Source organism: Oncorhynchus nerka, linkage group LG11 (genome assembly GCF_034236695.1).
Source record: "Oncorhynchus nerka isolate Pitt River linkage group LG11, Oner_Uvic_2.0, whole genome shotgun sequence".
Taxonomy (NCBI): Eukaryota; Metazoa; Chordata; class Actinopteri; order Salmoniformes; family Salmonidae; genus Oncorhynchus; species Oncorhynchus nerka.
The window spans coordinates 34,450,450-34,512,942 of record NC_088406.1 but is presented as its reverse complement, the minus strand read 5'-3'; the positions used below and the strand labels follow the sequence as shown (position 1 = coordinate 34,512,942).

The 62,493-nt window shown below is 43.3% G+C and overlaps 1 protein-coding gene across 2 annotated transcripts; it reads left to right on the top strand.

The window, feature by feature from the left end:
• The first annotated feature begins 5,524 nt into the window (after nt 1-5,524).
• LOC115136738 (replication protein A 70 kDa DNA-binding subunit-like) lies at nt 5,525-45,888 on the top strand. 2 transcript variants are annotated; one of them, XM_029672481.2, is made up of 17 exons: nt 5,525-5,665; nt 5,864-5,914; nt 6,184-6,262; nt 7,887-7,995; nt 9,866-9,954; nt 10,118-10,189; nt 11,873-12,002; nt 12,266-12,368; nt 12,451-12,519; nt 12,813-13,005; nt 15,145-15,281; nt 16,803-16,951; nt 28,812-28,941; nt 36,069-36,245; nt 37,425-37,532; nt 38,462-38,548; nt 44,958-45,888. In XM_029672481.2, the coding sequence occupies exons 1-17, from the start codon at nt 5,642-5,644 to the stop codon at nt 45,063-45,065; spliced, it is 1,815 nt and encodes a 604-aa protein (XP_029528341.1). In that variant the 5' UTR covers nt 5,525-5,641; the 3' UTR covers nt 45,066-45,888. The 2 variants fall into 2 exon arrangements, with proteins under 2 accessions (XP_029528341.1, XP_029528342.1); XM_029672482.2 differs by lacking the exon at nt 10,118-10,189.
• Nucleotides 45,889-62,493: the final 16,605 nt, after the last annotated feature.

The window sequence follows — 62,493 nt, the reverse complement described above, 5'->3', positions numbered from 1 at the left end:
TCAGGCTCTCTGGCGCTCTCTGAACGGGCACAACGGATGCCCCACCTCTCCCTTAGGCCCATCACCCAGCGGGTGGGGACCAGGGCCACCAGCTCTTGAGGCCGGGCCCTAGACCCAGCTGCCAACGGTCCAACCCTAGGTCCTTCCCTACAGCCGACACTAGCCACTCCATGGTAACCTACTCATCCAGGTCTGACAGACTGTCCTCCCAATGGCTCCCTCCAGCACAGAGGAGGACTCTCTCACTCTTCCATTGAAGGAGGAAGTGTCTGACGATGTTTCCTGTGAAGACATTTGAAATAGAATATCAATTATCAAGTTGCATTACAATTGTAAACAAAATTTTGGTAAGATGAACCTGGTTAACGGTTTAACGGTTGAAAAACAAAATACAAGTCTACATAGAAACAAGACTCATTAATTTTACACTAAACCAACAAGCGAGCTTGTCAAGGGGTGGTGCTGCTGACATGAATGATAAGCTGCTACTACTTATCATCTACCCATCTACCCTGTTGCCTATTCTGCTTGTCAAAAATACAATTCATCAAAACAAAACCACTATTGGTCACTGACAGACTCCACTTTTCCAAGCGCATACTTCACCATTTGACACCTCAAACAGTTTCCTGCATATGCATCCTTACCACAGATAACGTTAGACCAATGAGAATTAGACCACCTTTTCCTTAACTCAACAACCGCATCCCAACAATAAACCATTCATTTTCATTTACACATGTATCCTCCACTCCAAGTTTCGACAATATTCTTTTTGTTCCAGTTTTCGATTTTACTGATGTCCATTCAGAACATTCGTCTTCACCAAATTTACTTCGACGCTCTGCTTAATTCTAACTCAATCACTTCCTCGCCAGAGATGAAGCCATTCAATACTTCTGTGTTGTGAAGACAGGCATAATGGGAGGTCCGTGGACTATTACTTGAACATTTAGGCCTATTTGTTGTGCCTGGTCCCTAATTTATAAACCTGAGATTTCTCAACGAAGTTTTGCCAAAACATATACTGGACAAAAATATAAATGCAACATTTTCAACAATTTTACTGAGTTACAGTTCATTTAAGGAAATGAGTTAATGGAAATGCATTCATTAGGCCCTAATCCAGGGGCGCAACTTTTTTTCCACATTCTGAAATGGCATTTTTGTCCCTGCCAGTTTTACCATGCTAATATGATACAAAACGAGGCAAAGGTGTGCTTTAGGACCATGTGGACGCCTTCGAGCGGCCGGGTAGGCTGTTTGGAGTGTTTATCCTATTGGATAATAATTTTAAAAAAGATGTTCCCCACTTCTATAACCAAAGTGCCACCCCTGCCCTAATCTATGGATTTCACATGACTAGTCAGGGGCGCAGCCATGGGTGGGCCTGGGAGGGCATAGGCCCACTTACTTGGGAGCCAGGCCCACCCACTGGGGAGCCAGGTCCAGCCAATAAGAATGAGTTTTTCCCCACAAAAGAGCTTTATTATATACAGAAATACTCCTCGGTTTCGTCAGCTGTCTGGGTGGCTGGTCTCAGACGATCCCTCGGGTGAAGAAGTTGGATGTGTTGGTTACACATCGTCTGCGGTTGTGAGGCCCATTGGACGTACTTCCAAATTCTCTAAAATGTTTCTAAAAGGTTCACTTGTGTAATGATCATGCTGTTTAATCAGCCTCTTGATATGCCACACCTGTCAGATGGATGGATTATCCTGGCAAAGGAGAAATGCTGATTAACAGGGATGGAAGCAAATTTGTCCACAAAATTTGAGAGAAATACGTTTTTATGAGTATGGAAAATGTATTTCTTTTATTTCAGCTGATGAAACATGTTAACATGTTGCGTTTATATTTTTGTTCAGTATATTTGCACATGACACTTTGTTGGATGGGGTGGCAGGTAGCCTAGTGGTTAGAGCATTGGGCCAATAACTGGAAGATTGCTGGATCGGATCACCGAGATGACAAGGTCATTCTGCCACTGAGCAAGGCAGTCAATGGGAGACACAACTCTCAATGCATTGACTCTAATCGATGTAAAACAATATGTTTTGTGTTTTAGGAGGGGCGGACTTACCATTAGGCAACCACACCATCAGGGTGCTTCGTGAACTTGGCACTATTTTGTTTAATATTACATTATTTATTGTGGCAAATGGATCCGTTTCACTTTTAACTCCAGCTTTTGAACGGCGGTTGGGTCTATTATGATCCCGTGCCAGAAAGCTAACACTCTCAGGGACATGCACGTCTTCTATTTTCCTAAGACGCTCACAAGCCATGCAGGACACGTTAGAAGGGACTGTGACAAAACCGCAGTGGTGTAAAGTAACTGATAAACAATATATGGGCGGGGCGGATCAATTTATGCTTGATCTGAAAATGTTTATGGAGACTCTATGGACGGTTTCTGCGCATACAGAGGTCAAATTGAGCTTCATACCGCATGACTTTCCGTCTCCCAAATTTTGTAACAATGCAGAGGGCTCTATATAGCTCTGCATTGACATTACATTTACATTTACATTTAAGTCATTTAGCAGACGCTCTTATCCAGAGCGACTTACAAATTGGTGCATTCACCTTATGACCTCCAGTGGAACAGTAGTGCATCTAAATCTTTTCAGGGGGAGGGGGGGGGTGAGAGGGATTACTTTATCCTATCCTAGGTATTCCTTAAAGAGGTGGGGTTTCAGGTGTCTCCGGAAGGTGGTGATTGACTCCGCTGTCCTGGCGTCGTGAGGGAGTTTGTTCCACCATTGGGGGGCCAGAGCAGCGAACAGTTTTGACTGGGCTGAGCGGGAACTGTACTTCCTCAGTGGTAGGGAGGCGAGCAGGCCAGAGGTGGATGAACGCAGTGCCCTTGTTTGGGTGTAGGGCCTGATCAGAGCCTGGAGGTACTGAGGTGCCGTTCCCCTCACAGCTCCGTAGGCAAGCACCATGGTCTTGTAGCGGATGCGAGCTTCAACTGGAAGCCAGTGGAGGGAGCGGAGGAGCGGGGTGACGTGAGAGAACTTGGGAAGGTTGAACACCAGACGGGCTGCGGCGTTCTGGATGAGTTGTAGGGGTTTAATGGCACAGGCAGGAGCCCAGCCAACAGCGAGTTGCAGTAATCCAGACGGGAGATGACAAGTGCCTGGATTAGGACCTGCGCCGCTTCCTGTGTGAGGCAGGGTCGTACTCTGCGGATGTTGTAGAGCATGAACCTACAGGAACGGGCCACCGCCTTGATGTTAGTTGAGAACGACAGGGTGTTGTCCAGGATCACGCCAAGGTTCTTAGCGCTCTGGGAGGAGGACACAATGGAGTTGTCAACCGTGATGGCGAGATCATGGAACGGGCAGTCCTTCCCGGGAGGAAGAGCAGCTCCGTCTTGCCGAGGTTCAGCTTGAGGTGGTGATCCGTCATCCACACGGATATGTCTGCCAGACATGCAGAGATGCGATTCGCCACCTGGTCATCAGAGGGGGAAAGGAGAAGATTAATTGTGTGTCGTCTGCATAGCAATGATAGGAGAGACCATGTGAGGTTATGACAGAGCCAAGTGACTTGGTGTATAGCGAGAATAGGAGAGGGCCTAGAACAGAGCCCTGGGGACACCAGTGGTGAGAGCACGTGGTGTGGAGACGGATTCTCGCCACGCCACCTGGTAGGAGCGACCTGTCAGGTAGGACGCAATCCAAGCGTGGGCCGCGCCGAGGAGATGCCCAACTCGGAGAGGGTGGAGAGGAGGATCTGATGGTTCACAGTATCGAAGGCAGCCGATAGGTCTAGAAGGATGAGAGCAGAGGAGAGAGAGTTAGCCTTAGCAGTGCGGAGCGCCTCCGTGATACAGAGAAGAGCAGTCTCAGTTGAATGACTAGTCTTGAAACCTGACTGATTTGGATCAAGAAGGTCATTCTGAGAGAGATAGCGGGAGAGCTGGCCAAGGACGGCACGTTCAAGAGTTTTGGAGAGAAAAGAAAGAAGGGATACTGGTCTGTAGTTGTTGACATCGGAGGGATCGAGTGTAGGTTTTTTCAGAAGGGTGCAACTCTCGCTCTCTTGAAGACGGAAGGGACGTAGCCAGCGGTCAGGGATGAGTTGATGAGCGAGGTGAGGTAAGGGAGGAGGTCTCCGGAAATGGTCTGGAGAAAGAGAGGAGGGGATAGGGTCAAGCGGGCAGGTTGTAGGGGCGGCCGGCCGTCACAAGACGCGAGATTTCATCTGGAGAGAGAGGGAGAAAGAGGTCAGAGCACAGGGTAGGGCAGTGTGAGCAGAACCAGCGGTGTCGTTTGACTTAGCAAACGAGGATCGGATGTCGTCGACCTTCTTTTCAAAATGGTTGACGAAGTCATCTGCAGAGAGGGGAGGAGGGGGAGGGGGAGGAGGATTCAGGAGGGAGGAGAAGGTTGCAAAGAGCTTCCTAGGGTTAGAGGCAGATGCTTGGAATTTAGAGTGGTAGAAAGTGGCTTTAGCAGCAGAGAGAGAAGAGGAAAATGTAGAGAGGAGGGAGTGAAAGGATGTCAGGTCCGCAGGGAGGCGAGTTTTCCTCCATTTCCGCTCGGCTGCCCGGAGCCCTGTTCTGTGAGCTCGCAATGAGTCATCGAGCCACGGAGCGGGAGGGGAGGACCGAGCCGGCCTGGAGGATAGGGGACATAGAGAGTCAAAGGATGCAGAAAGGGAGGAGAGGAGGGTTGAGGAGGCAGAATCAGGAGATAGGTTGGAGAAGGTTTGAGCAGAGGGAAGAGATGATAGGATGGAAGAGGAGAGAGTAGCGGGGGAGAGAGAGCGAAGGTTGGGACGGCGCGATACCATCCGAGTAGGGGCAGTGTGGGAAGTGTTGGATGAGAGCGAGAGGGAAAAGGATACAAGGTAGTGGTCGGAGACTTGGAGGGGAGTTGCAACGAGGTTAGTGGAAGAACAGCATCTAGTAAAGATGAGGTCGAGCGTATTTCCTGCCTTGTGAGTAGGGGGGGAAGGTGAGAGGGTGATGTCAAAAGAGGAGAGGAGTGGAAAGACATGATTGAAAGTTGAAGGTAAGTGGGGGGCGTGAGGTCCTGTATAAACACAAACTCACTTCTCTGACAACTTCTTTCACAACATCTCTGCTCAGCGAAGCACAATATATTTGAATGCACTGACTTCTTCAGAAGCCATATCACGTAAATGCTGCATGCCCAATGCAGACTCCAGATTGACCATGTAGCCCCTTGTTTTGCTTCAACAAAGACGGTTTTCATAAATGTTGCAGGATTTGCAGGACATCTAATAAAATGAGCAGCTATTAACTGTTATTTTGTGTTCTTATAAAGCCATTTTTGGCATTGCAATGCCTTACTATATAAACACTTTTTTACACGTTTAACCAAAGTGTCATAGAGGCTCGTTGTCTCGTCACGCTGTTCTAAGGTCAGTTTTTTATATTACTGCCTGTTGCTAAAGGTGGTTTGGCGAGTGTAAACTGATCCTAAATCTATAAGAGAAACCGGAAGACTTAGCAGTAAATGACGCGATGACGTCATGAACAGTTCGCGCGTTCAGGCATACATTTGGCGCCACAGACGCAACACTGCCACTGTAGAAGTGAGATTGTCCTCTCTTTAAGTTAAAACATACATTTTTTACCCTACATAGCTATAAACTCAGCTTCAACATGCTGACAAAGGGAGCGATCGAGGTAGGTGGTGGCATTTTATGACATCCCAGAAAGCATGCAAACAAAGTGTTCCCAGCATTGAGGGAGATGGTTTTCAGACGGGGACTGTGCACTGAGTGCTGACTTGCTGCTTTGTTGAGCTAGCCACAATGCTAGCTTACGTTAGCCATCTATATCTATTTTTCATCTCTCTCAAGCTGTGTTCTACTCTTTCAACAGGCCCTAACCAAATGCTCTAATGATTTACAAAACCCCATACTTCAATTAGTGGTGAGTATGAATGGACGTGGAAGTAGCTAGCTAACGTTAGCGCGCTAACTTTAGCGAACTTAACCTGTTAGTTGGCCAAGTTAATAGGGCCAACTGTTGAAGAACGACTACTGGCATTGTCAACAATTAGCTAACTTGGACAGTATGGACATACAACATTTAAGACAAGGATATTCCCCAAGATGGTAATATCGATTTCAACCACTGCTAGATTTGTCGACATTGACCAAGATCATTTCGACCGCACTCCTGTATTCATATTCTTTCAGAACATCCGTAAAATTGATGGAGGCAGTGGACCAGCCCGCTTTCGTCTGATGATGAGTGATGGACAGCACTCAATGTCTTGTGAGTAGAACTATTCCAAATCCACTCCACCACCTGTTCAAACTACACTCAGAAATGGTTGTAGGGCAGGAGGCAGCTAACCATTACATGTGGCACATTTGTATTATTCTACATTTTTTATTTCTCCTTTCTTTAACCAGATAGGCTTTAACCAGATAGGCTAGTTAACATGTTCTTATTAGCAACTGCGACCTGGCCAAGATAAAGCAAAGCAGTGTGACACAAACAACAGAGTTACACATGGAATAAACAAACATACATTCAATAACACAATAGAGAAGTCTATTTACAGTGTGTGCAAATGAGGTAAGATAAGGGAGGTAAGGTAATAAATAGGCCATAGTGGCAAAATAATTACAATTTAGAAATTAAACACTGGAGTGATAGATGTGCAGAAGATGAATGTGCAAGTAAAGATACTGGGGTGCAAAGGAGCAAAAATAACAGTTTGGGGATGAGGTTGTTGGATGGGCTATTTACAGATGGCTATGTACAGGTGCAATGATCTGTGAGCTGCTCTGACAGCTGGTGCTTAAAGTTAGTGAGGGAGATATGAGTCTCCAGCTTCTTTTTTGCAATTCTTTCCAGTCATTGGCAGCAGAGAACTGGAAGGATAGGTGGCCAAATGAGGAATTGGCTTTGAGGGTGACCAGTGAAATATACCTACTGGAGCACGTGCTACGGGTGGGTGCTGCTATGGTGAGCAGTGAGCTGAGATAAGGCAGGGCTTTACCTAGCAAAGACTTATAGATGACCTGGAGCCAGTGAGTTTGGTGACACAAATGAAGAAAGCTAAACATACATAGCATTGCTTTGTGGTAAAGGCATCCAAAGAAAACTAACGTTTTCTGTTTAAATAATATATGCCAGTATTTTAAATTAATGCATGGTTCAAATTGTATTGGATATATAGTAAATGTCAAGGTATCAGTTTAAATTAAAGTCAAGGATATTCTTAATGGAGATGTTAGAGACCTGCCAAATGAAGCTGTTGAGAAACTGCACCCCATTTATGTAAATCCATAGTGCAATCCTGTCGTAATCTGAATTACACCAGGAGCTAGACTTCAAAGACAACAGGGTAAATCAAAAGGGGTTTTAGTCTCTTTCCACAGTCTCACCCTGAAAATATCAAGGTAAATTGCTGACAGGGGCACTTTGGTGTGTTTTGTGCTGTGGATGTGATTTATGCTGTGGATTGCCTAGGGCAAACCAGCAGTAGGTAGTCAGCATTCAGTAAAAGGAATAGAGAGCTGGAAGTCGTCAAAGAAAAAAACATTAATCAATTTCTTCCTTTTAATTTGGCATAGTTTAAGAATGATTGTGATAACATAGTCGTGAAAAAATAAGACCTATTAGGGAACATGTTTTGGGATCTAAATCTATCCTCATCACAGACTAGACTGAGCTGCAATTGGCTCTGTTCCATGTTTACTACCAAGGATCGCATGTTGTTTGTATCTGTCAGTGATGGGGGTTTAGTTGGTCGATGCATATCATCAGCTGTCATAGACAGACAGACTAACACAAGCAATGGGCGTGTGCGGTGGGTGGCCACCCTCTACTGCACTGCCGATGTTTGTGTTGGTCTGTCTTGTCTCTAACATCTCTATCCCTCCTGTAGCGTTCATGCTCTCCACCCAGCTCAACCCAATGGCTGAGGACAACCGACTAGCCCCAAACTGTATCTGTCAGCTGAAGAGGAGCGTGACCAATGTCTTAAAGGATGGACGGTATGTTGCTTCTATCTTTTGATCTTTTCATGTTTTCCTACCTACAGAATGACTAACCCTTTTCTTTCCATTTCTATTGAAAACATGGTTTATTCAAATAACTTTAATGTAGGCTAGCTGTTCATGTAGGTCCTCCTTGTTGCTGCATCATTTTTCTCCTTTCGATAGATTGGCTGAGATGCGTCACAAACTTTTAGATCTGTTAATATGGGGACACACAATGGATATGCACATACACACATATATACACACACACACTCGAAGTCGGAAGTTTACATACACCTTGGCAAAATACATTTAAAGTCAGTTTTTCACAATTCCTGACATTTAATCCTATTTTAAGAATGTGAAATGTCAATAATAGTAGAGGATGATTTATTTCAGCTTTTATTTATTTTATCACATTCCCAGTGGGTCAGAAGTTTACATACACTCAATTAGTATTTGGTAGCATTGTCTTTAAATTGGGTCAAACGTTGCGGGTAGCCTTCCACAAGCTTCCCACAATAAGTTGAGTGAATTTTGGCCCATTCCTCCTGACAGAGCTGGTGTAACTGAGTCAGGTTTCTAGACCTCCTTGCTCGCACACGCTTTTTCAGTTCTTCCCACAGCTTTTCTATATGATTGAGGTCAGGGCTTTGTGATGGCCACTCCAATACCTTTACTTTGTTGTCCTTAAGCCATTTTGCAACAACTTTGGAAATATGCTCGTAGTCATTGTCCATTTGGAAGACCCATTTGCGACCAAGCTTTAACTTCCTGACTGATGTCTTGAGATGTTGCTTCAATATATCCACATAATTCCCCCTCATGATGCCATCTATTTTGTGAAGTGCACCAGTCCCTCCTGCAGCAAAGCACCCCCACAACATGATGCTGCCACCCCCGTGCTTCATGGTTGGGATGGTGTTCTTCAGCTTGCAAGCCTCACCCTTTTTCCTCCAAACATAACGATGGTCATTATGGCCAAACAGTTCTATTTTTGTTTCATCAGACCAGAGGACATTTCTCCAAGAAGTATGTTTTTTGTCCCCATGTACAGTTGCAAACCATAGTCTAGTTTTTATGGCAGTTTTGGAGCAGTGGCTGCTTCCTTGCTGAGCGGCCTTTCTCGTTTTACTGTGGATACTTTTGTACCTGTTTTCTCCAGCATCTTCACAAGGTCCTTTGCTGTTGTCCTGGGATTGATTTGCACTTTTCGTACCAAGTATGTTCATCTCTAGGAGACAGAGCGCGTCTCCTTCCTGAGGGGCATTATGACGGCTGCGTGGTCCCATGGTGTTCATACTTGCGTACTATTGTTTGTACAGATGAACGTGGTACCTTCAGGCGTTTGGTTCACTCTTGGGAGCAATTTACAGACTTGTGGGGGTCTACAATATTTTTTCTGATGTCTTGGCTGATTTCTTTTGATTTTCCCATGATGTCAAGCAAAGAGGCACTGAGTTTGAAGGTAGGCCTCGAAATACATCCACAGGTACACCTCCAATTGACTCAAATGATGTCAACTAGCCTATCAGAAGCTTCTAAAGCCATTACATAATTTTCTGGAAATGTGTACCCTGTTTAAAGGCCCAATCAACTTAGTGTATATAAACTTCTGACCCACTGGAATTGTGATTAAGTGAAATAATCTGTCTTTACACAATTGTTGGAAAAGTGACTTGTGTTATGCACAAAGTAGTCCTATGTCCTAACCGACTTGCCAAAACTATACTTTGTTAACACGAAATTTGTGGAGTGGTTGAAAAACGAGTTTTAATGACTCCAACCTAAGTGTATGTAAACTTCTGACTTCAACTGTATATTTATGTGTTTAGTCTTTGGAATGTTATTTACGAAGCAGCTGTTAATCTGTTTTTCTTTTCAGGCGTGTTGTGGTCATACTGGACATGGAGGTGGTGAAGTCTGCTGATGAGGTGGCTGGGAAGATCGGAGAGCCCCAACCTTACGTGGAAGGTGAGTCTTCAGCCCATACTGCATTTCTAACCATCACCATATCATACGGCTTAGGGGGACAGAAGTTGAACAAATGCTTGAATCCAAACATGGATATAGCCTACCATGTTGAATGTGCAGTTTCCTTGAGTTTTGACCTTTCACTTCCTCATCTCCCTTGCAGGTCAGAGTAAAACCCCACAGTCAGCCCCCAATCCCTCAGTCCACCCCCTGCAACCCCAGAATGGAATTGATGGTATACAACTCCTGATCACTCACTTTGCTTTTAAATCTGTCTTTTCACATCATGTACCAGGAGTTGAATTGAGAGGTTGGGTCATTAATGGACTGTTTTCTCAAGATAAATTCCTGATGTTTTGCAGCTATATATATTTCTTTAAAATGATTTGGAAGGTTACAAAACATTTCAATATAGGTTATTTTCTTTCAGTTTACAGTAGATGGCAGCATTTATGCAAAATGGACAAATGTTGGTTAAAATCCTCAGATCTACTGAACATATGACCGCTGCTGTTTTTGTCAGAACGCTTAGCTAATTAACATTTGCCTCTTGGGTATATGCAGTCATCTGTAACATTATACTTATCTTACTAAGATGGTAGTTGACCCATGTGATGCTGATAAGCACAAAATATTAGCTCTATATTCTGTCTCTTTGTTGAAAATAAGCCAGTAAAATCAGTCTTAGAGAAATGCTGCTGGTGAACCATCTGTACGTCACACAGGTTATTATTTCCAGTAGTCCAGATGTGCTCGTCAGTCAGACTGTACATTTGGTTTTGAATTGGATGTGATCTGAGTATACAGTAGTATTGATGGTTTTCAGCTCTTTCGACGGTTCCCTTTTCATCAGGTAATTAGTTAAGCACTTGGTTATAAATAGTACTGAAATGAAATGGTGATCATGATGAGATGGTACGTGATGGGTAGCCTAATTATCAATAATATGCTACTGACATTGATTCCAAAATATACATGTTTTGTTATTCTACTTTAATTTAGCATGTATTTTTACTAATGCTCCCTAAATAGGTCTAAGCGAAAGTGTGCAGGTAATTAAATGAATGCTTAATTCTAAACCCATCTCTTGTGACTGAATAACCATTTCTAATACTTGCACATTACAAGTGTTTACCCAGTTATTTCATGAAAATATGCAGGGCTAAAGGAAACTTGTCTTAGTGCTAACCTACAGTATCATAAGGCATTTTGTGAACCATGACAGATGGACTCTTAGTCTACTGCTTCAGGGGCTTATATCATCTTGTGGTCCAGGTCATAGGTATTCATCCCACTAATCTGATGTCAGGGAATTGAAGTAGTGATGGTGAGCTGCATCCTCATCAGCACAGTTATTATTGTTCAGTTGTGTGGCTGTGCTGCTGGATCTGGGGGCTTAATTACTAGAAATGCGGTGGTTGGCAAAGTGGACTCTGAGCTGTAATCCACAGTGTGAGACGCACACAAATCAAATGTGCAGCTAGCGCTTGTCCGGACAGAGAAACCTCAAAGTCAGGCCTCATGCACCAATTTCCTGTGGGAAGAGCAGCTTTGGTTTGTTATTTCACACTTCTGTCTGCTTTGAGTCTGATATGTGAATCATCGTCTCTCTCACAGAAACATCTCATACTCACACAACTTAGTTGGGGAGGGGGTTGTCTCCTCTCCTACTATCCCAAACCTACCGCAATATATCCACTACTCTTCCTGATTACGTTTTTCTGTGATGCGAGACTACTTTCATGAAGTGAGATAATTACATTGATCAAGGAGTTGTGATCCAAAGAAATTAGATTTTTGAAATTCAGCCCTGATGAATTATAGATGTCTATTCTTTTGAGTTTGCCACTCCATCACTGCTCTCTATATGCACCAATAACGCCTCAGTTATCTTTTTAATTTCCCTATCTATCATAAGGCTCCATGAACAAAGGTCCCAGCAGAGCGTTTGGGGGGAAGAAGGGCATGCCTCCGTCTGCCATGCCCAGCACTCCTGGGGGATCCTCCAAAGTTGTGCCCATCGCCAGCCTCAACCCCTACCAGTCAAAGTGAGTGTGTTGATACTTTAAAGTAGTGCACTATATAGGGAATAGGGTGCCTTTTGTGATGCAACCTATCACTTTGATGACCATCTCAAACAACATGGTCTCTTGAGTCATTATAATCCTGTTGGACCATACTCTTTAGTCATATAACTGAATAATGACGGTCTGATGTGTCTGTGATTTATTCCATAGATAGTTGTTCAAGGTCTTTTCAAGGACTAGATTTCCATCCAACAACTACGTTAACATTGGTTATTTTCTGTCAGGTGGACCATCCGAGCCCGTGTCACCAACAAGAGCGGCATCCGCACCTGGAGCAACTCTCGTGGGGACGGCAAGCTGTTCTCTATGGAGATTGTGGATGAGAGTGTGAGTAAATGCTAACTAAAAGGGTTTCTCGTGTTGGATCATGTGGAGCTAGTCCGTAGCTGACTGTTGTGTGTTGATGCAGGGAGAGATCAGAGTGACTGCCTTTACCCAGGAGGTGGACAAATTCTACAGCATCATCGAGACTGGCAAGGTGAGAGGAACTGCCTCCTATTAATGATGCTTATACACCATATGTCTGTCACTGGCAGATTTTGGTGAACTGAGTAATCAATCTCAATGTGCTGAATTGGATATAATATGATATAATGATACAAATCGAAGATGAATGATTCCCTCCAAAATGAGTCACACGGCAGTAGCAACATGATCCTCTGCTTCAGATCCTCTGCCAGGCTTTATTTACTGCCTACATCAGTATTCAGCTGAAATGAATCATGTGTCCAGATCTATTTTAGATTTGAACCTTCTTTGATCCATGTCCAGGTGTTCTACATCTCCAAGGGATCCCTGAAGATCGCCAACAAGCAGTACTCATCCCTGAAGAATGACTATGAGATGACCCTGAATGGAGAGTCCACCATCATTCCCTGTGAAGACACCCAGGACGTACCCATGGTGCAGTGCAACTTTGTCTCCATCGCCGACCTGCAGGCCCGAGAAAAGGACACCATTTTGGGTAAGGTGCAGGTGTAGCAAAGGAGGAGCGAAGGGGATGGGTGGTCCAGGCAGGATTGACGGGGCATGATAACTGTCATTAATAACAGACTTAGCTTATTATTATTATTATCCTATCATAGGGATAGCTTCAATAGAGTGGTAGGGCAGCGTAGGGGAGATTGATGCGCTAGGGAGGTTGGGGTAATTCTAAGAGCAGATATAAAAGTCATTAATGACGCTGATGACAGTAATGGCCTGTGGTGCAGATTGACTTTGGGCCCTATGGCAGAGAGGAGGGAGAAAACTGGTAAAATGAGTTAGTAATAAGCTATAGTCAGCATCCCAAATGGCACTCTATTCCCTATATAGTGCACTACTTTTGATCAGGGCCTATATGGCGCCGGTCAAGAGTGGTGCACTGTGCAGGAAATAGGATGCAATTTGGAACTAATCCTAAATTGTAATGATGGTAATATAATAGACTCCTTGCAGCTTGTCGTCTAGCTGTCTAGTCATTTCTCTTCAGGACCAGCAGGCGTCGGCCCAGCCAACCTCGTGATGTTGAAGACATCTTAAGCATGCTTAAATCAGTTGTAACCTAGCAAGGACTGGACGAAAGGGTTAAGATGGCAGAGTATAGGTTGCTCCCAAATGACACCCTGTTCCCTATATAGTGCACTACGTTTGACCAGAGGGTCCTGGTCAAACGTAGTGCACTACACTCTTAACCACTAGGCTAACTGCGGCCCCATGAAAATAATTATTTAGGACGTAAAGTGATTTTCAGATCAGTTAGTCAGCAGTGTCCGACTGCAAATGAGTAGAATTCCATCTCAAACATGGCCATAGTCTACTGTGCTCATGATGTCACCTGTGTTGAAAATATGTTCAACTATCTATGGACATTTTCACATACAGTGGGGCAAAAAAGTATTTAGTCAGCCACCAATTGTGCAAGTTCTCCCACTTAAAAGATGAGAGGCCTGTAATTTTCATCATAGATACACTTCAACTATGACAGACAAAATGAGAGAGAAATCCTGAAAATCACATTGTAGGATTTTTAATGAATTTATTTACAAATTGTGGTGGAAAATAAGTATTTGGTCACCTACAAACAAGCAAGATTTCTGGCTCTCACAGACCTGTAACTTTGTCTTTAAGAGGCTCCTCTGTCCTCCACTCGTTACCTGTATTAATGGCACCTGTTTGAACTTGTTATCAGTATAAAAGACACCTGTCCACAACCTCAGTCACACTCCAAACTCCACTATGGCCAAGACCAAAGAGCTGTCAAAGGACACCAGAAACAAAATTGTAGACCTGCACCAGGCTGGGAAGACTGAATCTGCAATAGGTAAGCAGCTTGTTTTGAAGAAATCAACTGTGGGAGCAATTATTAGGAAATGGAAGACATACAAGACCACTGATAATCTCCCTCGATCTGGGGCTCCATGCAAGATCTCACCCCGTGGGGTCAAAAGCATCACAAGAACGGTGAGCAAAGAACGGTGAGCAAAACCTCCTTCCATCAGCAAGGGCATTGAAGATGAAACGTGGCTGGGTCTTTCAGCATGACAATGATCCCAAACACACCGCCCGGGGAACGAAGGAGTGGCTTCGTAAGAAGCATTTCAAGGTCCTGGAGTGGCCTAGCCAGTCTCCAGATCTCAACCCCATAGAAAACCTTTGGAGGGAGTTGAAAGTCCGTGTTGCCCAGCAACAGCCCCAAAACATCACTGATCTGGAGGAATGGGCCAAAATACCAGCAACAGTGTGTGAAAACCTTGGGAAGACTTACAGAAAACGTTTGACCTCTGTCATTGCCAACAAAGGGTATATAACAAAGTATTGCGATAAACTTTTGTTATTGACCAAATACTTATTTTCCACCATAATTTGCTAATAAATTCATTAAAAATCCTACAATGTGATTTTCTGGATTTTTTTCCTTCTCATTTTGTCTGTCATAGTTGAAGTGTACCTGATGAAAATTACAGGCCTCATCTTTTTAAGTGGGAGAACATGCACAATTGGTGGCTGACTAAATACTTTTTTGCCCCACTGTACATATTATAAATATTGATCACATGTCTGGTTCTCCACGGTAATGAGTCAGAGTCGACTGTGCTAATGACGTGATTGTGTTTTTTTCCAGATGTGATTGGAGTGTGCAAGAGCGTGTCCGACGTGACCCGCCTCAACACCAAGAACAACCGCGAGGTCTCCAAGAGGACGCTCAACCTGATGGACCAGTCTGGTAAACTGGTGGAGGTCACCCTGTGGGGAGAGGAGGTGAGGACTGGGGGACAGACACTAGCGCAGCCATAGATGGTCTATATGCGTCTGGACACAATGGGACAGTCCTGCTGGATAAAGAGAGGATGAAAGTCACTTTCTCTCATGCTGGTGACATGCTGTAGCACCTTCATTGTGTGCTGTACACACCTGCATTACGTTTGTGTCCCTGTGTCTTGTCAGCCAGAGCCCCAGGTAGGGCTACAGTACACCTTTCCTAATTGAAAAAGTGTTGTGAGCCGTGTGCCTCCCTGTGTTTGGAAATGTCTGTTAAGCAGTTTGAAGAGGGAGAGGAGATTTGAGCACTGGGCTCTCTCTCTGTCTCTCTCTGTGTGTGTTTTAATAGAAGCTGATGTGGTTGAAGTCACTGAGAATATACCCTGTCACAGTGTGATGAAGGAACCCAACTCCTGCAGTTGATTTTATACGTGGCTCAGTGGGGCAATGCTTAGTTTGCCACAATTCTTTCATTCTAACAAGCTACAGCACACTGTTCCCTCTTTGTTCTGCAGATATCCCCTATCCGGGGGCACTGGCAGAGGTACACAACATGTATAGTTTATGAAGAACAATAAGCTTTAGTAAATACACAATTGCAAGAATATTTTTTCACTTAATTTTTCTCCCCCGGTGCTGATACACTACATACCCAAACATATGTGAGCACCTGCTTGTCGAACATCTCATTCCAAAATCATGGGCATTAATATGGACTTGGTCCCCCCCTGTGCTGATATAAAAGCCTCCACTCTTGTGGGAAGGCTTTCCACTAGATGTTGGAACATTGCTAGAACATAATGGCCCAGAACATTATTCCTCCTCCAAACTTTACAGTTGGCACTATTTATTGGGGCTGGTAGCGTTCTCCTAGTATCCGCCAAATACAGATTAGTCTGTCGGACTGCCAGATGGTGAAGCGTGATTCATCACTCCAGAGATTATATTTCCATTACTCCCGAGTTCAATGGCTTTACACCACTCCAGCCAACGCTTGGCATTGGGCATGGTGATCTTAGGCTTGTGTGCAGCTGCTTGGCCATGGAAACCCATTTCATTAAGCTTCTGACGAACAGTTATTGTGCTGACGTTGCTTCCAGAGGCAGTTTGGAACTCGATAGTGAGTGTTGCAAGTGAGGAGAGACGATTTATACGCACTACTCTCTTCAGCACTCGGTGGTTCTGTTCTGTGAGCTTCTATGGCTTACCACTTCGCGCCTGAGCTGTTGTTGCTCCTAGATGTTTCCGCTTCACAATAACAGCATTTACAGTTGACTGGGGCAGCTCTAGCAGGACTGAAATTTGGCGAACTGACTCGTTGGAAAGGTGGCATTGAGCTCTTCAGTACGGCCATTCTACTGCCAATGTTTGTCTATGGAGATTGCATGGCTGTGTGCTCGAGTTTATACACCAGTCAGAAATGGGTGTGGCTGAAATAGCCGACTCCACTAAATTGTGTAGTTTTGCACATAAAGTGTATATCATTGGTATCCTCAGTCAACCTACCTGTTCTATTTGCAGGCAGAGACCTTTGATGGCTCTGGGCAGCCCATCCTGGCCATCAAAGGGGCCAAACTGTCGGACTATGGGGGCAGATCTCTATCTGCTTCGTTCAGCAGCACCGTCATGGTCAACCCCGACATCCCTGAGGCATACAAGCTGCGGGGCTGGTAAGTGTCTGTCTCATCTCGACCCAAATAGCTTTAGGTTCTAACAGCCTCTGTGACTGTGTTATACAAGAACAACCTGGGTATGTATGGAGCCACTATTGGGTCATATTTTGGTTTTAAAAGACCTGGAACGAATCTCTCACATCATCTGCTCCACTGTTGAGAGAATTCTAAAGGAATTTGAATGTTAAATATCAGATCCCACAAACCCTGAGAGGGGTGCGTGCTCTGGCTTGTATCATCTAGATTAGCCTACCTCCGTTAGTTAAGATGTGGGGGGGTTACTTCAATGAAGCTTTACATATGATTGCAAATCATTCTTAAACTGTGGAAAATGCCTTTTTCTACTTATCTGCCCTTCAAAAGAAGCCACAAATGACATGTGCACAAATTTGTCCTTGATTGTGGTGATGGGAGCGTTTGTTTTGATCACATTGACGGGGCAGAACATAAACATTTTATTTCATATCAATGTCAATAACTAAATTCAAAAGATATTTGGAAGTAACCCTAAAGCCTGTATTTGTAGCCAATCTGTAAATGGCACACCCAACTACCTCATCCCCATATTATTACTTACCCTCTTGCTCTTTTGTACCCCAGTATCTCTACTTGCACATCATCATATGCACATCTATCACCCCAGTATTAATGCTAAATTGTAATACTTTTGCCTCCATGGCCTATTTATTGCCTTACCTCTCTACTCTTCCTCATTTGCACACACTGTACATATATTTATCTTTTCTATTGTGTTATTGACTGTACATTTGTTTGTAACTTTTGTCACACTGCTTTGCTTTATCTTGGCCAGGTCGCAGTTGTAAATGAACTTGTTCTCAACTGGCCTACCTGGTTAAATAATGGTCAAATAAAACAATTTTGTAGTGAAACCTAAAGCCTATATTTTATTGGAACAAATATATAGGTCCAAGTCGAATTTTTTATGTGAGAGTGGTTATTTAGGGAAAGGGGTAGTTGGTAGCACATCCACATGCAGTGGTTTAAGATGGCAGACACTATCACAGAGGAACAGGCCCCTCCTGTGTTATCCCTTGAAAACGCCCTATTGGCTGCTCCAGCAAAGCAATGGGAAAACTGTTACTATGACTCATGCATTCATATTTTCTTTGCGTTCTCTTGAGAATTCTCATTATTCATTACTTAAATAATGTTATTCACTGTGTACCATATTCCCAAATAAATACTCCGCTTTTCCAATCCCATATCTAGTTGGGAAGCTAGGCAGCAGTTTAGTTAAGTTGATATCAAAGCAGTGTCTTGTCAATGGCCGGCTAGAAGCATAAAATTGGGATCTTGTAATTCAATGGGTAGAAGCAGGGTTGGAAAGGCAGTCGGCTAGATGTGAATGGATGGAGGAGGCACGGTGATCACAGGGATCGGTGTCCCTTCCACGGGATGGTTGAGCTAATGTAGGCTAATGCGATTAGCATCAGGTTGTAAGTAACAAGAGAATTTCCTAGGACATAGACATATCTGATAATGGCAGAAAGCTTACATTCTTGTTAATCTAACTGCACTGTTTTAAAGTAGCTATTACAGTGAAAGAATACCATGCTATTGTTTAAGGAGAGTGCACAGTTATGAACATAAGTTATTAAGGGACAGCCATTGCTCCTATTTAACCGTCACCTCAGCTCTCTGGCACCATGATTGATCTGTCCCTCCTTCAACATCCTCTTCTCCCACTCCTCCTCTCCCACTCCACTCTGACAACAGACCATGCCTGGCCCCCAGTCAGACAATTGAAGGAAAAATGTCTCAAAAGTGGAGATTCAATCGATTCTCACCCAAGGTGCTATTTTATTTACCTTCCAACAGCAACACCGGCCACACACTCCCCAGGGAAATAAGATGAAAGGAGGCTGAGGAATGAAATGGAAGGAGACCCAATAACAATTTCAATTTATATTTTGGCACGTCCTGTGCGTCTTGACATGCTCAAATTCCACTTCCCTGTGCCTTGGAAAAAAAGGTTGGGCCGCTGTAATTATTTTTGAGCGGATCAGAAGCCTTGATCTGCATAATGAGAGCAGTGAAATGTGACTACATAGCGGGAGGGAGAGAGGGGTGGCAAGTCAACAAAATATGCTCATATCTGCCACTTCATTGGGTGTCTGGGTTGTGGTGATTTCTGATTACAGCTTTATCTCTCCCTCACAACTACCCTTTGAAAGGTTGTTGTCAAGTCACTGGATCTGACGTTTCTTGGAAACGGTTTTGGTATTATTAGTTTTTTTCAGTATGATAAACACCCTGTCCTATAAACATTTAATGGACTGAGCTATAGAGAATTGTTACTAGTTGGGTATTTGAATGATATTTGGCCATTTCAGAGGTCATTCCCCAAACATAATGTGGTATTACATGCTTCCTATTCAAGAGAATTCTCTACCATTTGTCTAAGTGGAAACCATTTAGCTTGTTTACCAATATGGCATTGGATAATGATGTGGATGTAGTGGAGCGTCTTTGCGAGAATCTCCCATGTTTCCGCCTGCTCACTTCAACAACGCAGGTGTTCCACTTCCTGCCCTCTGAGCTGTGTGAGCTTCCTTCATTTTCTCTGATGTCTCAAATGTCACTCTATTACCTACAGTGGGGCAAAAAAGTATGTAGTCAGCCACCAATTGTGCAAGTTCTCCCACTTAAAAAGATGAGAAGCCTGTAATTTTCATCATAGGTACACTTCAACTATGACAGACAAAATGAGAGAACAAATCCAGAAAATCACATTGTAGGATTTTTTATGCATTTATTTGCAAATTATGGTGGAAAATAAGTATTTGGTCACCTACAAACAAGCAAGATTTCTGGCTCTCACAGACCTGTAACTTCTTCTTTAAGAGGCACAATTGGTGGCTGACTAAATACTTTTTTGCCCCACTGTATATAGTGTACTACTTTTGACCAGAACATGTAGTAGTGTACTACAAAGGGAATAGGGTTTCATTTGGGACGCAGACACGCCAGTACGCCAGTCACTTGTCACATGGACAGCCAGCGATAACGAACCTAAGTGTTTTGTTTTCCAGTGCAACGCCTAGCTGCTGTGGGATGATGCATGTCCTCAAGGACAAGTGGGCTCCTGTTGGTTTGCAGGCATCCATCAGTTAGGCCCGGTGAACAGTTCAGAGGATGTTGATATGAGTTTTGACCTCAGCCATTAGTCTCTGACTAATGGCAGTGACCCAACCCGAACATGAGGCTACATGATATATTATTTTTGGACGATATTATACTGAACAAAAAAATATATGCAACATGTAAAGTGTTGGTCCCATTTTTAATGATCTGAAATAAAAGATCCCCAACATTTTCACACAGCTTATTTTGCTCAAATTATGTGCACAACTTTGTTTACATCCCTGTTAGTGAGCATTTCTCCTTTGCCAAGATGATCTATCCCGCTGACAGGTGTGGTACATCAAGAAGCTGATTAAACAGCATGATTATTACACAAGTGCACCTTGTCCTGGGGACAATAAAAGGCCACTCTAAAATGTGCAGTTTTGTCACAACGCAATGCCACAGATGTCTCAAGTTTTGAGGGAGTGTGAAATTGGCATGTTGACTACAGGAATGTCCATCAGAGCTGTTGCCAGAGAATTGAAAATAAGCTGCCTCCAACATCGTTTTAGAGAATTTGGCAGTACATCCAACCGGCCTCAACCACGCCAGCCCAAGACATCCACATCCAGCTTCTTCACCTGCGGGATCTTCTGAGGGGGGGTCTAATAAAGCCCTTATGTGAGGAAAAACTCAATCTGATTGGTTGGGCCTGGCTCTCAAGTGGGTGGGCCTTTGCCCACCCATGGCTGCACCCCTGCCCAGTCATATGAAATCAATAGATTAGGACCTATTTCATTTCTTTAAATTGATTTCCTTCTATGAACTGTAACTCAGTAAAATCGTTGCAATTTTATTTTTTTGTTCAGTGTATGTCAATTGATCTAAAGTATTATATTTTACTTTACTTTTTTTTATACTGTAGGTAGAGTTAGCTACCGCAAGTCTGCTGTGCCTGCACCAAAACTCCTGTATTTTTCCTTCATAGTTTGTGCATCTTCTTTTTAAATAGTGAGCCAACATGTTTTCAGCACTTTTATTTTGCTGACTGATCAAAACTAAACTATAACTAATTTTATCATGCTGTCTTGTCTCTCTGCAGCAGACATATAATGAGCAATATATTTGAGACCTCAAATCGCAATAAAATCCAAGTGTTGAATCGCAATATCGAATCGTGAGAATCGCAATACATATCCCTGGCATCGCAATACATATCCCTGGCATCGCAATACATATCCCTGGCAATTCCCAGCCCTACATGATGGTTTGCTGTCTAAGGATGGAATAGACTCAAATATGAAGTAAAATGTTGTATTGAGAACCATGTATTTTTGCTTTTCAAGTAATACGGAGCAATATGTTGACTAAAACTAGGTTAGTAGTGAATGATTTAGTGATTTTAGGCCTAGCACATCAGTGCTTGTTGAATACTTTCAGTATTCTGGGAGAGAAGGATGTTGATCATCAGTGAGCCATGCTTTCAGCAGTTTGCATCCCAAATTTCCCCCTGTTTCATATATAGTGGATTCAGGTTTCAATTTGGGGTGCTTCAGATCTGTCCACAAATGAAGAGGCCTTTTTTATGTGAACATTTTCATCTTGCAAGCATTGAAAACCCAGTGCTTTTTACAACTGAAGAACAAAGGCAAACTCTGAGCCTTTTGTCAGAGCTAAGCTCTTGAAAACATTCTTTTGCAAAGTGTAGGTGTCTTAATTTGATCATTTTTGCTGCAAACTGTTATCTGTATCTATCTATCCCACCCTGGGTAAGATGTTGACTGAAACCCATGCAGTGGATCAGTGGTTCTGCTCAGCCTATCCCTATGTGTGCTGGACTGAATTTAAAAAAAATAACTGCCACTCTCCCTTTTTTAATGTCAGACTAATTCATCTTATAGAGAGAAACTGTTTTAATTTCCTCAAACAAGAATGCCACACTACGCAGCAATTATCTTGAGCCTTGATTTGGTTCTGAGCTCCATAATTATATATATATATGATTCCCTTGTCTTTGAAATAGACTTTACAGATTGCCATGAAATCTGTGTTCTTTTTTGGGGAGAATTGGGAAGATGAACTATTGTGCATGAAAGAAACGTCTTTATAAACAGCATCGAATGTGATTCCTGTGGTGCTCCAGTAATTTAGGGCACTGTCTTAGCCCCACTCTATTGCATAATTTAAATGCTTAAAGATTAATTTAGCTAGATTAATTAAAGTGTTCCTTACTCAACTGGTGCTGTTTTTTTCCTCTGCTTTTTGCAACTTTGGTGCATGCTCATTTAGTGCCCTCATTATTTAGGCATTTAAATGATTCATAACGATAATTTTATTTACCTTATCATAAACCACATCTACTTAATTATAGCTTAGTCTAGTCAATTACCCTGCTCTTCCCCAGTATCAAGTAACACCCTGAAAATGCCTTGACTGCTCAGTTGCTATTTGGGAGGATTTAGATAAAATAAAAATCTAATCTAATTTGTTTCATAAGCAGACGTGAAATGTTTCCCTACTGAGCCGTCCGGTGCATACCGTAGCAGCCTTTGTCCATTAGATGGCATCACAGGCTACACAGACACATCTAGAGTGGCTCCTTCTCTCCTCTCCCCCTTCCCTCTCTTCTCTCCCCTATCTGTCTGGACAACTGTGTCTCTGTCTGTGTCTCTGTCTGTCACTCCATCTTGTCATTCTTCCTCTTGTTCCTTTCGTCTTGTTGTCCTATTGCCATTGCTCACTTAGTGATACTTGGCTACTCTCACTCTTTCTGTTCTGTGTTTTCCTGCAGTCACTGAGTCATCTGATCTCCCTTACACACTACAGACAGACAAGATGTGTCCCAAATGGCACCTTATTCCTTTTATAGTGCACTACTTTTGACCGGAGTCCTATGGGTCATGGTCAAAAGTAGTGCACTATATAGGGAAATGGGTGCCATTTGGGATGTGGAAATCCTGCTAATCTTGCTAGTAGAGCTGCTCAGCTCACAGCAAAAATATATTTGTCCTTTTCATCAATTAATAAAATAGCATCAACTTTTTGAGTGCGGACCCTCTACTAATGAAACAGCGCACCAGTTAGTGATTTCAAGAACCTTTTGATTGCCCTCCTCTCCTCTGCTCACACACTAGAAGTGTGCTGTTGCTGTTCAGTCGTTCTGCCTAGCTTGTGTTCAGTGCTCCAACATAACGATTCATATTTTTGATTTTAAACAAGTAGTTTAACTCTGTGGCTATGCTACTTGGTCTCTCCTCTTTTTCTCTTGTTGTCATTAGTTTGTCCCAGCATTGCAGTGGTGAAAAATACTTTAAAGTACTACTTAAGTAGTTTTTTGTGTTATCTGTACTTTACTATTTATATTTTTGACATCTTTTACTCTTACATTCCTAAAGAAAATAATGTACTTTTTACTCCATACATTTTACCTGACACCCAAAAGTACATTTTGAATGCCTAGCAGGACAGGATGCCCCTGGCTAGCCATACATAAAAAATGGTGCCGTCGGCTTGCTTAAAAGAAGGAATTTGAAATAATTTATACTTAAGTATATTTCAGCAATCACTTTTACTTTTGATACTTTAAGTATATTTAGAACCAAATACTTTTAGACTTTTACTCAATTAGTGTTTTACTGGGTGACTCACCTTAATAGAAAGTCACTCAAATAAAAGTACATATACTTTTCCTCAAGTATGACAATTGTGTACTTTTTTGCACCACTGCAGCTTAGTTCCCTCCTGGTGAAAGCTTAATCTCTCCTTTTTGTGAAATGAAAAACAGTCTTGTGATTCAGACCATTTGTTATGTTGGAATAGAATACATGGTCATATTTACAACCCTGTTCCCATTGGTAATTACCTCCATGTACTGCGTCATTCAACTTCACAACTACAGAGAGTGAATGCTTGAGCAGACCTCATGGATAACTAATCATACCTGCTGTATGTTTTCCGCCAGTCAGAGACACGTCATGAGAGCCATAGCTGGAGACAGGGAAGGAACCGTGCTTACAGAAGGGTTCCTGTCATGCATAGCTGCTCTTTCACCTTCCCTCTGTCACATGCTCTATGTCATGTCTCCCTGCCGTCCTGTCCTTGGCCGTATGGCTCGTTGTGACGTGTGACGGGGTGCCATGCTATGCACATGAATCTGTTCTTTCCCTTTTCTTCTTCTTGTTGTCGTCTCTCTTCGTTGGTTAGACTCACTTCATCTACTCTCTGCGCATTTCCCTGCCTGCCTGTCGGTCCACTGTTGTACATCTTCTGTCAGCTCCAATTTGTCCTGATTTTAGTTTCCATCAAACCCACTGACTTACTATACCCTGCCTGTTGTAGCGGTTTCCTACAGAACAATCTTCTGTTTGTCTTCCTTTACAGTCTGCGTTACATAGTCTCCTGGGTACCTTGCTTAGCATTTTGTTCATTATTTGTTACTCTGTCAAAAATAACATCTTGAAATCAATCAGATATACGTTAATGATCATCAGCTTACCTACCAGGAGTTTGGATTAGAAAACGCCATAAATATTTAATTCCTTTAATTCTGTTCCAGCCTATTTCTCTTGGTAAAACACCAGCAGCGTCATGAAAGGAGTTGTTGTTAATCAGAAACAAGTATTTTCAGGTGGATTTCAGAACTAGGTTGATGTTGTTTTTAATGCATCAACAGCCAGGTGTCAGGCCCCCTATCAGTACGAACACCAGTAGAATTATAACAAAGCAGGAATGGTAGTACAGAGATGAGGGAATAGGTGCCACAGGAAAGAATTGCACACATTTTTCGGTGGTTGGGTGGGAGAGGAAATTGGCAGAGGCCATAGTGGCCGGGCCACATGCTTGCAGGCCATTAATGGGGATATTTTCAATTAGTCATGCTTCCAAGAGCAAGTCCCGCTCACTGTATTTACAGCCCCTGTCCCCTCACCCCCCACAATGCTACACAATACCTCCTAGCAATAGATTACTCAGCTCTATTGATCTCTTGCACAATTCCAACCTGAGTGTTTTTTTATTTCTTTATTTTTCCCTTTCCCCTGCTCTCCTCCCCCTGTTCTCCATCCCTCTCTTCTCTCTCCTTCTCCCTTGTATTGTGTGAATCACCTGGAGGTAACGCTGAGTGAAAATTGGTTTCTGATTCCCCCATCACTGCTGTTGATTCATTTCACAGCCACTCTCTCTGCCACTCAGCCTGGTTTGCCCTCAGCACAGACTATATTTGCGTCCCAAATGGCACCATATTCCTTATTTAGTGCACTATATAGGGAATAGGGTGCCCTTTTTAGGATGCAACCTAGCTCAGCTTTGTCAAACAGGCATGGCTATGTTGGCCAGGATGTGTTTTGTTAAAATAGTACTAGACAACAGACAATTCACTAGGCTACGAGACGGTGGTCTACTAGGCATTAGGCTACGAGACGGTGGTCTATGAGGCACTAGGCTACGAGACGGTGGTCTACGAGGCACTAGGCTACGAGACGGTGGTCTACGAGGCACTAGGTTACGAGACGGTGGTCTACGAGGCACTAGGCTACGAGACGGTGGCCTACGAGGCACTAGGCTACGAGACGGTGGCCTACGAGGCACTAGGCTACGAGAAGGTGGCCTACGAGGCACTAGGCTACGACGGTGGCCTACGAAGGTGGACGGTGGCCTACGAGGCACTAGGCTACGAGACGGTGGCCTACGAGGCACTAGGCTACGAGACGGTGGCCTACGAGGCACTAGGCTACGAGACGGTGGCCTACGAGGCACTAGGCTACGAGACGGTGGCCTACGAGGCACTAGGCTACGAGACGGTGGCCTACGAGGCACTAGGCTACGAGACGGTGGCCTACGAGGCACTAGGCCGAGACGGTGGCCTACGAGGCACTAGGCTACGAGACGGTGGCCTACGAGGCACTAGGCTACGAGACGGTGGCCTACGAGGCACTAGGCTACGAGACGGTGGCCTACGAGGCACTAGGCTACGAGACGGTGGCCTACGAGGCACTAGGCTACGAGACGGTGGCCTACGAGGCACTAGGCTACGAGACGGTGGCCTACGAGGCACTAGGCTACGAGACGGTGGCCTACGAGGCTACGAGACGGTGGCCTACGAGGCTACGAGACGGTGGCCTACGAGGCTACGAGACGGTGGCCTACGAGACGGTGGCCTACGAGGCTAGGCGAGACGGTGGCCTACGAGGCTAGGCTACGAGACGGTGGCCTACGAGGCTACGAGACGGTGGCCTACGAGGCTACGAGACGGTGGCCTACGAGGCTAGGCGAGACGGTGGCCTACGAGGCTAGGCTACGAGACGGTGGCCTACGAGGCACTAGGCTACGAGACGGTGGCCTACGAGGCGAGGCTACGAGACGGTGGCTAGGCTACGACGGTGGGCTACGAGACGGTGGACGGTGGCGGTGGCCTACGAGGCTACGAGACGGTGGCCTACGAGGCACGAGGCTACGAGACGGTGGCCTACGAGGCTAGGCTACGAGACGGTGGCCTACGAGGCACGAGGCTACGAGACGGTGGCCTACGAGGCTACGAGACGGTGGCCTACGAGGCTACGAGACGGTGGCCTACGAGGCACTAGGCTACGAGACGGTGGCTACGAGGCACAGGCTACGAGACGAGACGGTGGCCTACGAGGCTACGAGACGGTGGCCTACGAGGCTAGGCTACGAGACGGTGGTGGCCTACGAGGCGGTGGCCTACGAGGCTACGAGACGGTGGCCTACGAGGAGGCTACGAGACGGTGGCCTACGAGGCTAGGCTACGAGACGGTGGCCTACGAGGCTACGAGACGGTGGCCTACGAGGCTACGAGACGGTGGCTACGAGACGGTGGCCTACGAGGCTAGGCTACGAGACGGGTGGCCTACGAGGCTACGAGACGGTGGCCTACGAGGCTACGAGACGGTGGCCTACGAGGCACGAGGCTACGAGACGGTGGCCTACGAGGCTACGAGACGGTGGCCTACGAGGCTACGAGACGGTGGCCTACGAGGCTACGAGACGGTGGCCTACGAGGCTACGAGACGGTGGCCTACGAGGCTACGAGACGGTGGCCTACGAGGCTACGAGACGGTGGCCTACGAGGCTACGAGACGGTGGCCTACGAGGCTACGAGACGGTGGCCTACGAGACGGTGGCCTACGAGGCTACGAGACGGTGGCCTACGAGGCTACGAGACGGTGGCCTACGAGACGGTGGCCTACGAGGCTACGAGACGGTGGCCTACGAGACGGTGGCCTACGAGGCTACGAGACGGTGGCCTACGAGGCTACGAGACGGTGGCCTACGAGGCTACGAGACGGTGGCCTACGAGGCTACGAGACGGTGGCCACGAGACGGTGGCCTACGAGGCGGTGGCGAGACGGTGACGAGGCCTACGAGGACGGTGGCCTACGAGGCTACGAGACGGTGGCCTACGAGGCTACGAGACGGTGGCCTACGAGGCTACGAGACGGTGGCCTACCTAGGCTACGAGACGGTGGCCTACGAGGAGGCTACGAGACGGTGGCCTACGAGGCTACGAGACGGTGGCCTACGAGGCTACGAGACGGTGGCCTACGAGGCTACGAGACGGTGGCCTACGAGGCTACGAGACGGTGGCCTACGAGGCTACGAGACGGTGGCCTACGAGGCTACGAGACGGTGGCCTACGAGGCTACGAGACGGTGGCCTACGAGGCTACGAGACGGTGGCCTACGAGACGGTGGCCTACGAGGCTACGAGACGGTGGTACGAGGCACTAGGACGAGACGGTGGCCTACGACGAGACGGTGGCGAGGCTACGAGACGGTGGCCCTACGAGGCTACGAGGACGAGACGGTGGCCTACGAGGACGGTGGCGAGGCTACGAGACGGTGGCCTACGAGGCTAGGCTACGAGACGGTGGCCTACGAGGCGAGACGGTGGCCTACGAGGCTACGAGACGGTGGCCTACGAGGCTACGAGACGGTGGCCTACGAGGCTACGAGACGGTGGCCTACGAGGCTACGAGACGGTGGCCTACGAGGCTACGAGACGGTGGCCTACGAGGCTACGAGACGGTGGGCTACGAGGTGGCCTACGAGGCACTAGGCTACGAGACGGTGGCCTACGAGGCTACGAGACGGTGGCCTACGAGGCTACGAGACGGTGGCCTACGAGGCTACTAGGCTACGAGACGGTGGCCTACGAGGCACTAGGCTACGAGGCACTAGGCTACGAGACGGTGGCCTACGAGGCACTAGGCTGGCCTACGAGACGGACGGTGGCCTACGAGGCACTAGGCACGAGACGGTGGCCTACGAGGCACTAGGCCTGGCCTACGAGGCACTAGGCTACGAGACGGTAGGCCTACGAGGCACTAGGCTACGAGACGGTAGGCCACGAGGCACTAGGCTACGAGACGGTAGGCCTACGAGGCACTAGGCTACGAGACGGTAGGCCTACGAGGCACTAGGCTACGAGACGGTAGGCCTACGAGGCACTAGGCTACGAGACGGTAGGCCTACGAGGCACTAGGCTACGAGACGGTAGGCTACGAGGCACTAGGCTACGAGACGGTAGGCTACGAGACGGTGGCCTACGAGGCGGTAGGCTACGAGACGGTGGCCTACGAGGCGGTAGGCTACGAGACGGTGGCCTACGAGGCACTAGGCTACGAGACGGTGGTCTACGAGGCACCTCTATGTATTACACTTGACTTCTTTTGTCTTTTCTATTGAGATTGATGGGGTTGTTTCTGCAGTGACATGTTGACTAAAGGTGTATGTGTTTAACTGTGTCCATCCAGGTATGACAAGGAGGGCCACTCTATGGATGGCCAGTCTCTGACGGATGCGAGGACAGGTGGAGGAGGAGGGAACACCAACTGGAAGACCCTGGCAGACATCAAGACGGAGCACCTTGGACACGGAGACAAGGTTTTTTGCGGACGCACACACCAGCACACGCTCACACTAACATACTTTGTTGTAGACAAACATGTACATCAGTCTAAAATGTATTTTTTCTTGACTTGATTCAAAGCAAGAATATTCAAGGACAAACTGAAAGACAATATCGATTACAAGCGATATCTTCTTTGAAGGTGGGAAGTAGACCAACCTGCATTGTGGATCCAACACACAGCAGCATCTCTATCTCAGTCACCATGAAACACTGGAACCTTGTCACTTCATCCTGTCTTTCCAAGGATTCTCTTTTCTTGGTTACGATTCATTAAAGGACTGCTACTGGATCACAAGCTTATTTTTAAAGCAGAATGCTAGCTTGTTTCTGTCCAAAATGTGACCCTATTCCTTACATAGTGCACTACTTTTGGCCAGGGCCCAATGGCACGCTATTCCCTATGGGACCTGGTCAAAAGTAGTGCATTATATAGGGAATAAGGTGCCATTTGGGATGCACCCTACGGTATTCTGATGATCTCCCTCTCGTTAATCACCAACATAGGTGTCCTCTGCTGCCCTCCCTACCTAGGTATGTGCTTTGTGACGTCACATTTATCTCCCATATTGATTGTGAAGATAAGAGTGGCTCCATTCATTAATCTTGGTAATGAAGTGATTGCTCTCATATGAGTCAAGTAAAATATGTGCTTGAAATTTCAGCTTCTTATTTTCATTTTATGAGAAGGGTGGAAAGGTGTATAATTCATCTAAGGTTATGAAAATTGATATGTTTAATATTTGTAATATAAAACTATTATTTAATCCTGGGCCTTGGTTATTAACCTCTGTTTTGGGATAAGGGATGAGAGGATTTTAATTAGGTTTATTTGACTGACTTTGTGTGAGGAGTTCTCTGGTTGGAAGGGCACTGGGGGAGAGAGGGGGATCGACAGGGAGGGAGGGGATGGTACAAAAGCTCAGGATTGACTGGGAGAGATGGAGAATCCAAATCAAATTGTATTTGTCACATGCACCTAATACAGCAGGTGTAGATCTTACTGTGAAATGCTTACTTACAAGCCCTTTACCAACAATGCAGTTCAAGAAATAGTTAAGAGTATTTACTAAATAAACAAAAGTTGATTTAAAAAATGAAATACAAATAACAGTAACAAGGCTATATACAGGGGGTACCAAGTCAATGTGTGGAGGTACAGGTTAGTCGAGGTAATTTGTACATGTACACTTGAAGTCGGAAGTTTACATACACTTATGTTGGAGTCATTAAAACTAGTTTTTAAACACTCCACAAATTTATTTTTTTATTTCACCTTTATTTAACCAGGTAGGCAAGTTGAGAACAAGTTCTCATTTACAATTGCGACCTGACCAAGATAAAGCAAAGCAGTTCGACACATACAACAACACAGAGTTACACATGGCGTAAAAAAACAGTCAATAATACAGTAGAAAAATAAGTCTATATACAATGTGAGCAAATGAAGTGAGATAAGGGAGGTAAAGGCAAAAAAAGACTGTGGTGGCGAAGTAGAACACTGGAATGGTAGATTTGCAGTGAAAGAATGTGCAAAGTAGAAATAGAAATAATGGGGTGCAAAGGAGCTAAATAAATACGGTAAGGGAAGAGGTAGTTGTTTGGGCTAAATTATAGATGGGCTATGTACAGATGCAGTAATCTGTGAGCTGCTCTGACAACTGGTGCTTAAAGCTAGTGAGGGAGATAAGTGTTTCCAGTTCAGAGACTATAGTTTTGGCAAGTCGGTGAGGACATCTACTTTGGATGGCACAAGTCATTTTTAACAATTGTTTACAGACAGGTTATTTCACTTATAATTCACTGTATCACAATTCCAATGGGTCAGAAGTTTACATACACTAAGTTGACTGTGCCTTTAAACAGCTTGGAAAATTCCAGAAAATTATGTCATGGCTTTAGAAGCTTCTGAGCTTCTGACATAATTTGAGTCAATTGGAGGTGTACCTGTGGATGTATTTCAAGGCCTACCTTCAAACTCAGTGCCTCTTTGCTTGACATTGGAAAATCAACCAAGACCTCAGAAAAGAAATTGACCTCCACAAGTCTGGTTCATCCTTGGGAGCAATTTCCAAACGCCTGAAGGTTCCGCGTTCATCTGTACAAACAATAGTACGCAAGTATAATCACCATGAGACCACGCAGCCGTCCTACTGCTCAGGAAGGAGACACGTTCTGTCTCCTAGAGATGAACGTACTTTGGTGTGAAAAGTGCAAATCAATCCCAGAACAACAGCAAAGGACCCTGTGAAGATGCTGGAGGAAACAGGTACAAAAGTATCTATATCCACAGTAAAACGCGTCCTATATACATTTACATTACATTTAAGTCATTTAGCAGACGCTCTTATCCAGAGCGACTTACATAACCAGAAAGGCCGCTCAGCAAGGAAGAGGCCACTGCTCCAAAACAGCCATAAAAAAGCCAGACTACGGTTTGCAACTGCACATGGGGACAAAGACCCTGCCCTCCTCTCCCCTTTTCTCAGTCTTCATGCTGATGGCGGGGATTTGGGCCTTGTCTCGACAAAGCATCCTTCATGTCGGACTCATTAAAAAAAAATTGTCTAGTTCGAGGTGAGTAATCGCTGTTCTGATGTCCAGAAGCTCTTTTTGTTCATTAGAGACAGTAGCAGCAACATTATGTACAAAATTAGTTGCGAACAATACGAAAAAACAAACAAAATAGCAGCCATCCCCTCCGGTGCCATTATACTAGGAGAGGGGGACAATAGTAGAAAAGCTCAGGCTTGACTAACAGACACAGATGGACTCAGGTCATGTGAAGGAGTGAGGTGTTGGAGAATGGGTAGAGGATTTTGGGGTATAGACAGGCTTGGGTCAAAGAGCATGTGAGAAAATGTCCTACCGTAGCAAAAGGAGGGGAAAATGGGGCATGTTGTTCCAAATATCTAGGCTTAGATAAATAATAGAAGAGCAACACTCGACTGGAAACCTATGTGTGGCTAAACCCCTACCTGTTTGTGTGTATGGTGGATGTTGGGGCATTGCTGTGGTGATTGGCTCAGTGGCTGGCTGGGCTCTAGTCCTGGTTCTGCTGCTCTCTCATCTACTCTGCAGTTCTCCAGGGCCTGGTGTCACCAAGCCTCAGTATAGCGCTCTTATTGTTCATTCTTGAATCCTGACGCTCCTCACATTGTAGTGTATGGACACTATATAGGCTAACCAGTTACTTGACACGCCCCTCACATTGTAGACCTTGTAGGTTACATGCACACATTAACCTCTTGCTTCTACTCGGGACGCTTGCGTCCCAACTAGAGCTCTGGAAATGCAAATGCGCTACGCTAAATGCTAATAGTATTAGTTAAAACTCAAAAGTTCATTAAAATACACATGCAGGGTATCGAATTAAAGCTACACTCGTTGTGAATCCAGGCAACAAGTCAGATTTTTAAAATGCTTTTCGGCGAAAGCATGAGAAGCTATTATCTGATAGCATGTAACACCCCAAAAGACCCACAGGGGACGTAAACAAAATAATTAGCATTTCGGCGTTGCACAATAAAATAGAAAACATTCATTACCTTTCACCATCTTCTTTGTTGGCACTCCTAGATGTCCCATAAACACTATTTGGGTCTTTATTTCGATTAAATCGGTCCATATAAAGCCTAGATATCGTTATATGTAGACTGTGTGATAAACGAAAAAAACATTGTTTCAAAACGTAATGTCATTTTTTAAAATTCAAAAAGTCGACGATAAACTTTCACAAAACACTTCGAAATACGTTTGTAATGCAACTTTAGGTATTAGTAAACGTTAATAAGCGATAAAATTCATCAGGAGGCGATGTAAAGATCATTAGCTGTCCGTCTGGAAAAATGTCCTGCTAGAAACTCAACGAAAATATCCGGTCCTAGACCCGAGGAGATACGGTGCCCTGCATGTGTTTGACCAAGAAAAAACTCGAAGGGAAATGACAAGACTCTAGACACCGTGTGGAAGCTGTAGGTACTGCAACCTCAGTCAATTAATTGTGGTTCACCTTTATCAATGGGATCAAGTAGCGCATGGATATATTTTCCCATTTTCAGTGATCAGTTTTTCCTGTGCTTTTCGATGTAAATGCCGTTCTGGTAAAGCCACAGCAGTGATTTAACCAGTTTTATAAACGTCTGAGTGTTTTTTATCCACACAGACTAAGCAAATGCATATACTATATTCCTGGCATGAGTAGCAGGGCGCTGAAATGTTGCGCGATTTTTAACAGAATGTTCAAAAAAGTAGAGGGTCGACTTGAAGAGGTTAATGCCTTTTTTGTGGATTAATATAATAGTTTAAAACATTTACATGCTTTGGAAGGAAAAAAACGATTTCCCTAAAATCACATGGACACATCTGAAATCAGGCTACCTGATAGATAGATAAATTCAGAAAATCGCCAATCAAAATAGACGTTCTACCACCATGTTATTTTGGCAAATCCTTTTTTTGTTCTGGTTTCGGCATATACATTTAGATGTGTGAACTATTTTTAAGATGCTTACTTTGAGTTTTTCTGAACTCACTTCTCTCGCGCATAAGAGGGAGGCTACCGGTGCTGGCACATGCGCAGACCTATTGTTTCACCTTTATTTAACCAGGCAAGTATAGTTCAGAACACATTCTTATTTACAATGACTGCCTAGGAGCAGTGGGTTAACTGCCTTGTTCAGGGGCAGAACGACAGATGGTTTTACCTTGTCAGCTCGGGGATTCGAACTAGCAACCTTTCGGTTACTGGCCCAACGCTCTAACCACGAGGCTACCTGCCTCCCCACCACTGGAACACTGATTAAGCTGTTTACATGTCCAAATAATTTGAAAGATTGCTCAGAAAACCAGGTGTTTAAATCACCTTATGCTAACTTCCAGTTTGGCCTTTCGCCAATGTTTTTTAAAATTAGCATAATAAAGTGCATGTAAACGTTGTCACTATCTCATTGTAGAGTAGGCAGTTGGCACTATATAGGCTATCCAGTATGAGCATTGCTGATTCTCTAGTTCCTTTGACCTTCACCAGAGTCCTCCACACTATCCATTAGCCCCCTGTTGGGTTAAGGAGCTTTCTCCTGGCATTAGGCTGTGGTGTGAGAGGAAGGGAGAGGTGTGACCCAAGGCTCTAGTTCAGCCTGTAGTGTCTGTGTGTGATGAAGGCTGGGGTTGACAGAGAAGCTGACTCGAGCTCAGTCTGTCCTACTCGTACTGTTCCTGCTCAGCCCGTAGAGACTCTGAGACATGGGGTCACAAGGTCGGCCCTCCGCAAGTCAGCGGCAATTAATTGTCCCTGTCACACAGTCTCTGTCAAAACCCCCAATTTCCACAACACCGACTTGCCCTGTCGACAGCGAATGGCTAACCCCGTCCACAGTCCGCTCCTTCCCGGTGGCTTGACACTGCCTGCGTACGTAAAGCCTTGTGACAGAGACAGGAGAAAAACGTCTTCAGTAGTCTCTTCTCTCTCTCTCTCTGTGGTGAGTGACATGGTAATTGTGGAGGTATTAACTTGGTTAATTAGTGCTCTTTGGGGAAGCTGCAGTGTGGGAAGGAAAATATGAGGTGTTTTAAAGGTAGATTCAATGCTTTGAAAAGGGAGAGATTTTTCTCTCATTTGTCCACTGTCATTGATTATTCCCCAAGTGTTTTTGTGGTCTGAAGTGACATAAAATATCAATTGTCCCTCTGTGCAATTTAATTGTGGCTGAATTCCTTAGGCATATTGACAGTGGTCAGCAGTCAGCCTATGGGGAGAGAGCGAAATCAATTACGACCAATGTGGCAGAAACGTTCCCTTTTAGTTTTTCTATTTATTTCCTTTGAAAACTGGAGGTTAAGACTTTGCCTGGGGCCTCCATCTAGATTGTGAACTATAGAGAGAAAGAAAGAACCTCTTGCATGTGGAATTCTCAATGAAGTGCACCAGGCAGAAATGTCCTGTTTCCTGTCCCCTGCTTTCCTTTCTGTACGCCAGGCAATGTTCCCCTCCATGAATATGAATCAGGATGTCCAGGCTATTACAATCCCCTGTTGTAATCCTACTGTAGGTCATTATTGTGTAAGGGAGTGTTATAGGTTTTTAAAAGAGTACACCCTGTTTTGTCCTCTGGATGAATCCTAATGACTGACTTATGAAGGTGCTTGGCCTCAGAGGTTTTCCTGTGTGTGTTTCCATAATGAGATATTACTGTGTGGTGTTGCCTATAGGCCCTGGTCGAAATGAGTGTACTACATAGGGAATAGGGCGCTGTTTGGGATGTAGACGGTGTTAAGACGTGGAGGTGTCTGCTCCTCTCTCTCCCCTTCAACGTGACCCAGTTTTCACCTCTCTGGGCCTCTTGTCACCTCATTGTCACATGGTGACGAGCAGTAGAGGGGGAGAGAGATTCCACCTGTCTGTGGCAGAAAGGCGTATGAAGAGGTGGGTGGGGGTATAGAAAGGGAGCTCTGCAACGTGTTGACAGAACGAGAGGCAACCCTGTTGACACTGAGTCACGTCATTATGTTGCTCCCTCCCACAGCCCTTTCTGTCCGTCTCCATTTATATATTTCAGGACTCAGCGCTGGGAAATTCTCAGCAGGTGCTTGCTGCTCTCCGACAGGCTAGGAAATATTCTGAAAGGCTGTTTATGTATATTGGGGTTATAAACTTTGCATATGCCCCATAAACAAAAGATGAGGCAGCCTGCCTTTGCAGTTTTGTATGTGTGTTTGGAGCTATGCTATGCAGATCGCGGTTGGATTGTTCTTTCTGCATCCCGCTGCAGTAATGTTTCTCTTTTAATAGAGTTTGAATATTCTAGTTGATGTTCTTTAATGCTTATTAGTTGTTAGTTCTGCGCCGTGTAATGTCATGAACCTTATGTAGAAATCATAGACCAAACCTGCACATTACAATATGGCCTGCCACAAAACATCTACATTTGAAAAGGATTGGCTGAATGATTCTCGTGTGGTTGTGTCCGTCCGGGCGGACTCCTTCAGCTGCAGGTATAGCAGTATGATCTTCCACAAAACATGTGAAGTGGACACTTTTTAAAAGGACTAAGAAGTATACTCAGTAATGTTGGCTGTGTGTTGCCTGTGTCTCTCTCTCCAGGCAGACTACTTCAGCTGCATCGCCACCATAGTGTACATCCGTAAGGAGAACTGTCTGTACCAGGCGTGCCCTAGTCAGGACTGCAATAAGAAGGTGGTGGACCAGCAGAATGGCATGTTCCGCTGTGAGAAGTGTGACAAAGAGTTCCCCAACTTCAAGTACCGACTCATCCTCTCTGTGAGTGGCTCAGCTCTGTCTAAACCCTCTCTTTCTGGATGGATTCAGAACGCAGTCAGAGGACCCACACACACGCTGCGTCCCACTCTGCCACCCTATTCACCCTCACTGTGACAGTTTCTGCCCGCTCCTGACCCTTTCCCCTAGGCCTCTATTCATTCTCTCATCCTCACAGGACCCTTGGTGGGGCTGTGTCTGCTGTGGCCGGTGTGTCTTCCTCTGGGGGACTTGTATACTGCCTCTCATTACTCTGCCTCTTGTGCTTTTTCTCTGGCATGCACACTTTCGCTTTCTGTCTTCCTCCCTCCTTTCACTCTTCTCGCTCGTCTTCACACCCCTTTCTTTCTTTCACTCTCTCCTTCCTTCTGGGCACAGTTTTCCCCTCTTCTCCCAGGACTCCAGCCAGTCTTCCCCTGTCGTTCTACTTCTGACGGTCCTCAACTCTCCCCGTCGGATCTCTTTACACTCATGTTTGAAGATTATTTAAGGCCATTTTGTTCTCGCTGCTTGCAGGTGTTAAATAGTGGCCGGCTATTTCGGATTCATGTTTTGTTTTGTTGGAAATCAGGATTATGTTGAGTTAATTGCTCTATTCCCCCCCATCAATGTTGAGGCATTTATTTCTCTGCTTGTTAAAAATAGCAGCATTAAAATACTTCCTCAATTAGTCAGCAAATGAGCTCTCGCAGCCAGACATCTAAAATAAGCTGCTTTTCTATTGTTTTGCACCTCTCGCCAGTCAGCATATTGCTTCTCTTCACAGAACTGAAACATAAACTGGGAATATGCTACCACTGCGTGCAGCTCTCATCACACGTACACCTTGGTTCTGCTGGTGCCCAATGGAGAGTTCTAGAGTAATGATTTTCCCAGGAGTATAAACTTGTGCAATCGACAATCCATTGAATATTCAGCATCAACGTGACATCATTAACAATAATAAACCAAAGTATCAAATCCCTGAGAAGAATGCATTCCAAATGGCACCCTATTCCCCATGTGTTGCACTTCTTTTGACCAGGGCCCATTGCACTCCTGTCAAAAGTGGTGCTCTATAAAGATAATAGGGTGCTATTTATGTTGCAACCTATGATCAACAAAGCCCAGATGACCTTTGACTTTCCAAAGTACTCACTCCTAACATGAGTCTGTCTCTCTGTTCCTCCTCCTGTCCTGCAGGCCAACATAGCAGACTACGGGGACAACCAGTGGGTGACCTGCTTCCAGGAGAGTGCTGAAGCCATCCTGGGACAGAACGCTGCTTACCTAGGGCAGCTCAAGGACTCGGTGAGCCTGCCTGCCTGTCTCCCTCTCTTCCGGTCTGTCTGTCTGCCCGCCTGTCCCCCCGTCTGCCTGTCTCCCTATCTGTCTGCCCGTCTTGTCTCCCCGCCTGCCCGTCTTGTCTCCCCGCCTGCCCGTCTTGTCTCCCCGCCTGCCCGTCTGTCTCCCCGCCTGCCCGTCTGTCTCCCCGCCTGCCCGTCTCTCCCCGCCTGCCCGTCTCTCTCCCCGCCTGCCCGTCTGTCTCCCCGTCTGTCTCCCCGCCTGCCCGTCTGTCTCCCCGCCTGCCCGTCTGTCTCCCGCCTGCCTGTCTGTCTCCCCGCCTGCCCGTCTGTCTCCCCGCCTGCCCGTCTGTCTCCCCGCCTGCCCGTCTGTCTCCCCGCCTGCCCGTCTGTCTCCCCGCCTGTCTGCCCGCCTGTCCCCCTGTCTGCCCGCCTGTCCCCCTGTCTGCCCGCCTGTCCCCCCGTCTGCCCGCCTGTCCCCCCGCCTGTCTCCCCGCCTGCCTGTCTGTCTCCCCGCCTGCCCGTCTGTCTCCCCGCCTGCCCGTCTGTCTCCCCGCCTGCCCGTCTGTCTGCCCGCCTGTCTCCCTATCTGCCCGCCTGGCCTGAGGAAATGGCCTAGGGGAGGTGCTGAACCCCAGGCACGGTCTAATCTAGCCTGTCCCTGCAAGCCTAAACAGGTTGCTGTGCCGTGTGGTCTCTGTAGGCCCTCACACAGCCTCTATAACCCAAGGACTTCTATTGAAATAATCATAATAAGTGTTTTTTTAACAAAAAATGTTGCGCTACATTATTATTATTTTATTTTTAATTAGATGGAAAACGGCTTTGATTTAGAACCAGCCATCTTGATTAAAACAATGGCTTTTTAATGGAAACGAGCACGTTTCTGATTGTCATTAATGTTAAATTGATCCCATTTTGTTAATTTTCATGCAGAATGAAGCTGCCTTCGAGGAGATCTTTCAGCAGGCCAACTTCCACACGTTTGTTTTCCGTAACAGAGTCAAGCTGGAGACCTACAATGTAAGTAGTGTCTGACAGATATGGGATTTTGGGGATCCAATACCATGCTTATTTTTGGGAGGCAAAGTAGGCTATACCTGTTCCAATTTATCGGCCGATGCATTGTTTTTCAGACGTGATATGTCTCTTCAAAGATACCTTTGAATGTGATTTCTTACAATCAAAAACAAACATTATTAAGTGAACAGAAGTACTCAGATTAGCATGTTTTTGTTCATCATTTGTCAATATCGGTGGTATAAAGACCAATATGATAGATCTAAAATAGAGGGGGAAAAGCCCAATATCAGTCGATTTTAATCAGTCAACCGATATATTGATTTGACTCTAAATGTATAAAATGACAGACATCAGGCTTGGACGGTATCCAGATTGCCATACCATATTCAGTAATACCGACACTGAAAACAAGGGACACTCTTTTCAAACCCCACTGATACTCTGTAATCCAAAGGTTAGCCATTCTAACAAGTACATGTGAAATCCTGTAGAAAATGCTAACTAAATGCTAATGAGCACATTGCAAACATTTTGTACAGATTCTGACTTAAACTATACAAGTAACAGTTTGCTGCACGCACAAAACAAATATTAGCTAGCAAGGCTCTTGATCCAGGAAGGGGATTCTCTGCTGTTACCAAGCGAGTACTTGATTTTGGAAGAAGCTAAACAGATGGATAGCTAACTAGCTACTAAATTAGCAAACCAAATATACAACTGCAGAGCATTTAGCACATTTTAGACAGTTAACTTAATAGTTATAAGATATTTAGCGGGCAAATATTTAGTTGTGAGTTCTGTAACTAGATCACTTGGCGCGTGCTACACGACAAGGCTCCGGTCTCTTGTCATTGTGTTGTAATAATGTAACAGGTGAAATGTAGAATGCAGTGTTCTTCATCTCCTAACGTATTACACAAATTGAATGCAGATATTTACTTTAAAAAGTAGCAACAAATGTTCAACTTTATTAAAATAAAAAATAAAATGATCCGTGCTATTGGCAGTATTGAAAAACCATCATGTGGCTTTTTCCTAATTCCCGGGTATACTGCCCAAGCCTAACAGACATGTATTACTTCATATCAGAGCGTGTTTCCAACAATGAGGTAGAGGTTGTCTGGTTCAATTCCAGTCATCTGGATGGGAGGAAAAAGAACACAGACACACATCTTGTTCAGAGGTTTGACAGAATGCCAATTTATTGAAATCAGTATGTAAACAGCTTCTTTCTATGTTCAGCTGTGTGTGACGTTCATATTCCAATTGGCCTGACAAATATCAGCATTTGGCTGTGGCATTTCTCCTTCTATTGGTTGAATTGCCTCTTCTCTCCTTCCATCCCTTCGTCTGTGGATAGAGACCACAGAATAGAACAGACGGTGGGTTTTCTTGAGACGACAGCTCGTTTTCAGGGGCTGTGTGAAAGGTGCACACAGATTAGTTGTGGTCACCCTCTCCTGGAAGCTACACAGATGGAGCCTTGTTTTGAGGGCACAGCATAAAATAATTGATTGGTTTGGGACTGAGAGCAGGGAGAGTTGGAACTCTGCCAGGGAGGCCTATTAACAACAGAAGAGTAGAGACCACTGTCTGTCACAACGTGTGTGTGTGAGAACACACTCAGCTCAGCCTCGGCAGCTTACAGGAAGGAGCCTGCTGTTTCAAGGATGTCCTGGCCATTGCCTCAAGCAAATGTTTCCTTAAAACATATCTGGGCATTCTGCTGCAAGCCAATTTTCCTTGAGAGGAAAAATAATCTGTTTTTCTTACTTTGAGTCGAGTAGCTAGGTTGTAGAGCATGTTTTCTGATGTAGGATGAACAGTGTAAGGGTCTCATATTGACATTAGGGCTGGGAATATAGCATATGGTTAATGACTCATACCAATACAGGTAATAACTCATACCAATACTTTACTAGACATGAGTACTATAGCATCATATGGTTAAAACCTCTCTGGGATATGTGTCCCACCTGGCCAAAAGCCAGGGAAAATGCAGAGGGCCAAATTCAAATAAATTACTATAAAAATCAAACTTTCATTAAATCACACATGCAAATTAAAGCTACACTTGTTGTGAATCCAGCCAACATGTCAGATTTCAAAAAGGCTTTTCGGCGAAAGCAAGCAATGCTATTATCTGAGGATAGTATCTCAGTAAACAAAGAGAGAAACCATATTTCAACCCTGCAGGCGCGACACAAAACGCAGAAATAAAAAATATAATTCATGCCTTACCTTTGACGAGCTTCTTTTGTTGGCACTCCAATATGTCCCATAAACATCACAAATTGTCCTTTTTGTTTGATTAATTCCGTCGATATATATCCAAAATGTCCATTTATTTGGCACGTTTGATCCAGATAAACACCGGTTCCAACTTGCTCAACGTGACTACAAAATATCTCAAAATTTGACCTGTAAAAATATTTCAAGCTACTTTTGTAATACAACTTTAGGTATTTCTTTACATAAATAATTGATCAAATTGATGACTGGATGATCTGTATTCAATACAGGAAGAAAACAAACTGTAGCTAGCTTTCTGGTCACGCGCCTCTAACAGTACACTTCAAGTGAGCCTCGTTCAAGATGGCTGTACTTCTTCATTACACAAAGGAATAACCTCAACCAATTTCTAAAGACTGTTGACCTCCAGTGGAAGCGGTAGGAACTGCAAGAAGGTCCCTTAGAAATCTGGATTCCCAATGAAAATCCATTGAGGAGTTCCCTCAACAACAACCAAAATCTGAATGGTTTGTCCCTGGGGTTTAGCCTGCGAAATAAGTTCTGTTATACTCACAGACATGATTCAAACAGTTTTAGAAGCATGAGTGTTTTCTATCCAAATCTACTAATAATATGCATATCTTTACTCAAGAAGCAGTTTGCATCAGTCATTTGAGATTGTATAATGCAGAATTAGATGAGAAAACAAAGTCGCTGTCAGCACTTCCAGAGGTGACCTTGTAGCTACCTACCTGCTGCTCTGACCACAGACAGACTACCAGAGACATGATATTGTGTTGATGGAAAAGATGCAGCTTAGCCATGTCTGCTGACAATCTATTTGATCATTGTGTGAGGAATCAGGTGGTGAGAGAAGCCTAGTTTATAAATAACAATGATTAGCTTATACGTGATCGTAACCCAGCTGTAACTTTGTACAGTGCTCTTATTCCCTCCCCCAAGCTCTCACTTTTCTCTCTTGGTCCAGACAGTTTAGTCCTTGTAACTTGTTTAGTCTGTTTCCAGTGCTTGGTTGTCTGGGTCTCAAGTGGTTGTCTGGGGGACATTGGAGAAAAGAGAGCACATCGGACATAAAACCATGTTAAGTTCTCAAATAGATGTCTGCCTTCCATCCATTTCCAACCCATGACAGGCCGAGCCCAGTGCAGTAGTACTACGAAAGAAGAAGCAGAGAAGTGCTGTGGATTTGCATAGCAAGCGGCAGTCTGATTCTCCTCGCTTTGCCCACATAAATCCTGCCTTTCTGGCAAGATGTGACCAACACTAATCGCTTGACAAACTCTGTCACACTCGCTTGTGGAGCTGCACTGCAGTAGGCTGTGTGTGTGTGTGTGTGCCTGAGAGACCGGTGTGTGAGAGGAGTGTGCTCTGGGGGAAGAAAAGGGAGGTGAGGGTGAGTTGGGGGACTAAAGCAGAGTGACGAGAGAGGAAGTTACTCATTAGATGGTAGAAAAAAATTTCCAGACCACCCTTCGTCTCTGCTGCTGTGTCTGTTTCAGAGCCGCTGCACACAGGATGAAAAGACTGAAGCCCTTTTCATGTGTGATTTGGTTAGTCAGGTTTCTGCTCCCACTATCTACCATAGCAACGCTGGCACACTTAGTACTATTAACGAAAGGTCTCATCGGAACTGCACTGTGTATCTGTGGGGTGTGTGCACTTTGTAGGGATGCTGGGCAGCTTATGAAACAAGCTTCCCCCTATTGTCAGGACAGTGGAAGTCCCCACCCATCTTTTGAAAACGTCTGAAACCCTACCTCTTTAAAGAGTATCTTAAATATATCCCACAGTGACCCCCCCCCAAAATGTAAAATAGTTTTATGTGTGACTGGAACAAACGGGGCCTGAGCTGTCTGAAGCCTGAGTGTAGGCACAGACACACAAAGTTTTGTCACATCCATCACACACATGCTGGTAAGCTAGCCGAGCTGCCCCCCCCCCAGCCACACTGTGTCAGCATGTAAACCGAGGTGGGGGCAGAGCACAGGACTGACACTACACCACAGCCCTGTCAGGACCGCTGTCTTCGGGCTAGTGTCTACACCTGCTGCGACCAACAGACCTCTGCTAGAGATGGGGACGTATCTGCTGTAGTCTAGTTCATGGAGTGGACTTCTTCTATGAACAGTCACAATGCAACCATGGTTACATCATTCTTGTTTCTTACTGTAGAAATGAGAAGATATCCATTGCAGCTAGCATTTCAATTCAATGAACAGGGAACAATTAAACCATGGTTCAATCATTTTTGGTCTGTAAAAATATTACAGTAATAACTAGTATTGTAAACAGGGGAGGTACTCAGTGGACCACAGGCTGCAGATGTCTGCAGAAGTCAAACCCCACATGGCTGAGGTCATCCGCTGAACCATAACGTTACTGTATACCTTCTCAAGCGTTCCATCTGGCCCTGGTTAGAGGCAGATAGGAGAGTGTGAATGCACTAACATCCAGACTGCATAAATAGCTTTTTAGCTGAACCTAATGGAGTGAGTGCAGCGTAACCACAGGGCAGATCGTAACCACAGGGCAGATCGTAACCACAGGGCAGATCGTAACCACAGGGCAGCTCGTAACCACAGGGCAGCTCGTAACCACAGGGCAGCTCGTAACCACAGGGCAGCTCGTAACCACAGGGCAGCTCGTAACCACAGGGCAGATCGTAACCACAGGGCAGATCGTAACCACATGGCAGATCGTAACCACATGGCAGATCGTAACCACAGGGCAGATGGTCCTTTTTAATCCCATGTGAGAGAGAGGAGTGCTACAACACCTCTTCTCTTCTTCCTACAACACCCCCATTTCCTTCTGTCACGCACCCTATGACACCCTCCCTCACCCCGCTCTGCACCTTGCCCCGCCACCTGCACATGCACAGCCAAGAACAATGCTCACCCTGCTCAGGAAATGGGTATTTCTCCTCTGAGAAAATTCTAGATCAGCAATTGATTGCAGCGTTTTGATCTTTTGTGTTCACTGTGTACAATTAGCATTTTAGCAGCAGCATAACTATTACCCTAGCCTGAGGATTGTTCTGTAGAGATCTGCAAAAAGAGAGTGACTGTAGTATGGTGATGACTGTCGAATCTAACCTTCTGCTGGGTCGCATTCATTATCCACCTTAAACAGAAGAGAACTGACAAACAGGGAGGGACTACTTGAACTACCAGTCCAATATGAAACACATATTTTAGCTTTCCGTTGGAAAATGTTTTGCTACAGTGTGCACTTATGCCCTGTGTTTTGTAAGGCCTGCTTAGAAGGGTAGGATTCCCTCTTAGTGAGGGGACAAGAAGAGGGGGCTTGTTTTCTCTCAGGCTCTAATAAGAGTGAGTCAATTGAAAGGAACATGTATTTTTGACCAGGCTCGATTAGGGCTCTGGTCAAAAGTAGTACAGTATGTAGGGAAATGGGAATAGGGTGTCATTTGGGACGTAGCCGGTGACTAGCCACCTCTTTAAAGAGTGATGGACGACCTTATCTACTCTAGACAGATGCGGAGGTGGTGAGAACATTTAAACGCTGTCTCTGTCGCAGTGCACAGAGGTTGCATCACCGTCCATTTAAATGCCAGATTTTAAATACAGACTATTGAAATATCACATTTTCTAACGTGTTCTCTCTGGTACCAGGCCGCCTGCCTACTTAGTGCTGCTTTCTCTGGCTGAACCAGTCAGTCACCTGTGCTGAACAAGCTTGTATAACATGCATTCCAGTAAAAGTCCAAACGGACCGTGTAGACCAACAGTTAAAAGCAGCGGGTGTCCGGTCTATTGACCACAGAACCTCGGCTGTCTTTTTCTGTTAATTTGCTAATGATTCTACATGTTGAATGGCCACTGTTCGTTGACACCCAGCTGGTGATCTACTGCACATGGCCGAGGTTTATGTTGGTTTGTCTTCCCTCGAACACACTGGGTGCGTCCCAGTAATATACTACTTCCCACAAATCTAAAGCATTGGATTGGTGGAGGCATGGGCTGTAGAGAATTTCCTCCACACTTCTTGTACCAGTCATTTACTTTGAAATCAGTGAAGGGAAGTGAATTAGTTCACACTTTGGGAGGAAGGAGAGATAATTGGGAGGTAGCTAGTGTAGTGAATGGACACTGAGGGGGACATCATGTAACATCTATTCCATGTGTCCCTTTAGGACGAGTCCCGGATCAAGGCCACGGTGATGGAGGTGAAACCTGTGGACCACAAGGAGTACAGCAAGAGACTCATCATGAACATCAGGAAGATGGCTTCCGCCCAATAAGAACGCTCGCTTTGCCCCCTCGGCTACGTTCAAGCTTCGCCCCCTGATCTGCAGCCGCAGCACTTCCCAACCTGCCAGACTGACTGTGAACCAGTCCTAGGTTTCATCCCAAATGGCACCCTATGTAGTGCACTTCTTTTGACCAAAAGTAGTGCACTACATGGGGAATAGGGTGCCATTTCAGACGTAACTGAAGTGTTACTATTCTATACTTTTTTATTTAGCTGTGTCCATGTACCTCTGTTACTCTGTAAGTCACTGAACTTTGAACATTAACTGTGCTGAATGTACTGGAAGTTTGGTTTTGTCTTCTTGGCCCAACCAGTAATCTTGAGAGAGTGCTGCTGGGGCAGGATCATATCTCTCTGTGTTATGGTGATGGGTGGGGGGTGACTTCCGAAACTGCTGACATTTTGGGTTGTGGATTAAATGGAGGGATGAATGGTGCCTGGGATGGGACCGTCATAACCACAGAAATCATAGCTGTGTGGTCTGTCTTAAGTCAGCTGTTATTGCATGGGTGTTTTGTATACGCAGAGGGGTCTGTACTGTAGCTAGCACTCTGTCACTCGCTCCCACCATCACTATGCCTGGACCTACCCATCCCTGATAAGAGCAGGGATTTTCTAACTCTCACACACAGCAGGCAGAATGCAGGAAATGCGCTGTACTGTATTTATGTAGATACATGGTTTAATTTTTGTAATTATTTTCAGTACCTCTTAAGTTAGAATATTTCAGACAGCAATAATTGGCATTTTTCTTTACATCGATTTGGTCAGTTGATTACATAAAAATAAACCTGTTTGTGACCAAAAGTCAAGGAGTTGTCAGGTGTGTTTTTTAATGAATGTTTTCTGCTTTGTTCTGTTGACATGTATGAATAAAGGGCCCAGTTTAATGTGATGTGTTAGAATGCTCGGCTGGAGTGTAGCCAGATAAATATGTCTGAGTGTAACCATGTTGTACAGCAGGCAGGTTAACCAGGTCTCAGCCCATTTAAAGATCAGGCAGTGGGGTGGGGGCCATGGGACAGGTCTGGAGCCTTCATCTTTGTTGCTGCATTTTAAAAGAATTATTCAGTAGCTGGCTCACAGTGCTCTCTGGACGCATCCCAAATGCTACCTTATTCGCTTTACAGTGCACTAGAGCCCATAAGGTTCTGGTCCAAAGTAGTGTACTATATAGGGAATAGGGTGCCACTTGGGACGAACATCAATCTCCAGAGGTGGAGCTCAGATGTGCCACTGATACCCTCCTGCAGTCTTGACTTCCATGTTGTATTAAAGCAGAACATCAGTAAAGCTCTTCTTCCCCATTTTTCTTCTGATAACCATCGCGTTTCCACTGAACGCTGCATCTTCGGCCCATTGTGTGTAGCTGAGATGGATTAAAGCTGTCTTCCCGCTGTTCAAAATGTTGTTCTTTTTAGCTGTGCATCATTGATTGAGTTTGTCTTTGTGTCTCCCTCCCCCACCTCTCAAACTGACACCCTCTGCTTCTTTATGCGGTGATTTCCCCCAGGAAGACTTCCTAGAGGTTTCCTCTATATAACGCCGCTGTTGTCATTTGTTGGCTGGGATGGCTGTTGTATTTTGGCTCTGAAGATAACTGGTGTCAAAGCAGAGCGGATCGCCCCCCACACACACACACACTCGGCCTGTCAGTCACACATGTAACGATGGAAATAACCTCTGGGCTCAGTGAGGGGTGAGCCAGTGATTGTCGCTGAGCTCAAACACTTAATTCCATGACGCACTCACACATATTGACGGTTTTGGGGAGGCAAGTCTATCACATAAATAGTTCTTACATCCTGCATGTAGACTACTAATTTAAAACATGGTGTTTTACGAATAATATCACTTCATTCAAGCTTATCCTGAGGAGTCGTCACAAGATGCCAGGCTTTTACACCTAGCTAAATGATTTCCTTCCAATTTCCTTTATGCCATGCAGACTTCCAATTAGATAGAACATTCGATTTTAATGCACTTTCACAATTGATTTTACACTTGTTAGCATGACACATATTGGCTGACACATTCAATTAAACTGAATTACATTTCTGTGTAATAATCAGAATTCGTTCCCACTCAACTATTACCTTGAAAACAGATGGGTGTTACAGATGGGGACCTGGGGGTTGGCAGGTGAGCTACAGTGGGTATGATAAGTATTCACCCCCCTTGGATTTCTTCACATTTTGTATTACAAAGTGGGATTCAAATGGATTTAATTTAATGATCTACACAAAATACTCTAATTTCAAAGTGGAAGATAAAAAAATTATAATCAGATTAATGAAAAATAAAATACTAAGATACCTTTATTAGATAATTATTCACCCCCGAGTCAATACAATTTAGAAACACCTTTGGCAGCGATTAGTGACTTGAGAGAATTGGGTAAGTCTAAGAGCTTTGCACACATGGATTTTGCAATATTTATACTTACCAATTATTATTTTCAAATTTATTTAAACTCTCAAGATGTTTGGGATTATGGTTAGACAGCAGTTGTCAAATCTTGCCATAGTTTTTCAAGCAGATTTAAGTCAAAAATGTAACTTGGCAACTCATGAACAGACACTGTCATCTTGGTAAGCAACTCCAGTGTAGATTTGGCCTTGTGTTGTAGGTTATTGTAGTGCTGAAAGGTGAATTCACCCCAGTGTCTGGTGGAAAGCAGACTGAAGCTGGTTTTCCACTAGGATTTTTCCTGTGCTTAGCTCTAACCAGTTTATTTTTATCCTGCAAAACTCCCCAGTCTTTGGTAATGTCAAGCATACCCACCATCATGCTTCAAAATAAGGAGGCAGTTACTCAGTGATGTTGGATTTGCCCAAAATAAAAAGTGTGTTCCTTTGCCATCTTTTTTTGCAGTATTACTTTTGTGCCTTGTTGCACACAGGATGCATGATTTGGAATATTTTTATTCTGTATAATTGTATTCTTGTTTTCTCTTTTAGGTCATTATTGTGGAGGCATCCTCAGTTTTTCCAATCATTGCCATTGAACTCTAGCTGTTTTAAAATCACCAATGGCCTTGTGGTGACAGTCCTGAGCAGTTTCCTTCCTGTCCTGCAGCTCAGTTCAGAAGGACAGATGCATCTCTGATGTGTCTGGGTGGTTTAATACATCATCCACAGCATCATCATTAAGTTGACCATGCTTATAGAGATGTTCAAATCACACACCAAAACTGAATGGCAAATGTTCAATGTCAGATGCGTTATTGTTACCTGTCTACCAAGCACTGGCCTTCTTTTTGAGGCTTTCGAAAAGCTCCCTGGTCTTTGTATTTGAATCTGTTCTTGAAATGCAATACTTGACACTGAGGGACCTTACAGATGTATGTATGGGGGACAGAGGAAGGGGTAGTCATTAAACAATTGTGTGAACCCCTATTTCACACAGAATGAGTCCATGTACTGTAGCTTATGTGATTTGTTTGGCCAAATTTTACTTACAAACTAATTTAGCCTAAACAAAGGGGGTGAATACTTATGCAACGACTATATTTTTGTTGTTTAATTTGTATTTGTAGAAATGTGTAGAATTTTCATTTAACTTTGCCATTATGGAATATTTTGTGTAGATCAATGACAACAAAAATCACAATGAAATCTATTTCAATCCCACTTTGTACGGCAACCAAATGTGCACAATCCAAGGGGGTGAATACTTATTATACCCACTGTAGGTGGAGAAATCACAATCAGTCGGGCCTCAATGTACTGTAGTGTAAATCAGTCTTTCAATTGAATGAATGAATAAATAAAAACTATATTGAAGCACATAGGAAGGAGTTAGAGTGTCATCAGCATCAGAAACAGGACTGTACAGACACACAAGCATCAGACTTGGGATCAGAGGACATTCCCAGATCTCACCCTGAAAACGGATGTCTGAATAGTACAGTAGGGGGGTTCTTAATCTATATGAAATATGCTCCTAGATGCTACACTACTGTTAAAGTATATATATCTGCTAAGACGTCAAGTCTCTATTGAACAGGTCAGACAGATGAGTAGCACCAAAATGGCTGCTTCTGGCTCCCTGGGGCATGGCATCCCCTACGCTCCACTTGCAGGGTTCAGAGTACCTAGTAGTTCTATCTAAACCTGGTTAAGACCTCAAACCTCTCTGATTACCTTGAAGGCATGTACCGTCTTGCCCTCCTGACTGTGACAAGGCTGACTTTTATAGATAGTGTGTGCAGTGCTCCCAGCCTGGCTAAGCATACTGTGATGGGTGGATAGGATAGTGTTGTAGGGCAGTGCTGTCTGTTATCAACAGCTGCTTGGTGAGAACCTTTGACTGTCAACGTTGGTGCTGCTCATCTGTTTCACTCAGATGGTAAGGAATTTGATGAGTCTCTGTTCTTATAGAGAATTTTGATTTGTGAGATAAATTCTAATTTAGCCGATTTATGTTCCACACCTGTAGAGGACACTTAAACTGGAGAAATCAGTTGATATGCAGATTTTCTATGCAGTAGATAGAGCACTGTAAACAGTATGAACCTGGTTACCCCTGATGCATTTACAAATATACTGCTTGTAGATTTATGTATTTTTTTTACCTACTTTTAGCTGGCATTAAGTACAACACAAGTGAATATTGTCATGGTTCCCCACCCTCTCTGGTTTCTTAGAAAGATGTTGACAATTTACAGATGTGAGGGGAGCAGTATTGTCATTTATGTATACCAGACACTGAGGGGGGTCCATGTGTTCACGTAGCTAGGGGTTGACGGCTGAAACAGTTTTACACATGCAGTGTCAAACTGGAGCAAGTGTGGGGAGAACGTGAAGAAGACAGGTGTGTGTGTGTGTGTGTGTGTGTGTGTGTGTGTGTGTGTGTGTGTGTGGTGTGTGTGTGTGTGTGTGTGTGTGTGTGTGTGTGTGTGTGTGTGTGTGTGTGTGTGTGTGTGGTGTGTGGGTGTGTGTTTGTGTACGTTCATGCTGGGTAAGAAACAATGAACTCTATGTGGAGTCAATGACATATGTTCATAGAAACTGGTGTAATGGGGCCATTAGAGAAATACAATCTGCTCTGTGACTGACTGTCCACTCCGTACTGCACCAAACTGGATGGGAAATTTGATCACCGAGTCCAAGGCCCCAATACAAATAATCGGATCATCTATCGGTCTAATCTTACAATGGGTCCATAATGGGGAAATAAAGTAATCTAATCATAATAGACTAACTATGTAACTTTTCGGACAGTGTACTGTTTGTATGAGTGAATATGAGTCAGCTATTGGCTACCATTGTTTTGGTGGTAATTTCACACTGTGAAGCTCTCCATTTGCGTCCATAACTGCAACCTATTCCTATTTAGTGCTCTACTTTTGACCAGAGCCCTGGTCTAAATGAGTGCACTATATGGATTAGGGCACCATTTGGGACACACAGCTCCAGTCCTTGTTTGTTGTGATGCTCCATGCGTCCTCTCCTCTGGCTCAGCATGTGCCCGGTGAGCCCTGGTGGGTTGGTGATGCATGCTTTGCTGAGCTGTGCTGAGCTGAGGAAGCAGAGCGTTAAGGCCCACAGGCCCCAGTATGGCCCTGACACCATGGAGACAGATGGCCAGGAGGCCCTCTGGGGTGCTGCTGTAATTGTAATGGATGGAGCGCTGTGTTTATCTCTCAAGATTCATGGCCCTGGCTGGTGCCCCTTCGCTAGTACCTAGGGGTGTGTGTGTGTGCGTGCGTGACTGTGCACTGTGACTCTGTGCCCGTGTGCCCATCACTAGTACCTGAGGGAGTGTGTGTGTGCACGTATCCCTGTGATTTCTTAAAGGATTTACCCCAGTGTTAAAAAAATACAGTGGTGGAAAAAGTACCCAATGTCATACTTGAGTAAAAGTAAAGATAAATTACTCAAGTGAATGTCACCCAGTAAAATACTACTTGAGTAAAAGTATTTGGTTTTCAATATACTTAAGTATCAAAAGTAAATGTAATTGCTAAAATATATGTATGAAACATTTAAAATTCCATATATTAAGCAAACCAGTAGCCACAATTTCCTTGTTATTTTTTTATTTACGGATAACCAGGGGCACATTCCAGAACTCAGACATCATTTACAAACAATGCATTTGTGTTTAGTGAGTCCGCCAGATCAGAGGCCGTAGGGATGACCAGGGATGTTCTGTGTGTGAATTGGACCATGTTCTGTCCTGCTAAGCATTCAAAATGTAACAAGTACTTTTGGGTGTCAGGGAAAATGTATGGAGTAAGAAGTTCTTCTGTCAAGTATTTTGTGTTTTCTTCATGTATTGGGTCAGGCCAGGGTGTGGCATAGAGTTTTTGTATTGTGGTGTGTTTTGTCTTGGGATTTTGGAATGTGTGTATAGTGGGATTGTAGCTTAGTGGGGTGTTCTAGGAGAGTCTATGGCTGTCTGAAGTGGTTCTCAATCAGAGGCAGGTGTTTACCGTTGTCTCTGATTGGGAACCATATTTAGGCAGCCATATTCTTTGGTTGTATTGTGGGTGATTGTCCTGTGTGTCTTGATGTCCTGGGGCCTGTTGCACAAAACTAGGATAAGGGATTAAGCCAGGATATCTTGGTGATCCTGGCTCAATTGATCCGTAATCCGGTTGCACTAAAGATGGATAGGGGGCAGGAGGATATGTTATGGTATAAATTACCATGGAGATTTATTCTGTGGAGCTAGCCTTCCAGACCAGGCTAAATTCCAGGATCTATTTAATCTCATCCCTAATGTCAGTCAGCAGTCAAACAAATGGAAACCAATAGTTATTTCACTGCTCACTATACATTGTTATCACATATAACTAGACCCACTGTTATTATTTAAACGTTTGTGATCATTAATTTCAATGATTTTGGATAAAAAATGATTTTTAGATGATGTTGCTATCATTAGATAATTTACAGTTTCCCATAGACTATAAGGCTATATATAAAATGATAGAATATTAGGGCTACAGAGGGGAAAAAAAACACAAGTCATAATATTGTAACCAGTTTTTTTAAAGGAGGACAGATGTGGGGCATTTCGTGAAATTGTACTTCAGTATGGTTTCATAAACAAAGACATGCTGATGTGCCAGAATATTAAGTATCACATTGTCATAAGTATCAAAACTGTAAAAACAATATGTAGCTTTTCTGCAGAAAGAACCAGCCTCATAAATTTATGACTTTATCCTTTTTCTTCAGTGTGGCCCTAGTACTCTGTCATATAAACAAAGACACATTCCATATGAATATAAAAACACAATGTGTAACATTATGTTCCTTTATTGAATAAGGACAAAACAAAGCAGGTAAACCATCAGCTCCTTTGAAACTGAAGTCACAGTGACTCTACAAGATGGAAAGCACAGAATCCAAGCATATTATACAAAATTATACATACAGATTCAAAGGTCTGTATATAACACACCCTGCATGTCTGCACACTAAAATAAATGCAGGACAAATCCATACACATCAACTGAACAGACAAATGAATGGATGCAGTAGCCTCCCTGCAGCCTTGTATTACACACAGTATACCGCACAAACATCATAAGAGGCCAAATTCGTCAAAAAACGAACCCAAAAAAACCCAAATTCCTCTGCCACCGCAACATATTTAACCAAAATTGAAACACACATACTAACTAAAATAATTCAACACATATTGGTCCCTCAGCAGCCGACCACTGTCGTCATCAGGGAAGATTGCCGGATTGTCCCAGTCCATGGCTGGTGGCACTCTGGGGCCCTCTCCTTCCTCAGGCAGGCCACATTGTGGAGGACAGCACAACAGTAATATATCACATGCCCTAACAGGGCTGACCCTTAATTTGTGAAGGCAGTGAAACGTGCCTTCAGGAGGCCAAAGGTCATTTCAACTCTGGCCCTGGTCCTGGCATGGGCATGGTTGTAGGCCTGCTGTGCTTCCTGGGGGTCTGTGAAAGGTGTCAGGAAAAGGCTGGCAGCCATACCCCTGTCTCCCAGCAACACACCAGAGAATTCACCTGTCAACACAAAATCTCATCATTACTACCTCATAAACACAGTGATATTCTTGACACAGCCATGATGGTTATAAATAGGGGTTGTGTGGCTTACCTTGTGATAGGCACTGATAGATTTCAGAGGCCCGAAAGATTCTGGAGTCATGGACTGAGCCAGGCCATTTTGCCACAACATTGCTGATCACACAGTCAGCATTGCAGACCATCTGAAATCATAAGATGAGGAATATTACACCAATCAATGCACATCACTGGCAATGCAGAGTGTTCGTCAATGGACAATATCAAAAAGTTATGTTCACCTGAACATTAATGCTGTGAAAGGATTTCCTATTCACAAAATCGGCCTCATGGGCACCTGAGGGGCTTTTATCCTTATGTGTGTGCAGTCCACTGCACCAATGACATTGGGGAAACCTGTCACACAAAGTAATGAGTATCCTACTATGTGTTAACAGTTGTCCTGTAATTTGTAGATCCTCTTACCTGCAATCCTATAGAACTCCTCTTTGATGTCACAGAGTCTTCTGTGGCCAGGGAAGGAGATGAAGACATCTGCTAATGCTTTGATAGCCAGACACACACTCCTTATTGTGCGGCAAATTGTGGCCTTGTTCAGCTGTTCTGCATCCCCCACTGAGTACAGGAAGGCTCCACTAGCAAAAAGCGCAAGGCCACACAAACCATTTGCTCCACACTCAGTGCATGGCTCCGTGCAGTGCGGTGCTTAATCCTGGGACCCAGTAGTCTGCATAGATACCTGATGCCATCTGCAGAAAACCTGTATCTTTCATATAGATGGTCATCAGGGAAGGCCAGTGGGTCCAACCGGTCCCTGAAGACCCTTTCTCGCCTGAAGGCTCTCCTCAGCACAAGTGCTTCTTCATCCACCACATCTCGCACGAATGGGCATGCCATTGTCAGAGCAGAAAGGAACACACAATTTTGGGCCTTCATATAGGCTAGTGGCCACACCTGGTGCTGGGGGGTGGGCAAAAGAGGGCGATGCCTTATAACGATGACTTGGTTGTACTGATTGCTGGGAAAATAAAAAAACCTTAGAAAGATGCCACCGTCCTGTGTGCTCACAATAAGAGCTCATATGTCATGGCTCACTTGACTTTACGAGAATATACCTAATTTTTATTTTGAGCTGTGTCATCTTCTTGGAGCTGGGGAGGAAAGAAAAATAATGATTAATACATTTGTGTTACAGTTAGCATACAGTGTACATTGAAGGCATATCTCACCTCCCTCTCAAGTTTTTTTATTTCAAGGTCCAGTTTCCTAATTGTCCTCTTTTTTATTTCGGACTCCAGTGCAAGATTTTCCATCTTTTTCTTCTTGTACTGAATGTCTATGTCTGCCAGTTCTATTTGGCGCCGGAGGTGGTTGCCATACAACTTTCTGATAGCTTGTGAGCTCTGTGAACACAATACAATTAGCGCAGCTGGAATTTGGCAGGATGTGGTGTCCTTTTATTAATACGCACTATGTTGCCAGGCTGGTTTTCCCACTGTATAGCATCTGGGTCCTGTAAAAGAAATTAGATTTTTTGATTTTGATGAGGACTCCTCACCATTGTAGAGTAAATAGTACTTTCACAGTCTTAACATGATACCTCATGCCTTCTGGAATCCAGAGAGATGGTCTCCTCCTCATCATCGTCTCCATCATGTGCTGTTGCTGCTGCACTGGGGCCTTCACCCTATCACATTTAATCGGATTCATATTGAAGCTAGTAGACAAGACATGCCAGGCCTACAGTATGCCTTTGATGGAGTACTCACTGGATCAGCATCGTCTGGTGCTTGTGCTGGTGGCTCTAACAGGAACACAGTGCTGCCAGGCACTGCAAGGCAATAGGTAAACCAAAGTCAGACAGTCCAAATTGATTCAATATGAATGTGGTTGTATCCCATGTAGAGATGGAAGGACATACCTTGAATGAAGCGGGTGGCATCTTGGGAGGAACCTATGCTCGTCTCTTTCCCCCCAGGGATCCCCTCTAAGACGGGCCGGCCTTTATTTAGCTCCAAGGCCATGTCCTCTGCTGGGGTAAGGTCAGCCTTTGGTGACCCACCACCCGTGCCTTGTCTGTGGGTATTCTTTTCACTGCTAAAACAGTACAGACAATGTGTGAGCAGGCACCTTCTGGGTACAATATATGCTTGTGCTTTGTTAAATATTAGTCAGGGACCATACCATTCTGCAGAATGTTCTTGTATTTGATTTTGACCTGCTGCCATGTCCGTTTTGGCCCGTTCATGTTTAATCTACACACACACACACACACACACACACACACACACATTTAATGGAGTCACACTGCAAAAAATTACTTGGTATTTTTGTCTTGTTTTCAGTAAAAATATCAAAAAATTTATCATAGCTTTATACAGTGTGATGGAGTTACTTTACACAATTTCACTCATATCTGCAGTGCATTTCAATTAAAAATTTAACCGTTTCATAATTACAGTACAACTGCATTTTTGGAGATGTGAATTAAATATTTGAATTGTAATTGTGATGTTTCAGCGGAGCGGTGAGTGTGTAATTGTGCACTACTTACGCATTCAGGCGGTCTGCAATACTTTGCCACGCTTTTTCTCTTTGCTTTATCACTGTGGCGGTGTTGCCTTTCTTCTTAATTATATCTTTTACCTCCTCGTATGCCTCCATGAGGATTTGTGCTTCCGACGGGGAAAAGTACGCGGCTCTAGTTGCCATGGTAAATCAGTTAATCTGTGATCTGTGGCGGGGTCTATTTGAGTGAGCCGTGAGCAGATGCACCTATCCAGGATTGGTTTCACCTGGCTTAATGAATCCGTGTCTGCTCATCCTGGCTTGGTCTTTGTGCAACCAATTAAGCCTGGACGCACATGTTTTGGCTTCATTGAGCTCAGCTGAGTCATTTATCCCGGATGTCTTAATTCTACTTTTGTGCAACAGGCCCCTGGTTAGAGGTTAGTAGACACTTGTATAGGCTGTTTTCGGTTTTCGTTTTGTAGTGTTAGTGTTTTGTTGTGTGTTACGTTTGTTTATTAAAGATGAATCACAATAGACACGCTGCAGTTTGGTCCGACTCTCCTTCACCATTAGAAAGCCGTTACAAGTTCATTATTTTCTTTAAGAATCTAGTGAAGTAAATCTGAAAGTTGTGAAAAATATAAATAGTAAAGTAAAGTACGGATAACCCAAAAAACTACTGAAGTGGTATTTGAAAGTATTTTTACTTAAGTACTTTACACCACTGGGAAAAAAGTATATATATTGGCCATCCACCACCCACCCCTCTCCAAAGGACAAAAGTAACTTTGTTACAAATACATTTTTACATAATGGTACTTTTTTGCATAATATCACATAACATATTTTTTATTTTATATACAGATCTGGATTCATGGAAGTTTTTAACATTTGGATTCATAGTGCTAAGATATGTCCGATACACATGATATGATGTATATTATTTTCAGTCACAACTATTACAGATGAACTATTACAGATGAGGAACTACTACATATGATGAACTACTACAGGCGAGGAACTATTACAGATGAGGAACTACTACAGATGAGGAACTATTATAGATGAGGAACTATTACAGATGAGGAACTATTACAGATGAGGAACTATTATAGATAAACTACTACAGATGAGGAACTATTATAGATAAACTACTACAGATGAGGAACTATTATAGATGAGGAACTATTACAGATGAACAATTACAGATGAGGAACTATTATAGATGAACTACTACAGATGAGGAATTATTACAGATTAACTATTACAGATTATGAACTATTACAGATGAGGACATATTACAGATGAGGAACTATTACAGATGATGAACTATTACAGATGATGAACTATTACATATGAGGAACTATTACAGCTGAGGAACTATTACAGATTAACTATTATAGATGAACTATTACAGATGAGGAACTATGACAGATGAACTATTACAGATGAGGAACTATTACAGATGAGGAACAATTATAGATGAACTATTACAGATGAGGAACTATTACAGATGAACTATTACAGATGAACTATTACAGATGAACTATTACAGATGATGAACTACTACAGATGAGGAACTATTACAGATGAAGAACTATTACAGATGATGAACTATTACATATGAGGAACTATTACAGCTGAGGAACTATTACAGATGAACTATTATAGATGAACTATTACAGATGAGGAACTATGACAGATGAACTATTACAGATGAGGAACTATTACAGATGAGGAACAATTATAGATGAACTATTACAGATGAGGAACTATTACAGATGAACTACTACAGATGAGGAACTATTACAGATGAACTATTACAGACGAGGAACTATTACAGATGAACTACTACAGATGAGGAACTATTACAGATGATGAACTATTACAGATGATGAACTATTACATATGAGGAACTATTACAGCTGAGGAACTATTACAGATTAAATATTATAGATGAACTATTACAGATGAGGAACTATGACAGATTAACTATTACAGATGAGGAACTATTACAGATGAGGAACAATTATAGATGAACTATTACAGATGAGGAACTATTACAGATTAACTATTACAGATTAACTATTACAGATGACAAACTATTACAGATGAAGAACTATTACAGATGAACTATTACATATGAACTATTACAGATGACGAACTATTACAGATGAGGAACAATTATAGATGAACTATTACAGATGAGGAGCTATTACAGATGAAGAACTATTACAGATGAACTATTACAGATGAACTATTACAGATGACGAACTATTACAGATGAAGAACTATTACAGATGAACTATTACAGATGGAAATGTACAGATGACAAACTATTACAGATGAACTATTACAGATGAGGAATTGTTCCTCATCTGTAATAGTTCATCTGTAATAGTTTGCCATCTGTAATATTCCATCTGTAATAGTTCATCTGTAATAGTTCTTCATCTGTAATATTCCATCTGTAATAGTTCATCTGTAATAGTTCTTCATCTGTAATAGTTCGTCATCTGTAATAGTTCATCTGTAATAGTTCTTCATCTGTAATAGTTCGTCATCTGTAATAGTTCATCTGTAATAGTTCATCTGTAATAGTTCTTCATCTGTAATAGTTCATCTATAATAGTTCATCTGTAATAGTTCATCTATAATAGTTCATCTGTAATAGTTCATCTATAATAGTTCATCTGTAATAGTTCATCTATAATAGTTCATCTATAATAGTTCATCTGTAATAGTTCATCTGTAATAGTTCTTCATCTGTAATATTCCATCTGTAATAGTTCATCTGTAATAGTTCATCTGTAATAGTTCTTCATCTGTAATAGTTCATCTGTAATAGTTCCTCATCTGTAATAGTTCCTCATCTGTAATAGTTCATCTGTAATAGTTCTTCATCTGTAATAGTTCATCTGTAATAGTTCTTCATCTGTAATTGTTCATCTGTAATAGTTCCTCATCTGTAATTGTTCCTCATCTGTAATAGTTCATCTGTAATAGTTCATCTGTATAGATGAACTATTACAGATGAACTATTACAGATGAACTATTACAGATGAGGAACTATTACAGATGAACAATTACAGATGAACTATTACAGATTAACTATTACAGATGAAGAACTATTACAGATGAACTATTACAGATGGAATATTACAGATGAAGAACTATTACAGATGAACTATTACAGATGAGGAACTATTAGAGATGAAGAACTATTACAGATGACGAACTATTACAGATGAACTATTACAGATGAGGAACGACTACATATGAAAAACTATTACAGATTAGGAACTACTACAGATGAACTATTACAGATGAGGAACTACTACATATGAGGAACTACTACAGATGAACTATTACAGATGAGGAACTACTACATATGAGGAACTACTACAGATGAACTACTACAGATGAGGAACTACTACAGATGAGGAACTATTACAGATGAGGAACTATTACAGATGAGGAACTACTACAGATGAGGAACTATTACAGATGAACTATTACAGATGAGGAACTACTACAGATGAGGAACTATTACAGATGAGGAACTACTACAGATGAGGAACTATTACAGATGAACTATTACAGATGAGGAACTACTACAGATGAGGAACTATTACAGATTAACTATTACAGATGAGGAACTACTACAGATGAGAAACTACTACATATGAGGAACTATTACAGATGAACTATTACAGATGAACTATTACAGATGAGGAACTACTACAGATGAGAAACTACTACATATGAGGAACTATTACAGATTAGGGACTATTACAGATGAACTATTACAGATGAGGAACTATTACAGATGAGGAACTATTACAGATGAGGACCTACTGCAGATGAGGAACTATTACAGATGAGGAACTATTACAGATGAGGAACTATTACAGATGAGGAACTATTACAGATGAGGAACTATTACATATGAGGAACTACTACAGATGAGGAACTATTACAGATGAGGAACTATTACAGATGAGGAACTATTACAGATGAGGACCTACTGCAGATGAGGAACTATTACAGCTGAACTACTACAGATGAGGAACTATTATAGATGAACTATTACAGATGAACTATTACAGATGAGGAACAATTGTAGATGAACTATTACAGATGATGAACTATTACAGATGAGGAACTATTACACATGAGGAACTATTACAGATGAGGACCTATTACAGATGAACTATTATAGATGAACTATTACAGATGAGGAGCTATTACAGATAAACTATTACAGATGAAGAACTATTACAGATGAAGAACTATTACAGATTAACTATTACAGATGATGAACTATTACAGATGAGGAACTATTACATATGAGGAACTATTTCAGATGAGGAACTATTACAGATGAACTATTATAGATGAACTATTACAGATGAGGAGCTATTACAGATAAACTATTACAGATGAAGAACTATTACAGATGAGGAACTATTACAGCTGAGGAACTATTACAGATGATAAACTATTACAGATGAACTATTATAGATGAACTATTACAGATGAAGAACTATTACAGATGAACTATTACAGATGACGAACTATTACAGATGAAGAACTATTACAGATGAACTATTACAGATGAAGAACTATTACAGATGAACTATTACAGATGAAGAACTATTACAGATGAACTATTACAGATGAACTATTACAGATGAACTATTACAGATGAAGAACTATTACAGATGAACTATTACAGATGAACTATTACAGATGAACTATTACAGATGACGAACTATTACAGATGAAGAACTATTACAGATGAACTATTACAGATGAAGAACTATTACAGATGAACTATTACAGATGAAGAACTATTACAGATGAACTATTACAGATGAAGAACTATTACAGATGAGGAACTATTACAGATGAACTATTATAGATGAACTATTACAGATGAGGAACTATTACAGATGAAGAACTATTACAGATGAAGAACTATTACAGATGAGGAACTATTACAGATGAAGAACTATTACAGATGAACTATTACAGATGAAGAACTCTTACAGATGATCAATTACAGATGAACTATTACAGATGACGAACTATTACAGATGAACAATTACAGATCACGAACTATTACAGATTAACTACTACAGATGATGAACTATTACATATGAACTATTACAGATGAGGAACTATTACAGATGAGGAACAATTACAGATGAGGAACTATTACAGATGAGGAACTACTACAGATGAGGAACTATTATAGATGAACAATTACAGATGAGGAACTATTACAGATGGAATATTACAGATGATGAACTATTACAGATGAGGAACTATTACAGATGAGGAACTATTACAGATGAGGAACTATTACAGATTCACTATTACAGATGAGGAATTATTACAGATGAGGAACTATTACAGATAAACTATTACAGATGAGGAACTATTACAGATGAGGAACTATTACAGATGAGGAACTATTACAGATGAGGAACTATTACAGATGAACTATTACAGATGAGGAACTATTACAGATGAAGAACTATTACAGATGAGGAACTATTACAGATGAACTATTACAGATGAAGAACTATTACAGATGAACTATTACAGATGAAGAACTATTACAGATGAGGAACTATTACAGATAAACTATTACAGATGAGGAACTATTACAGATGAGGAACTATTACAGATGAGGAACTATTACAGATGAACTATTACAGATGAGGAACTATTACAGATGAAGAACTATTACAGATGAGGAACTATTACAGATGAGGAACTACTACAAATGAGGAACTATTACAGATGAGGAACTACTACAGATGAGGAACTATTACAGATGAACTATTACATATTTAATCCACCCCTCAGCTTCCCTGAGTCCACCCCACCTATCTCTATAGAACACCTTGTCTTGATTTGCTTGTGCCATATATTTTTTTAACTGTGCTGTGATGTTTTACACAGATTCGGAACCTTTCAAAGTATATATTATCAACAGATTATGATTTTATAAGGATTTGTTTTCTTAAAGTATTATTAGGTTGTTGATTGATTGACTATGGCTTTCCAGATTGCCAAATAGTGCTATTTGTAGCGTTAATTTTAGAACAATGTTCTGACTTTTTAGCCACTCCTAAACCTGTGACCAGAAAACTGTTTTAAGGGGCCATACCAAAACCTACATAGCTGACATGGTTGTATGCCCCGTATATAACATTTTGTTGGTAGCAAGAATTTTGTATAATAATTTACATTGAAAAACTTGTATTGTTAAATCAATCGTTGTTTGTATATCAGTTCATAATGTGCCATATGATCAGAACATCATAGATGTATTCCCAGCTGTTTTGTAACCTGTGTGCTGCAGCTGTCAGCATTTTTGTCCTCTAATGGAACTGGTGCGTCTTATTATTTAGACCAAATTCTTTCAGCCAATTTTGGTCTTTAATATACGGCAGACTGACCGGTTCCCTGCCTTCTCCCCCTTCCACCTGCCGTTTCCATATCTGCAGTAATTCTGCAATCAATTGGTTGTAACTTTGTATTGAACAAACATTCCCATATATTTTTGATAGCTGCATGCGTGACATAACTCCCCCATTTGTATTCACAATTCCTTTAAAACCTGTTAAGGATCGTGCGCATTTTCGCAGCTTTTTGTTAAAAATCGCGCAACATTTTAGCGCCCTGCTACTCATGCCAGGAATATAGTATATGCATATGATTAGTATGTGTGGATAGAAAACACTCAGACGTTTCTAAAACTGGTTAAATCACGGCTGTGACTATAACAGAACTTTCGTTTCATCGAAAAGTGCAGGAAAATCTGATCACTGAAAATGGGAAAATATATCCATGCGCCACTTCAACCCATTGTTAA

What these genes read in the sequence shown, in the direction of transcription:
- LOC115136738 (XM_029672481.2), top strand. Translation starts at nt 5,642, where the DNA reads ATGCTGACAAAGGGAGCGATCGAG. An exon ending in TGACAAAGGGAGCGATCGAG is followed by an intron (nt 5,666 to 5,863) that starts GTAGGTGGTGGC and finishes CTCTTTCAACAG; the next exon opens with GCCCTAACCAAATGCTCTAA. An exon ending in TGGACAGCACTCAATGTCTT is followed by an intron (nt 6,263 to 7,886) that starts GTGAGTAGAACT and finishes TCCCTCCTGTAG; the next exon opens with CGTTCATGCTCTCCACCCAG.